A 72,089-nucleotide genomic window follows, 5' to 3' on the forward strand; every position below is an offset into this window, starting at 1 on the left:
TTGTCGATGTCAATCATATGTCAATCATACATATATGTGTTAACACTTGGAAAATTTGATATGCAGCACCAAGTGTTATAACACATATAATTGACACATATAATTTATCTAATTGATTAATTATAACTTACCTTCGACCTTCGATGGACATCTTGTTCGACGTTTTTTTTTACACAAAAACCGAGAACTCGCTTCTCATATATAGTTGCGACCGCGGCTCTAGATACAGGTTAGAAAATCTGTCACGGCGGCCATGATGATATTATTGTAAAGGCCGCAACACAGGTTTTTGCATAGCTGCATAACCATATGCATAAGAAAGTTGATTGGTCCGTTGGCACATGCATAAGGAAATGGACCAATCAATTTCTTTATGCATACGGTTATGCAGCTATGCAAAAGCCTGTGTTGTGGCCTTAATACATACATCGCAATCGCAATCGCATACGACTGATTAATGTATGCCAGCGCCACTCTGTGTCGAAAATGTGAAAGGGAGAATTCCTGAGGTCGACGATGACGACGATGACATTTCTTAAATGAAAATGTCGAGATTTAGACTTTGCGTTGCTATATCTCCGCTCATAGGGCACGGAGAGAAAAAATAAAAACACTTTTATTTTACAAGTCGGGGCCAAGCTATCGTTTGAGACTACTCAGAACTTGATCGGTTCAGCCGTTACTGAGATCTGATAATCTCGCATGCTTGGAACTCGCTGACTCGCGTAAAAGAGGGTCGGTCTGCGACTTTCATAACATTTTTTTTTTAACTTATTGGCTTTAAGCTCTGCATAGGCGCGAGTCGCGACCGCGCCTCGAGATTAGTAACAATTATGATGAATCCAATGATTATAGAATACCAACGAACTTAGAAAAGCGGAAACAATGGCTGGATGAAATGCAACTAAACAACAATGAAATACCAAAAAATGCAACGTTTTGCTCACTTCACTTTCAGGAAACCGATCTGGATCGAACGTCGCTAGCTTGTGTAAGAGTTAAACCTGGTGCTTTGCCACATGTATGTATAAATTGATTTATTAATTATCATTATCATTACAATTATATTTATTTACAATCATATACACTTATATATTGCGTAAATAAGTATAAAGAAATAATAGACAAATATGCTTTTTCAGAAAAATGTGGAAATTGATAACAGAGGACTGGCTAAAGGTGTAAAATTGTTTAATAACAATTCTCTCGACATCAATCAAAATCATGATGGTATGAAAATTTCTTGTCTTAACATTACTGACATATATTATTTACATTGGTTTAATACTTAACAAAGAAAAGAAAGTTTTATTAATTGTAATTTTGTTCTAAATTGTAGTGTGCACATGTTAATTTGCTTTTTTACTTTAATTTTTTAAGAAAAAAGTTGATTTAAAACTAAAATTTTGTTTTGTTCGTCGCTCTTTATATAGATACCGAGCGGAATTGCAGCACACCTCGTCGTCAATTAAATAATCGTCCAGATTCTTTGGATGATACACCTCGGAAAAGGATGCTCAGGACTGTGCTCAAAAATACACGAGAGCGTTACAAGAAGAAAGTGTAAATTCTACAGCAGAAACAGCGAAGATCAATGAAGCGCATTGCAACATTAAAGGAAATATTGAAGTCTTTGAAACAAAAGAACCTTCTTAACGCCGAACAAGTAGATGTTTTAAAAGACTTGGGTATGTTCAATCAACAATTATTAAAACGTCAAATTAGCCGTATTAAAAAATCTCCCGGATCTAAAATGTATGAGCCAGAATTAAGAATATTTGCATTAACATTGCATTTTTATTCCCCACGCGCTTACACGTATGTTCGGAAAAAATTTAATACCGCATTACCACATCCTAAAACAATTTGTAAGTGGTATAAGTCAGTTAACGGTGAGCCTGGCTTCAATAAAGAAGCATTAGAGTCGATAAAAACTCGTGCTGAGCAAGTCGATTATCCACTTTTTGGTGCTCTCATTTTTGATGAGATGTCAATAAGACAGCATATAGAATACGACGGGAACAAATATAGTGGCTACGTAGATTTAGGTTCTGAAATTAACTGTGATAGCGGAGCAGTAGCCAAAGAGGCCTTAGTGTTTCTAGTCAATTGTATTAATGGCTCTTGGAAAATTCCCATTGCATATTTTTTAACTGCTGGGCTTAATGCCGAACAAAAAGCTAATTTAGTTCGACAAGCTCTAACATTATTACACGAACATAATATAAATATTGTTTCCGTAACATTTGATGGCGCAGCGACTAATTTAAGTATGGCCTCTATTCTCGGCTGTAATTTTCATACTGCAACTTTTCAGACATACTTTTTACATCCAATGACAGAGAAACATGTCACGGTGTTTCTGGACTCATGTCATTCTTTGAAAATCTTACGTAATTATCTTGGAAATCATAAAATTATCATTGATGACAACAAAGACACAATCCAATGGGACTTTTTCAAGAAGCTTCACAACTTGCAAGAAAAGGAATGTCTGCACTTGGGTAACAAATTAAGAGCGCGACATATACATTTCTATAAACAAAAAATGAAAGTAAAGTTGGCTGCACAACTTTTCAGTGCTTCCGTAGCTGATGCGCTGGAAATTTGTAGAAGCGACTTGGAGCTTCCCGAATTTGCTCAGTCGGCACCAACAATAAGATTTATACGAATTATAAATGACGTATTTGACATATTAAATTCAAGAAATACGAAACAAAAGGGATTTAAACAACCTCTACATAAGGGTAATAGTTCCATTATTTTAAATAAATTAGAGGAATGTTACGTTTACCTATCACAATTGCGCAAGGCAGACAATGATCAATTATTAAGTCATTCGAAAAATAAGTTATCTGTAATCGGTTTCATGATTTGCATTAAAAGTTTAATGAAATTATATACTGATTTAATTGTTAATCAAAACGTGCTGAAATATATTCCTGTATATAAAATTTGTCAAGACCATATTGAATTATTGTTCGGCACGATACGTTCACAAGGAGGTTGCAATAACAATCCAACAGTTAGACAGTTTAAGGCAGCTTATAAAAAAATAATTGTTCATATAGATACCGTAGAAACAATCACAGGCAATTGCATTCCTCTAGAAGCAGTCTCAATTTTACACGTGTCCGCTAATTCGAGTGACATTATAAATCGTTCAACACCAAAATCACAACTATTCAGCGACAGCCAAACCGAAAATGAAAATGATCATTTGCCTTTTCTGCTCGATAATGTAACTTGTTCGGAATATTCAACTCGGGTTATCGCATATATTGCCGGTTTCATTGTTAGACATTTAAAAAAAACCATACATTGCGAAACCTGCATTGAAGCGTTAATAGGTCAGGAAACGCATATTGAATGCTCGCTCATTAATCTTAAAAATCGCGGAGGCTTGTCATTGCCATCACACGATGTAATTGCAATTTGCAATAAAGCTGAACGAGTAATACGATTTGCTTTACGCGAAACCAATGGCAAATCGGTTCTGCACCGAATTAGCGAAACTTCTATAGTACATGAAATTTTACAACAATGTATCGACACAAATTTATTTTCAAGCTTAAGAGAACATCTCTATGACCAAGATGCCTTGTATAATCATAGTTACCATCTTTTAAAAGTAATCGTATGCAAATACGTAAAAATTCGATTATATTTTATTGGGTGTACGGATTCGGTTAATAATCTCGTAAGTGTAAGAAATTCATTAAATAAATTAGTCTTATTTAAAGGACAGTGAAAACATCGTAGTGCTATTTTTTATCTTTCTTTATAAGCTCTAACATATGTATGAGATTTTTTATATTTCCCTACAAACTATGTGTGAAGATCTATGAAAGCAATATATTGAAATAAATTATATTGCTTAATGAAGCAATATAGTTCTTTCTTTGATTTTGATTTTTTCTTTTCTTATATAATGTCCTTTTATTTCTTAATGTAATTTTACTTTTTATAATTAAATTTCATGTCAATAGGTTACACAAATACTATTATATCATTATTATTAATGTACAAATTTTAATATTATATGTAAGAAAAAATAAAAACAAATTTATATAAACATGTTTGCAAATAAAATGTTATGTGAATTTTATCCTAATAGTACGTTTAGTACGGTAAAGATAAATATTTATGTATTATTTATATACTAATTAAGTTAATGGACCAAACAATCGGATAATCTGTAATATATATATTAAATAAATTTACATTATGACGGATTGCGATACATATACATATATATATCGCAGTTCGTTAAATTAGCCACCAGTCGTCGCCATCTTGGTCCTTCATATCCGTTACTTTAGACTTCAATCCCCTTGCCCCTTTGGCTTCACACACGGGGCAATACGCTCCCTCCAGCTATTTCATAGCTCCATGGGTTCGACGCCATTTACCGGAATCGTCCAATTAGAACGGACGATTCCGACAAATGGCGTCGAACCTGACCCAGGTTTGCCTGCAGTTGAAAACGCTATAAATACCACAAAATTTATTGTATAATTAGTTGTAAATATGACAAAGAAAACAGTTTTCTTTTCATGTTGAATACTTTATTTTTAATTTATTACTATCACACAAAATATCGAAATTTAGTTTCTTTTTTCAACTAAAATAAATAATTTCTTTGAGCTTGCAAAACAGCAACAGATGTTAATACAAATGTATGCGAATGTGAATTTATTTATCTTCTTTATAGAACGCGAGTTATCTAAATAGAATTAATTTTTCTCCTTCTTTTCGCTCTCAGTTTCCTGCTGTGATTGATTTAGAATTTCTGTTCCTGCCATCTGTAAAAGCAACATACTTAAATAATAATCTCTGAATTATATAGAGTGTTATAATTTATGCTTATTAATTTTTCACATAAGTACCCTTTTGAACATCATTTCAAGATCATCTTGTTCAGCCATATTCTCTGCCATTTTTGTATAAATTAATTCTTGGAGTTCATCGTACTATAAAACAATAAAACAAATACGAAAATAATTTACAAAAATATTTAAGATAAAATTTAATCAATATTAATATTAAAAGTAATATTATATCTCTTTGGGAGGGTCCCAGATGCGCACAAAACCAGTCGGACATCGCATAGTTTCCCAATCGGACACACGCCAATTCCAAACGGACACACGGCGTTCCCAATCAGACACAAGTTAAAACGGACACACGGCGGTCCCAATCGGACACGATCCCAATCGAACCCAACTTAAAACGGACACACTGTGATCCCAATCGGACACAAATTGAAACGGACACACAACGGTTACGGACATACGACGGTCCCAATCGGACACAAGTTGAAACGGACACACGGCGTTCTCAATCGGACACAAGTTGAAACGGACACACGGCGGTCCCAATCGGACACGATTCCAATTGGACACAAATTAAAACGGACACACGGCGTTCCCAATCAGACACGGTTCCAATCAAACACAAGTTGAAATAGACACACGACGGTTCCAGTCGGACACAAGTTAAAACGGACACACGACGGTCCCAATCGGACACAAGTTGAAACGGACATACGGCGTTCCCAATCGGACACGGTTCCAATCGGACACAATTTGAAACGGACACACGGCGGTCCCAATCGGACACAAGTTGAAACGGACACACGGCGTTACCAATCGGACATGGTTCCAATCGGACACAACTTGAAACGGACACGCCGCGTTCCCAATCGGACACAAGTCTGCCATTGTTCATGCACACGAAGCAACAAACATCTAGCCGGATTCGGAAGGTGTTTTCTCGCGGATTTTATACAATACAGAGTCTCCCTCATTTACCAGAAAATATCAGAGTCTCAAAAGACTCCCACAAAGAAAAAACGCGCGCTTCACAACCCTGACTAATTAAACTCACTAAAATGTCAAGACTGGAACCTAACCACAAATTCTCTCGGCCGCGTTCGTAAAGCCACTCGACACACGGCGGTCCCAATCGGATACAAGTTGTGAACCGGATGTATGATTTCAGTCGGTCAGACTCGAAATTTTATATTTTAAATGTTTCTGTGATTTATTTTTAAATACGATTTTTGCAGATTCTATTTTCAACACAAAGTTGAAAAAATATAAGTTTCTGTGAATAAGTGTAATTTTGCGACAACTTGTAAGGTTTATATAATAAAAATTTATGTATAATTTTTGACATTTTAGGACTCTCTCTCCTCTCTCTTTCTCTCTCCCTGTAATTTACTAGCAAAGAGATTTTATTATTTAATCTTTTTTTGCACACCGTATTACATAAATTATTTTGAGTTATAATAATTGAAATAAAAAAGGTTTATTCATACTTTTTTGTAATCAGTGTGTGAACGCATAAATGCAAATAGATTTCATTTAGTTATGAGTATTTTGTCTGTCATATTGAATTTTACAGATCTGGCAGCGGATTTTAATTCAGTGATCCCGAAAGCTCATAATATGAAGATTCGTTTGCATGCATAATATAAAGATATGTTCTTTTACCTGAATAGGCTTCATTTCACGTGGTCTTTACGTCTATTTACTGACTGTTAAATGGGAAAAGGAGAGTTGAGACCTATTTTTACAACGTTTTGAAGCAATGCCCATTATATTATTTTATTAAACCTCTATTTGCAAATGGCACGCAAGAAACTTTTACGTGTGACTGTACTTTCTCGCTTATAACATCATGATTTCAATTTATGGCCGCGGCGACTGCTCAGCAGCCTTGAAAATAGTTGAAAATATTATTTCGAAAACTAGAAACTAGTATCATACATTAGCGATTATGAAGTTTTGGGAAAGCATTCTTCAAAAATTAATGCTATTTATAGCTTTTTACATCAGTACACTAGTTTTTTTATTTTTTATTAGATTAATGTATTTTTATTACATATTATTTGAAAATGTTTGTTTTATAATATCGGTATTTTGTGTAAAATAAAAATTGCTTACCATAAAACTTTGTGTATTCCATGTGTGATGTAAAAAGAACAATTTTTACTTCTTTTGTGTACGGTAATAACCTCTCTTAAAAAACCTCTCTTAAATCTCTCTTAAAAAAAAAAAAAAATTTTCTTTTTATAAAATATATATAACATTAACTTAACGTGCGCTGTGATCAACCTAATATTAAAAGTTTTCAACTGACAAAACACGAATTAAATATAATTGTTTTAACATCCATATGATAAACAATCAGTCCTAGAAATATCACGATGGAAGACTAACAGCCGTGAGAAACTAAAAATAACTAATTTTGAGTTCACATTTTACTACATATTCTTTTAAATTGTCACTTTCTGCAGTAGTTTTCTCACACTAATGTGTCATCTATTGTAAACCAATAAGCAGAATCTGAAATTTTTATAAGTAACACGTTACAGTATTGAAAAAAATCATAGAAATACATTATGGAATTACACTGTACACCCAGCGAAAATGATTCTGTCCCTGAGGAAATTTTTCAAGCTGAGAAGTCACCATTTTCTACATACTTACAGTTCATGATTAACGTAACGACTAATAAGCTCTAGTCGTTTCATTAATCATGAACTGCGAGTATTTAGAAAGTGATAACTTCTCCGTTTGGAAAATTTTCCCAGGAACAGAATCATTTTCGCTAGGTGTACATTATAAGAAACATACTGTATTAGTTTCGTTTATTATATTTTCTTTCTTTTATGCGTCACCTAAAAATTATTTAAATTAGACAAAAGATTAAGGAATTTGTGTTTATACAAATAATAATCGAGCATGTAGTACTTTGTTGGGAGTATTATTTGTGTTATTTGTAGTAAAAGATGAACGGTAAAGATTGTTGGTCATTTCCAACGTTTTTCGTTTATTTCTTGTTACTATAATTCGTGGTTCATTTATTTTAGAATTAATTTGACTTTTATTTTTTGCCACATCTCTTTTATAAATATTTTCATTTTCCTACTTTTTATTATCCGCTATATTTTCTATGTCCTTTTTCGGACTTTTATTATTTGTTATGTCTTTCGTTGTTTCGCACTTGTAACGGACATTTGGCCACAGCCAATCGGGGGGTATGATCTGTCTGTCGAGAGTAAGTCCTATATGATTTGTCAAAACAAAGATGGGGGGGGGGAAACAACGATATAAATAGAGCGATCTTTTCGAAACGTCCGCTCTCGTTTTCCTCTCCGCGGAAGTTACACCAACACTCCGCTGCTGCTGTAAAGGACCGGTACATCCTATCTGTACGACATTGTATTTTGACGAGTGGTCGAAGTTTGGATAGTCGCAATAAATCCTGGTATAAGGAACTGAACATCTTGTTATTTCGACTGGTGAATTCCACGTGTCGAGTATCTGCCCCCTCGGTGCATCCCGTTAGCAATATAACGTTGGGGCAAGAACGCGTTGGCTTACAACCGGCGCACAAGTTCTACAACACTACCAAACACTGGTCCTTCGAGCCGGATTACTCCGGAGGTGACATCCAGCTAAGCGGAAGCACGACCGATTCGCAGCATAATGCAGCAGTGAGAGTGTCAGCCACGTATCAGAGCAGCGATCAAGGCAGCGCGGTGGACGTGGAGGCGCGGTGGTGACGGCTGGCTGCCGGGTAGCACGCATGGAGACAACATTCCGCGGAGCGGCATCCCGAGTAGCGGCGCAGAACACCGGGCGGATGAGGAGAAGTGAGCGGAAAACTGAGTAAGCTGTTACATAGCTGCACCAACCATTCTATTGCGCATAAAATTGTAAAGCGAAATATTAGTGCGGATAGAGCGATCGTAGTGTATTGGCGTGTGCGGGTCTCGGTTTAGTGCGTAACCGTCGTGCGAGTGATAAAATGCCGCTCGATCGCAGTCCCGGCCCGAGCGGTGTGGTCGCGACAGCGCCCAGCGCGGCGGCGCCGGATTTGTCATCGTTAAGAAGACAGCGCGGGACAATAAAAGGGTCGTGCACGCGCATAGAAACCTTTGTGAATAGCGTAAACCGCGTAAGTAGCGACATCCGGGCGCAGCTGGACGAGAGGCGCGCGCGTCTGGATGCGTTATACGTAGAGTATTGCAAGGTACAATCACAATTGGAGGCGCTAGATGAGAGCGAAGTAGAGGACAGGATCGCGTTCGAGGACGTAATATATTCACTATGCGCGAAGTTACGGCAGTTACTGCAGGCGGATGAGTACCGATCGAACACGCGAGCTTCCACGCCGGGATCGAAGCGTGTCGAGAGTGAGTCCGCGGCGCACGTGCGATTACCTAAATTAAATCTCCCAACGTTTTCGGGAAAATATGAGGAATGGTTTCCTTTTCGAGATACCTTTACATCGGTGATACACAATAACAAATCTCTGAGCGACATACAGAGATTTCAATATTTACGGGCGTCGCTGACGGACAAAGCTCTCGACATCGTAAAAACGTTAGAAATATCGGACAGCAACTATGACCTTGCGTGGAATATATTAAGAGACCGTTACGATAACAAACGGCTAATCGTACAAACTCATATAAAAGCGATATTCGAACTGCCGGCAGTTGTCTAGGAGAACGCGGGTGACATTCGACAATTGGCGGACGGTGTGTTAACGCACATGCGTGCGTTGGATTGCAACGCCGATAAGTGGGACGCGTTATTAATCCATATAATTACGTCTAAGCTAGATAACATAACATCGCGAGAATGGCACGCGTCACTGCAGGGAACTGAATTACCCACGTTCAGAGAGTTGACCGACTTTCTTGCGCACCGCAGTCAGGTTTTAGAAGAATCGGCCAGGAGAGACACTAGCGCATTGGACCGCTCCGATTCTCGTTCACAGGCGCGATCGGGCTTTGACGCGCGCTGCACGCAATAGTCGAGAGGGGGAAATGCGCGTATTGCGAGGGCTCGCATTTGATTTACTATTGTAAAGGTTTTTTGGCGCTTCCGATAAGCCGACGCATAGGCGAGATGCGCGGCAGAAAAACTTGCTTAAATTGCTTACGCAGCCGCGATCACGTGGCGGCTGAGTGTCCGTCAAGCGGCTGCAGAACATGTAAGCAGAAGCATAACACCTTGTTACATCTCTCTAAGGAGGGGAGGGGGATCGGGGATCCGCAGGCCGGCGTTTCGGCGTCGGACGGTTCGTCTTCGGCCGCGGCTGACTCGGCCTCCGTGGTGGCTCATGGCGCGATCGGGGGGGAGCGCGGAACGCGTCCCTCCCGACGGCGCTCGTCTATATCTACGACGCGAACGGTTCGCGCGTTACGTGCCGTGCTCTGTTGGATTCGGGAGCTCAGGCAAACTTTATTACGCGTAAATGTTTGGAAATATTGAAATTGAACACGCTACCGGTAAATATATCGATATCCGGCATGGGCGGTGCAATGTCCGTCTCAAATCAAGTAGCGCGAATTAAGTTGCGGTTGCAGCTAAGTTCATTCGAGAGCGAAGTTGATTGCTTCGTAGCCGAGAAGATTACCGATAGAATCCCGGCGAGCACGCTGAAGCGCCAGGCGCTCAGGCTGCCGCCCGGCATTGATCTAGCGGACCCGAAATTTTACGTATCATCGAATGTCGATTTACTGATCGGCATCGACTTATTCTGGCGACTGCTGTGCGTGGGCCAAATTCAGGCTACGTCCGAGCATCCCATAATCCAGAAAACTCGCGTAGGGTGGGTTTTAGGCGGACGAATGAATATTGGCGCGCAACGGGTCGGTGTCGGAATGCGTGCTTTATACGCATCCGTTAGTAATTCGCAACTCCATGAGCAGATTGATCGCTTTTGGCGAATCGAAGAGTTGCAGAGTTGTAACGGCTACACTAGGGAGGAGCAGGCATGCGAGGATCACTTTATGCGCAACGTGTCAAATAACGAGGAGGGCCGATATATTGTGAGGTTGCCACTCAGGGAAGATATATTTCAGCGACTCGGTGAATCGCGCGAAACGGCCATGAAACGTTTTCTGGGACTGGAGAAGCGACTCAACCGTGACTTCGCCTTGAAGCGTGTTTATGTAGGATTTCTGCGCGAATATCTCTCGTTGGGGCATATGAGAATCGCACCTGCGAGTCCGACCGGAAGCAAACCCATTTACTTACCCCACCACGGGGTAATCAAGGGTGACGGGCCACGCGCCAAACTGCGCGTGGTGTTCGATGCGTCGTGCAGGACAGACACGGGTGTATCGCTTAACGAGGCTCTTATGACGGGCCCGGTCGTTCAGCAAGAATTGATTTCGATCTTAATGCGGTTTCGTGCATTCACGTATGTATTCACCGCGGACATAATTAAAATGTACCGGCAAATATTGCTTCACGAGTCACAGACGCATATGCAACGCATATTATGGCGCGAGAATCCAGATGCTCCAATTAACGAGTACGAGCTACTTACCGTAACATATGGGACGAGTTCGGCATCGTTTTTGGCCACCAGATGCCTTCAACATCTAGCACAGAAGGGCATCCGAGTATGCGGTTGGAGCAAGGTGCGTCTTGCGAGACTTTTACGTGGACGACCTGCTCACCGGCGCTGACACTATACCGGAATTGAGACGCGTGCGCGACGAGACGGTTGCGTTATTGAGGCGCGGACGTTTTGAGTTGGGCAAGTGGGCATCCAACTGTTGAGAGTTGCTGCGGGACGCGGGGGGCGCGACCGACACGAGCATAGCTTTGGGCGAGAATTCGGACTCCAAGATCTTAGGGGTGGCATGGAGCCCGGTCGATGACAGTTTCGGATTTAATTACGCCGGCAACTCACCTGCCAACCATATCACGAAACGGGGCATATTAGCAGAAATCGCGAGTCTATTCGATCCGTTGGGACTGCTGGGGCCGCTAACGGTCGTGGCAAAATTAATTTTACAAGACTTATGGCAGTCTCAGGTCGGATGGGACAAATCGCTACCTCAGGAGATACATTGTCGGTGGTTGGAGGTGAAACGGCAGCTGGCGTATCTGGGCGAGTTGCGCGTACCGCACTTCGTGGGGCGTGTGAACGATGCCCGCGTAGCACAACTGCATGGCTTTTGTGACGCGAGTGAACGAGCGTATGGCGCGTGCGTTTACGTTAGAACGCAAGAGTCCGGAACATGCCGGGTTCGACTGTTAGCTTCCAGGTCGCGGGTCGCGCCTATTAAGGCCATATCATTGCCCCGCTTGGAGTTGAGCGCCGCGCTACTATTAGCTAGACTTATGGAAAAGATTCGGACAGCGATAGAGTGCTCGGGAGTTAAAATAACATTATGGTCAGACTCCACCATCGCGTTGCAGTGGATTCTCTCTGAGTCCCGGAGGTGGGCCGCGTTTGTGGCGAATCGGGTGGGAGAAATCCAGCGTACAACAGAGAACGCGGAATGGCGGCACGTGCCGTTCCGCGGAGAATCCGGCCGACGTACTGTCGCGCGGTGCTGATTTGGCGGCATTAGCTGTCTCCAGCACGTGGTGGAACGGTCCATCGTTCCTGCAGCTTAACGAGGGGCAATGGCCGACAAGAAAAATCGAGCTTTCGGATGAATTGCCGGAGCGGAAAAGAGTGATCGCCGCCGTCGCGGCCGAGGGTCGCTCGGTCGTGTCGACGCTATTAGAAAAACACTCAAGTTTGGAAAAAATACAGCGGATAATTGCATACTGCTTGAGAGCCGGGCGTTCGCGACGGAACGAGACGAGAGAACTTTGCATTTCTCATTGGGAAATGACCGCGGCAATGAGAGCCTTGATACGTTCCGTGCAGCGCGAGTCGTTCCCGAGGGAGTATCGGTGTTTGAGCGAGGGCCGACCAATCGACGGCGGGAGCCGTATTTTATCATTGACACCGTTCATCGATGAACATGGAGTTATTCGCGTGGGGGGACGGATAGGCAGAGCGGCGTTGCCGCCGGACGCGTTGCACCCTATGCTGTTGCCGAAAAGTCACACTCTCACGATCCTCATTATTCGCAGGGAACACATAAGAAATTTACACACGGGACTGCAGGCCACGACGTGCGCTGTGCGTCAGCGCTATTGGCCCTTAGCAGCGCGCTCGACGGTCCGCAAGGTGATACACAAATGCGTAGGGTGTGTCAGATGTAGGCCGATAGCATCACAAGCGATAATGGCAGAATTGCCCGGTCCACGCGTGACGGTCTCGCGACCATTTACACATACGGGGTTGGATTATGCCGGCCCGATTTTGATAAAAGAATCGAAAAGGCGTAACGCTAAGATGCTCAAGGCATACATCGCCGTATTCATATGTTTCGCAACGAAGGCCGTACATTTAGAAATTGTAAGCGATCTTACATCGGAGGCATTTTTAGGGGCGTTCAAGCGCTTCATGTCGCGCCGCGGTAGGCCCGCACGCGTATATTTTGACAACGGCACTACATTCGTCGGTGCCAATAGACAAATAAAGGAAATGTACGAGCTTGTCAACGGCGATCAGGCGGCGATACGGCAATTTGCGCAGCGAAACGAGTTCGAGTGGAACTTCATTCCACCACACGCCCCGCATTTCGGGGGTTTATGGGAAACGGCGGTGAAATCCGCAAAATTTCATATGTATCGCGTGGTCGGTAACGCCAATCTCACGTTCGAGGAGATGGAGACCGTTTTATGTGAAATCGAGGCCGTACTGAACTCGCGACCGTTGACACCTCTCAACAAGGACGCCAACGATCTTACTTGTTTGACTCCGGGTCATTTTTTGGTTGGTGCAGCGCTAAACAGCTTCTCAGTTACAGATGTAACAGCCGAGAATCCAGGACGGCAACGAGTGGAGCAAATGCGCCAGCATTTCTGGAGGCGATGGAGCAACGAGTACATACAAGTAGAATGTAGTGGACGGTTCAAACTCGGTGATCTCAGGGGGGTGCGGGGAAGGGAGGGAATATTTCGGGTCGCGCGGGGGGACCTAACCGGCGATAAGGTCCCGTGAGTGGGACCAAACCGGGTGGAGGAGGGGGAGGGGGGCTTAAAACGGGGGCACACGTGTAAACCTAACCGGTAGTTCTGCGTAATCAATGTTTATATAAACAGTGATAACGAATCGAGGACCATATTTTTGACCGATGTTTAAATAAATTTGACACCTTTGAAATGTGCCGCGTGCGGGGAAGGGGGGAATATTTCGGGTCTCACGGGGGGTCTAACCGGAGACGATGTCACGCGACCGGGGCGGGGCAAGGGGGGAATTAAATCGGGGACACGTGTATGAACCTAACCGGTAGTTCTGCGTAATCAATGTTTAAATAAACAGTGATAACGATTCGAGGATCATGTTCTTGACCGACACCTTTGAAATGTACCGCGTGGAGGCAACTGACCATTTAATGTAAACATGGACCATGTACTTGTCACTCTGTTTATATAAACATAATAAATCACACCGCGAGGAGGTGTGTATGACTGTACTTTTGAAATCGGAAATGTCTGTCATCACGAGGGGGATAAGCGATACGATGGCGAATATTTTGTGGGGTGTACGCGGCTATTTCTGCGGGGCCCGCCGACGCCGCCGCCGCCGCCGCCACCGCTCGCTATCCTCTAATAATTTTTTGGTCAAGGTGAATGCAAGAGAGAGAGAGAAAAGCGCTAAACAGCTCTTTCGGCTGTGCTAATAACGCGTTGAAATATTATTTAGATTTGTTTACGTGAGCTCTCTTTCGTGCGCGGTTGTCGCCCAGTTGCATGTCAAATCTTGCAAGATATCTTTCTTAGTAAAGAGAAGCGCTGATAGTACGGCTTCTAATGACACGTGTAAATAATATTTAGATTTGTTTACGTGAGCTCTTTTTTATGTGCGGTTGCCACCCAGTGGCATGTCTAATCTTGCAAGGTATCTTTCTTAGTAAAGATAAGCGCCGATAATCCGGCTGCTGCACGTTGAAACAATATTTAGATGATGCAAGAGAGAAGCGTTAATATTTCAATCGATTAAACAAAACTCATGTTTCGGTTATAAGTTTGGCGAATGTATTATACGATCAGTCTCGATGTGGACACCGAATCAGTCGTAATAGTTACTCTCTAAAAAAATGGTTGATCATATTGAAGTTCACATTAAACGCAGTCAAAAATGGAGTTTGACGACGCAGTGTTTGATATAGACATAAATCTATTTATAGATTTTGATCTAGAAAAAATCGTGTATGTTCTCGATAATGTGTTTATGCCGGAAGAAGAAGAAGAAGAAACCGATGTTCCACGACGACGAGTATCGTCGATAAAATTCCTTCGCAATCGAGAATTAGGAATATGCGGGACTTGTGAACGTGCCGTGAGACAAGGTGTCATTATTAACTCAGAACGTGTTTGTAGATTGTCAGACTACAGGAAAAGAAAATTGTATTTGCTCATACTGGACCATCTGTGCGCGTTTGATAATTGTGAAGAAAAGCAATTAAACAAATACCAGTGGGCAAAAAAAATTTACCAGAATATCTCTATATACGATATCATTCTGCAGATTACGATTCCCGCTGGTCATGGACAATGCATCAAATTTCTTGCAATAAACATGTATACACCACCACTACAGAACTGCGACGATAAGCGCGAACCTGCAGTGATTAATTTATTTAATCGGTGGGTTGAAAAGAGAAATAGAGAGCAGGATGATCCTTGGTGGAGACACGCTATATCTCCTGATTTTTGTGAATTAAAATATATAAACGGACACTGTAACGTTCTAAGCGCACAGCCAATTTGCAAATCATGTAAACAAAATACGTGCAAGTGCTCCGAGAAAGCGTGTGATACGTACTAAAAAACTGAAAACATGGAAAATAGAGAGCGAGTGGAACGTGAACTGCTCGAGCAATGCTCGCAGATTGCAAATTTAGCTGAATGTTTCGAGTGGTTGCAACGATGCGACGAGTACCTCGCGCAGCTCGAAGAACATTGTAGTGCCAAACCTCCTCGACTCGCCGTGGGAAAAAGACAATCACTTGTGTCAAGAATCGCGCGACTCAAAGGTGAAAAAGCGCAGTTAGAAAGACGTTTCATGCTGGTGGCAATTATGCAAGCACTGGCGCTGATGATAAGCAATCGCTCGTATGGCGCGAGATCGAGACCGCGTTCAAGAATCGCATTGTGACTGGCGCTGTTATTAACATTGATTATATCGAGCCGCGACATTTTTTGGAGGACGCCAGTGATTTTGTGATTGAGCGAGTGCAAGACGCTATCGCGAAACATGATAGTGTAAAGGTAAACACCGTATTTAATGGTGAATATGTTAATAATCATGATGAACGTAATATTAAAAATATCGCTACGAGGAACAATGAACTTTATCGATCGTCAAATTTGCGCGAGTGGTATGAGCAGAGTGTCATCGATGTCACGTTGGCGATGCTCGACGAGTTCCAAGAAAGCGATAGCGGTTGGGCTCTTACGCGAATACTGAATTTAACGGTAAACATTAATAAACATAATCCCATGCACGCGGGATGTTGCATCGAATTGCCGCGGGGAATAAAGAATAAACGTGCCGTGATTAATGTGCAATCGAAAGACAATGCGTGTTTCGCGTGGTCGGTCTGTACCCTGCCGAAAGAAACGCAGACCGGGAGTCGTCATATCCGCATTATTCGACTGTTTTAAATGTTAGTGACATAATATTTCCAATGAACATAAAAGACATTGGAAAATTTGAACGTTTGAACGACGTGTCGGTAAATGTGTATGGTACCGAATTCGACAGAAAAGAAAAGAAACTACGCGTATTCCCAATAAGGCTCACCAAGGATAAGAAGGAGAAGCATGCCAATCTACTGTACTTGGAAGATGATCGTGATAACAGCCTCGGCCACTTTGCGTGGATTAAGAACCTGTCACGACTAATCAGTTCACAGCTGAGCAAAAACGAACACAAGAAATTCATCTGTGATCGGTAAGTGTAATAATAAGATCTGTTAAAAAAATATTTATCACTTATAAAAATTGTTTTAATTTTAAAAATCGTCTTCTATTTTTTTTTTATAGTTGTCTGCATTACTTTAGCTCTGAAGAAAAGTTGCAGTCACACAAAGTGGATTGTCAGCAATTAAACGACTGCGCCGTTCTACTACCGAGCGAGGATAACAAGTGGCTTGAATTCGATAATTACAACAACAAGGAGCGTGTACCCTTTGTTGTTTATTCAGATTTGGAGTGCATACTGCGGAAGATTGAGTCAGGAACAGAGAACACTTCAAATTTCTCGTATCAGCATCACGAGGTATTTAGTATAGCATATTATGTTAAGTGCTCATACGACGACGCGTTGTCAGAGTATCACTTTCGTCGCGATAACGATTGCGTCGTGTGGTTCGCGAAAGAACTCGAAAACCTGGCGCATAGCGTGAAAGCCAGAATATCCGCCAATGTTCCTATGGAATCATTAACTAAAGAGCAGCAAGAGGCATACAATAACGCGAGGGATTGTCATATCTGTGAAAAACCGTTCGCACCGAATAGTATACGTGTGCGCGATCATTGCCATTTGACAGGGTCTTACCGTGGTCCAGCTCATTCAGATTGTAATTTAAATTACAAAAATTCATACGTTATTCCGATCGTATTTCATAATTTATCTGGTTACGATGCACATTTTATTATAAAAGAAATTGCCACCATGTTCGAAGGCAAAATCGATTTACTACCGATAAATAAAGAAAAATATATATCTTTTACCAAATATGTCGAAAATACTTGTGATAAAGACATAATTTTCAAAAATGCACGAAATTATATACGGCTACGGTTCATCGATTCGTACAAGTTTTTAAGTTCAAGTCTTGACAAATTGGCATCGTTTTTAAGTCTTGATAAATTAAAAATTTCTCATTTGGAATTTTCCTCGTTATCAAATGAAGACTTTGAATTGTTGACACGCAAAGGTGTCTTTCCATACGAATACGTGGATAATGTTGACAAACTGTATGAAACGCAACTGCCACCGCGTGAATCATTTTATAGTTCTCTTACCAAGCAGACGGTATCACAGACAGATGATGCTCATGCTCAGAAAGTTTGGCAGCGGTTCTCAATCAAAACCCTTGGTGAATACAGCGATCTATATCTCAAGACCGATGTCTTATTATTGGCTGATATTTTTCAAAACTTCCGCGAAAGTAGCATTAATAGTTATGGTCTTGATCCCGCGCATTATTACACATTGCCAGGCTACACTTGGGATGCAATGTTGAAACTAACACGCGTAAGATTTGAGTTGCTCACCGATAGACATGATCTTATTTATAGAACGCGGTATACGCGGTGGTTTGAGTCAATGCTCCGGTAGATATGCTAAAGCCAATAATAAGTACATGCGTTCTTACGATCCATCGAAACCATCGTCTTATCTAATGTATTTTGACATAAACAATATGTATGGTTTTGCGATGTGTCAACCATTACCATACGGTGAGTTTCAATGGATCGAAAACGTTGACAATTTTGACGTAAACGCGATCGCTTCGGATTCGCCCACTGGGTATGTGCTAGAAGTCGATCTCACATATCCACAATGTCTGCACGATCGACACACTGACTTACCTTTCTGCCCTACACACGATAAACCGCCAGGATCACGGCAGAAAAAACTTCTCGCAACGTTGTACGATAAAAAGCGGTATGTGATACATTACCGTTATTTGCAACAATGCACGCGCAATGGGCTTAGCGTAACAAAAATTCATCGCGTATTACAGTTTGCTCAATCTCCATGGCTTCGCGATTATATAGAATTGAACACAAAATTTAGAATGAGCGCAAAAAATGATTTCGAAAAGAATTTGTACAAATTGATGAACAACGCCGTGTTTGGAAAAACTATGGAAAACGTACGTAATCACGTAGATGTAAAATTATTGACAAAATGGGAAGGACGTTACGGTGCAGAGGCAATAATCGCTAAACCAAATTTTCACAGCCGCAGCGTCTTTGCGGAAAATTTAGTTGCCGTCGAACTGCGTAAACTCGAGGTGAAGTTTAACAAGCCGATTTATGTGGGTATGTGCATACTTAGACATATCAAAAATCTGCTTGTACGAATTTCATCACGAATATATGTTTCCGCTATATAAAGACAAATGCAAATTGTTATATTCAGATACTGATAGTCTTGTTTATTTCCTCGAGTGCGATGATATTTATTCAACGATGAAACGTGATATAGCGAGATATGATACAAGCGATTATCCCGCAGACAACCCGTACGGTATGCCTCTCGCGAATAAAAAAGTCCTCAGTCTAATGAAAGATGAAAACAACGGTGCAATCATGACCGAATTTGTAGGGCTTAGAGCAAAGATGTACGCGATCAAAGTAGATGGTAAAAAGGATACCAAAAAAGCGAAAGGTGTGAAAAACAATGTAGTAGCGCGAACTATTACTTTTGAAGATTATATGCGATGTTTGAACGATGAAATAGAATTAACTCGTAGCCAATCGTGCATACGTTCGAAGTTGCATCAAGTGTTTACGGTTTCAGAATCCAAAATGGCGCTCTCGCCATATGATGATAAAAGATACCTTGTTCCATCATCATCATTAACAAATACATTACCATGGGGACATTGGCAGATACAGCTATAATCATAAGATGTTCTCACATTTTTACAAATATTATGCATTTTAATCTTTTATTGTATTACATTTTTTTTTATTTCTTACACGTTTAATATGCTAGTAATATTTTATATAAGTACGTTATTCATACTTTATACTTTGTATACGTTTTATATACTGTATGCTTCATTTTATACATCTTATGTATTGTTTCATATATGTTACACGCTTAATATATATTTGACGTTTTATGAATAAGATATTTTGATATTTTTTCAAATTTTAGATATACGTTTTTTAATAAAAATTTTTATATGACATTTTGTATTAATAAGGATAGAAGAAGAATAAAGACCTAAAAATTGTTTGTATTCATTTTATATATTTTGTAAATGCTTATATGATATAAAATATATACGAGGTGTGTTCAAAAAGTATCGCGAATTTTGTGTTTTTTCAAAAATTATTTATTTATTCATGAATATCTATTTTGTCCCCTTCAAAGTAATCCCCATGAGATATTATACACTTGTGCCAACGGTTTTTCCAATCTCCGAAGCACTTCAAAAAATCATTTTTTTTTATCTTGTTCAGCTCCTCCTTCGATGCCGTCTTTATCTCGTCAAGCGTAGCGTAACGTCGTCCTTTCATGGGCCTCTTCAGTTTAGGGAACAAGAAAAAGTCACAGGGGGCCAGATCTGGGGAATACGGTGGCTGCGGCATCATTAGTGTGTTGTTTTTGGCCAAAAAGTCGCGCACAAGCAACGATGTGTGAGCAGGGGCGTTATCGTGGTGCAAAAGCCAATTTTTGTTCTTCCACACATCCGGGCGTTTCTGGCGGATTGCTTCGCGCAAATTGCGCATAACTTGCAGGTAATATTCCTTATTGACCGTTCTACCCTGTGGCAAGAACTCATGATGCACAACGCCCCTGCAATCGAAGAAAACTGTCAGCAAAACTTTCACATTCGACCGAACTTGGCGCGCTTTTTTCGGTCTTGGTTCGTGCGGCAGCTTCCATTGAGATGATTGAGCTTTGGTTTCCACGTCATAACCATAAACCCACGATTCGTCACCAGTTATGACCCTCTGGAGCAAATTTGGGTCGTCGCGGACAGAGTCCAACATCTCATTAGCAATGTTCATGCGATGCTGTTTTTGGTCGCAATTGAGCAATTTTGGTACGAATTTCGCGGCGACCCGTCTCATGCCCAAATCATTGATAAAAATCGAATGGCACGAGCCAATCGATATGTTTAGGTCCTCAGCAACTTCTCTAACGGTGATACGACGATTGGCCAATACCATTTTCTCCATTTCATTAATTTTTTCGTCTGATGTTGAAGTGCTCGGGCGTCCGGCACGCTCTTCGTCGTTCACATCTTCTCGGCCTTCTGAGAACATTTTGTACCACCGATAAACGTTGCTTCGGTCCAAGGTAGCTTCTCCGTATGCCACAGTCAACATTCGGAATGCATCCGCGCACTTAATTTCGTTTTTCACACAAAATTTGATACAGGTCCTTTGATCCATTTTTTTGAATAGGTAAAAATCGAAGACGATCCAAAACACGTGCAAGCAAAGCAGCTGTCAACAATTAAGTGAACATTCAAAATGGCCGAGCTTGTCGGCATAAGTGAGAGACATGAGTACCAACATAACGCCACAAAAAGATCGAAATTCGAATATACGTAACCCGCGAAAATTCAAAATTCGCGATACTTTTTGAACACACCTCGTATACATATTTAATTGAAATAAATCAAATAACATCTTTTTTATTTATCCATGAGTTGTGCGAATCATCGAATCCCAGCCACTTGACGTAAACCTTGTTTCCTCTCTTCTTTATTATCTTCTCTACCAGATATACATTTGGATGAGTCATGCGATGCAACTCGTACTCATAGAAGGCACCCGCTATTTGTTTACCGCGATAATCTTCCAGGAGATAAGTTACGGGATTAGTGCGCTGTACTTTAACGATCTTAAACACCTCGGTGGTCCAATTGGAGGTGTACCCCTTAGAGAATGTCGTTTTGTGCTTGCTCACGCGCACCGAATCGTTTACTTTGAATTTCGCGGGTCCCATGATTTTTATGTGAGAGTATACAGTGCCCAGGAGTTTTTCAGCAACTTCCGAATTAACGTCGACTGGTCGCATGCCGATAGTACGATGCCTGCGGTTGTTGTAATCCGACACCAGACGCGGCAGCTCGTTGACCCACTTGTGCGACCCGTTAAGTGTAAACATACGCCACATATCGTTCTTAAGTGTGCGATTCCATCTCTCTATTATCGATGCTTTTAAAACCGAATATGTAGAATAATGATTAATGTCATGCTTTTTCAAGACTTTTTGCACATCGGCGTTATAAAATTCCTTTCCCATATCCGTTTGCAAATTTTTCGGGCATCTTCCGCTCTCTCGAATTATCTTGGCGATTGCGTCAGCCGTCTCGCGCCCGGCCTTGCTCTTGAGCGGTACTGCCCAGGCGTATTTACTCAACGCATCGATGACGGTAAGTATGTAATTATGACCTCTATTATACTTTGAATAGGGACGCATCTCGACGATATCAGCTTGCCAAAGATCGTTGAATCCTTTGATTATAATACGTCTTCTAGGAAAATTGCGTCTAGCTGACGCGTGTAATTCTTCGACGATTCGTTGCCTCTCGGAGCTTATTGTTTTCTTCGATGAACTCATATTTCGGCGCGTAAACGAATTGCATTACGACTGACTCGTTTAGCGGTTACACGATGTAATTTATAATGTCGGCATTGCAAAGTTCCTCTACTTTGTTTAAAAAAAAACGTTTTTTCTCCATTTATCAGTATTTTCTGTCTTCCTTTAATAACTTTTCTTTGTCTTCCGGTTTCTGTCGATTAGATAATTTTTCATACTCATTCTTGACTCGATCTACGGCCATTCGATAACCATCCTTCACTCGTGTCTTTTCATAGCGATCTTGAGCCGATCGATAATTGTCTGACAACCGTTCTTGAAACGTCCGATTTTTATTTAAGAATCGTTCAAAGTCATTCGTTAAACGTTCGTAACCGTCTTTTCGACGTTCATTACTGCTCATTTTTTTGTCGTCTATCGCACGTCCTTCTCAAACAAAATCAACCTCTCGTCTGACTCGTTTCGTGGGTATACGATTTAATTTATAATTATGCCAGCTTCACGAAGTTCTTCCACGATGGACAACATCTCGTTGCCGTGAACGTCGTTGCCCGCTCGATGTGAAGCGTCTAGCAATAGTAGACGATCTACTAATTCGTTGGGATCGTCCCAGTGCACGTAATCAATCGCGTTGTCGTTTAGTATCATAGCGCGAGGTAATCCCTTTCCGGATTTATTCGTTCTCTTTGGTGTAGATTCGATTGACATCAATGGTGCGATCACGTATCTATACTTGTATCCTTTGTTGCCTCGTAGTCGATTCTCAGCGGTGTAATTACGTCTATGTACGTTTGTAGTCAACAATATGCTCTTGTACTTTTGCAAATCGTCCTCCTTATAAAGAAAATCATCGGGGAGTCTCTTAAAAATCAACTCGTAAAGACCAGGTGTGCCAGCGTATCGCACGCCATCGATAATTATGTTATCATTGATGTCCACGTCAAACTTTTTATTACCAAGCATCATTCCATCCTTGTCGAGACGAACACCATACACGGTGTCTATAATTTTCTCTTTTCCACCACCGCTGAAGAAATCTCCGATGTACTTTGAGCGGGCCTAAATGCTCAGACAACGTTTTTCGACCTTCCAACGTTTGCATCTGATGTTGAACAGACGTTCCAAACGAATCGTCTGTGGTTTCGAAAACGTTCTCGAGAGCCTTGTTAGTTAATGTTGCAGGACCAATCATCGTACGCGGTGTTGACGTTATCGCTGGTGAATCCATTGCGTCGTACGCTTGTTCAAAACGTTGCTTTTTGCTCGATGTTGCTTTCGACAATTCGTAAGATGCACCATCGTCGTCATCGTCATCGATCTTTTCTTAATTATTCTTTCTTCCTTGATTTCTTCTTTTCTTTTAATCGGCTGAGATTCCTCGGCAATCTGTTTCAGAGGTGCGACGATGGGCTTGAAACGTCTCTCCATTGCAATTTCCTCCTCGATCCTGCCGGTTTTTAAAGCGCGATGTTTCTTGCGGATCGCATCGCTCGTTTTTTCAATCTCTCTCGCGAGTTGCTCACGCTTGCGTATATCTTTGTTATTTTCCGCCATGTTAACGTTCAACGTTGACGTATCGATAATGACTAATCGTTTTGCGGTACCGCGAACTCGTTAAATCCTTTTCTGTATCGTCCGTTACTAAGCGCGCTGTCCTTGTCTATCACTAGAAATCCATACTTTTGTTGCCAACAAGCACGGCACAAAGCACAAAATTCGTCATACGACATGTCGATGTTTACGTGATCGTTGTAAACGTGTTTGAGGTTGGTACCATCCTGTTTAAACAGAATTAGGAGATTGACGTTATCACGTATCAGATGTTTAGGTATCCTCGCGTACGTTTGACAAAGATAAAAGCAGTCGACATTCGAGTGGCGGCCCATTGAAAAGTATTCTCTCACCGCATCCTGCTTATCGCACGCAACGTCGTCGAAGACGAAGATTGAATTCGGAAGCGCCTCTCTCGGTGGAATAACGTCGCTATTATTGGAGAACGTAAAGTAGCCGATTTCATCGATCGATTTCAACAGATTTTCGAGATATTGATATTTAGGCTGCTGCAGCGACTTGGAATAAATATAAACATTCTCGAAACGTACACCATGCGGACTCTCGAGCAGGCTTATCAGAACATTAGTTTTGCCGCACGAAGATGGTCCCGCAATTATTGCGCGGATGGTACTCGGCAGCATTTCACCGTGTTTCCGCAACTGCGCGTTGTCCCCCATCATTCGCAATTTCTCGTCGCAGTTTGTGACGCTTATCATCAGCGACTGCCGCACGAATTTCATGTTTCACACTAAACTCGCGTGACGCGTCGAGGGCCTATTTATAGATGTGTGAAATCTTGAGTAGCTCAGTATCAAAAATGTTTCTCGCGCTGTCACATCCCAGCGATATTCTGGACCTAAGCGCTGAGCAGTTGCAATATATACCTAAAGTCGTACTGTTACGCGTGTGCGGTAATTACATCGACCACGTTTGTGAACGGCTTCCGAAACATATACAGGTGGACCCGGTAGTTCAAATTTATCGTCGCTGCGACGAGCATTATAATCAACCTTGGCAGCGTACGCACATCGACGGCCCTGCACCGAGGATAAAAGATTGCAGCGAATGTCAGTGTCGAACAAAACCGGAAGTTTGCTGAATCGAGCGATAAACGCGCTTCCTTTCGAGTTACATATCCCCGGTTACCAGTTTTGCGGTCCGGGCACTCGGCTGAAGAAACGATTAGCCAGAGGCGACACGGGCGTAAATCCATTGGACGCAGCGTGCCGCGAACACGATATTGCGTATTCTAAAAGTAACGAACTCGTCGATAGACACGCTGCTGACGATATACTCGCAGCGTCAGCACGGAAACGCATTACCGGGAGAGACTCGACTTTGGGCGAGAGAGCCGCCGCTGCAGCCATCTGGGCAGCGATGAAGGCCAAGACCAAGATCGGCATGGGTATGAATGCAAAGACGAGAAAGAGGAAAACGACGACGACGAAAAAAAAAAACGAGTACTTTCGTCGGCAAAACGAGGCGGCATGTTACCGATTCTGCCAAAGTTGGGCGTTCTAGGATCTTTGATCGGTGGAGCTGCAAATGTAGCGAAAGCGGTAAGCGCCCGCAAAGATGCGCGACGTCAACTTGAAGAACTGCAACGTCACAATCGCGCGATGGAACAAGGTCGCGGTCTATACTTGACACCTTATAAATACGGACGAGGAATTTATCTCGGGCCGTATAAACGCGGACAGGGCGTATCAACTAAGAGAAAAAAAAAAAACGTCGAAAAGACGATAAAAATGCCTGCGGGCGTGACCACCGACGTGCAATTGAACCAGCCGGCGAGACGTATGCGCATACCGTATTTTAGAGGTGTGTACATGCGTAATGCTTTACCGACGAGTGGCGTACGTCGAAACGAGAGCGGTATCGTTAATTTGGACGATACCACGGGCCCTAGCACGCACTGGGTGGCTTACGCAAAGAGGGGCAACCGCGTTGTGTATTTCGACAGCTTTGGCAATCTTCGACCGCCTCGAGAGTTGGTGCGATATTTCGGAAGCAATGTTACGATAGAGTACAATCAAACGTCCTATCAGACGTACAATCAAAATTTCTGCGGACAAATGTGCCTGAGATTTTTACAAACTGTTGACTTTTAAAAACATCGATGAGGTGTCTCAGTATTCGTCGAACGCTTTTTCCATCATGTCGTTTACGTTAACGCTAAGCGGAAAGAGCAGCGTTCTCGCTGCAAATTACTCTCCGGCGATAGATTTGACCGATGCCAAATACGAACTCGGTTTAACGCTTTTTGAAACTTATAACACGATACCGAACGTAAATGCCTCAAACAATAAATTTTATTTCGGCAAAGACGATGTGGAGATTACGATACCCGAGGGATCATACGAGTTGCCGGCCATTAACGAATTTTTGAAGCGCGCAATCTCGCAGAAACGTCCACGACGCAACGCGCCAGATGCCGGTGACACGCTAGTTGTCCGCGGCGATATCGGCGTGATCAATGATGAGAGCGAGGAAGCGATAGTGATTCGAGCTAATCATAACACGATGAAATGTGAAATTAAATGCGCTTACAAAATAAACTTTAACAAAGCCAACAGCATTGGATCGCTGCTGGGATTCTCGAAGCGTATACTGCAACCACGTAGATGGCACGAATCGGACATGTCAATTAATATTATGAACGTAAATATTATCCGCGTCGAATGTAGTATCACCGCAGGTGCATACAATAACGGTGCGCGTGTGCATACGATCCATGAATTTTCTCCGAGCATGCCTTCAGGATATAAGCTCAGTGAAAGGCCTGCAACAGTCATTTACTTGCCAGTGATCATACGAAGCGTTACAGATCTTACCATACGCATTGTCGATCAAAACGGACGATTGCTGGATTTTCGAGGGGAGGAAATTACCGTCAGGTTGCACGTTCGAAAACGATAACGCGACACATGAGATGCTTGTGAGTGGAGCTGAGCGAGCACAGAGAGATAACCCATTCTTTACAAGACCGGTGACATCATCATCATCATCATCATCATCATCGATTGATAATTCGACTCGATCAACTGAGAAGCGAAAGAAGCTCAGTGTATCAAACGTTAAATTTTTACAATCACTGGGATTCGCGGTACGACAATCTTGATTAAAAAAAAAAAAGAAAAAATGACTGATATTCTAAATATCGGAGACGAGCCAATCTTTGACGATCGAATTGTCAAGATTGAGACCCATGCTTATTCGCCGTATGCAAACACAACGTACGGGCACAGCGACGAGATAAGAATACCCATACAGCAACAGGATTTGTATACATTGCCGTACGAGAGCTTTCTATATGTCGAAGGGAGGCTGACAAAAAAGAAGAAACCTGAGGAGGTCAGCGGTGACGTGGTTTTGGGAAATAATTGTGTTGCGTTTATGTTCGATGAGATAAGATATGAACTCGACGGTGTCGAGATTGATCGTAATAGAAACGTGGGTATAACTAGCTCACTCAAAAACTATGTAACGCTGTCATCCGACAAAAGCGTGATTTTGCGAAATGCTGGCTGGGAAGAACAGTTGACTACTGATGGCTACTTCAACTTTTGCATTCCGCTTTACGTGCTGTTGGGATTCTGCGAGGATTACCGTCGAGTAGTGATCAACGATCGTCACGAATTGATCTTGATACGAGCGCGCAACGATAACAATTGCCTAAAGGGCAATTCAGCGGTAGAGCCTGTGATAGAATTGTTTAAGATTCAGTGGCGAATGCCGCACGTAATACTGAATGAAATAAATAAACTTTCGATGCTGCGCACATTGGAGAGCGGACGATACCTCAGCATGGCTTTTCGCTCGTGGGATCTTTACGAGTATCCGCTTTTGCAACGTACGACCAAGCACTCGTGGGCTATCAAGACCGCTACTCAACTCGAGAAGCCGCGATATGTCATCTTTGCTCTGCAAACCGGTCGAAAAAACGTCATGTCCGAGGACACGAGCCGATTCGACCATTGCAATTTAATCAACGTGAAACTGTACTTGAACTCTGATAGTTATCCTTATGAAGATATGAATTTAGATATTAGTAAAAATAGATGGGCTATTCTGTACGACATGTATGCACGTTTCTGCAAAACTTATCTCGGATACGAGTATCTCGAGCCGAATCTCACAGTGACAAATTTTATACGTCACGGTCCTTTCATAATAATAGATTGTAGTCGGCAAGTTGAATCAATCAAGAGCGCAACCGTTGACGTGCGATTGGAATTTGAGACAAAGGATAACGTACCAGAAAATACTAGTGCCTATTGCTTGATAATACACGATCGCGTGATTCAGTACAACCCGTTGACAAACATTGTGCGCAAAATCACTTAATTCCACGCATACCTATATATTATACGATACATCGACGTAGACCACAGTCTTCGTTTCGACCGCGACATGTCCGTGCCGACGTTCGTGGATCTGCAAGGTTTCCCCCTTGGACGATTGAGAGGTTTCGTCGTAAAAGAATTTGCTGCTCTTAGAGGGGGAAACGTTCTCGCGCATTACATCTTTGACAGCCCCCAGCCATGGGATTGGCTGATGAAATCCGAAAGATCTTGCGCCTCCTGGCTCACTGCCATGCATCATGGGCTAAGATGGGGCACCGACGGATGGTTCCGTACCGGAAAGTGAGACAAGTGATTACAACTGCAGTATTGGGTACTGAAAATTTTGACAACAAGGAGATTGTATACGTCAAAGGACATGAGAAACGAGAATGGCTGGGAGAATTGATTCTGGACAGTCGGCGAGAATAGGCATACATCGAGAGCCTGGATGTGGATTACGAAGACGTGGATAATCTGAATAATCTAGATGATGCTAATACTTTTCAATGTGGGCAACACCGTACGAATAAACATTGTGCTTTACAAAATGTATTCAAACTTTACAATTGGTGGACACAATTGCATAAATAAACATATGTAATATACGAGATACATTTTTTTTTTCCCCTCCATTACATCTACGTTTCTCCAACGTTTTTTTTCATGTTTCTCACGTTTAGTTTAACGTTTTTCATGTTTAGTTTAACGTTATTTCATGTTTTTTTCACGTTTAGTTTAACGTTTTTCATGTTTAGATTAACGTTTTTTCATGTTTCACGTTTCATGTACGTCATGTTTCATGTACGTCATGTTTTACCAAATTTTGTCACGTACTTTTCCTGACGCCGGAGAGCAACGGCGAAGTACGCGATCAAACAACGGGATAACTCGCGAAAACGCGCGGGAGCGACGAGCGAACCGAGCAACACCAAACGCTCGCACCAAATCGCGAGATTGGGCGCCAGACGCGATAATACCGGTCGCGTCTCCGGGTTCACTCTTCCACTCTAAACACGGCTTCACAACACGCAAGAACGGGTCATGCCGAAACGCGAAATCGTCGCTCGCACGCGGCCAGCTAGCTCCTTTAACCGGTAGAGGGGCGGGGCAGCGGAGACAGGGACGAAGCGGCTCTCCTACGGGAGACGATGGGTAGTTTTTTCATATTTCACGTTTCATGTACGTCACGTTTCATGTACGTCATGTTTCACGTTTCATGTACGTAACGTTTCATGTACGTCATGTTTCACGTTTCATGTTTCTCACGTATAGTTTAACGTTTTTCATGTTTAGTTTAACGTTATTTCATGTTTTTTTCACGTTTAGTTTAACGTTTTTCATGTTTAGATTAACGTTTTTTTCATATTTCACGTTTCATGTACGTCATGTTTCATGTATGTCATGTTTCACGTTTCATGTACGTCATGTTTCATGTATGTCATGTTTCACGTTTCATGTACGTCATGTTTCATGTTTCATGTACGTCATGTTTCACGTTTCATGTACGTAACGTTTCATGTACGTCATGTTTCACGTTTCATGTACATCTACGTTTCTCCAACGTTTTTTTCATGTTTCTCACGTTTAGTTTAACGTTTTTCATGTTTAGTTTAACGTTATTTCATGTTCTTTTCACGTTTAGTTTAACGTTTTTCATGTTTAGATTAACGTTTTTTTCATATTTCACGTTTGATGTACGTCATGTTTCATGTACGTCATGTTTCACGTTTCATGTACGTCATGTTTTATGTACGTCATGTTTCACGTTTCATGTACGTCATGTTTCACGTTTCATGTACGTCATGTTTCACGTTTCATGTATGTCATGTTTCACGTTTCATGTACGTCGTGTTTCATTTTCACGTTTAGTTTAACGTTTTTCATGTTTAGATTAACGTTTTTTCATGTTTCACGTTTCATGTACGTCATGTTTCATGTACGTCATGTTTTACGTTTCATTTACATACGTCATGTTTCACGTTTCATGTACGTCATGTTTCATGTATGTCATGTTTCACGTTTCATGTACGACATGTTTCATGTACGTCATGTTTCACGTTTCATGTACGTCACGTTTCATGTACGTCATGTTTCACGTTTCATGTACGTAACGTTTCATGTACGTCATGTTTCACGTTTCATGTACATCTACGTTTCTCCAACGTTTTTTCATGTTTCTCACGTTTAGTTTAACGTTTATCATGTTTAGTTTAACGTTATTTCATGTTTTTTTCACGTTTAGTTTAACGTTTTTCATGTTTAGATTAACGTTTTTTTCATATTTCACGTTTCATGTACGTCATGTTTCACGTTTCATGTACGTCACGTTTCATGTACGTCATGTTTCACGTTTCATGTACAACGTTGCCAGACCGCGAAAACGTGTCGTGACACGTTCGAGCGATAACGATGATGATGAAATTGTTTGATAGAGGGGAAAAGTATCCCCCACTCCTTTACAATTGCAGAAGCTTTAATCCTCCTACAAACGTCGCAATTTATAATCAGTTTTGAATCAGTCGCTCGTTTGAACGGTTCTGAGACAACGCATCTCTCTCTCGGTATAAACAATGGCAAACTATTACGTTCCAATCCAGACTGAAGCGTGCGAGAGATCGTAAGTATCTTTATATTTAAATTACGTTTTATACATTTATTGTACGTTTTACTCATCTCTCCGTTTTTTTCAGCACGTTTTTGGAATCGCGGTATACGCCGCGTATTTTGGGTAAAAGGTTTGCGCTAACATCAACTTCCTACAAATGGATTGATGTAGCGATCAACGTTGGATCTGTTTCCTGCTCCGTGGAGATATCGCTCGGCGATACACGCGGCAACCGGATCGTTCTACCTTATAAAACGTGGAGAGCTCTGTTAGATAAACGTGCGGATTTCGAGCGATTCGTCCAGTCAACCGAAGCACCATCGTTACCGATTCATGACCTTACCGTGCAACTCGTAAAACTGCGCGATGAAAATATTGTTAAATTATCGTTGCGCGATGCTTGTATTTACCTAAAACCTGCAACTATGTTATTTATATTCAACCTGGAACATTGTGTCGAGCACATGTATTATACGCTGCATCAAAGCATTGCAACTGCGACTGAGAAATTTAAACATTTTGTAACATTTTTGCGTCAAAACTTTGCCATGAACAAACCAGACGCGACAGAATTATTGCGCAAATTTTACGATAAGAGTTCGCAAATTGAGTGTAAATTAATATCTTACGCTATTGATACTATTGTGAACGAAGCATTACATGAACAATAAAAAAGGATTTTAAAAAACTCTTTAAAATGTATTTGAAAATCTATCCTTATTCATTGTTTCCTATTTTCTTAGTAAATAATATGCGAGATAGTAGACATTAAGGAGGCGCGCGAAAGAAACAAGCGTGGCGAGGTGGGGGAGACTAAACGCGCAAGCACACGCTTGACCATGTACGAGAAAATTGAGCGCCAGCGGGTGGCAGCGGCGGCGGCGGCGGCGGTGGTCTCCGCGGAAATAGCCGCGCACACCCCACAAAATATTCGCTATCGTATCGCTTATCCCCCTCGTGATGACAGACATTTCCGATTTCAAAAGTACAGTCATACACACCTCCTCGCGGTGTGATTTATTATGTTTATGTAAACAGAGTGACAAGTACATGGTCCATGTTTACATTAAATGGTCAGTTGCCTCCACGCGGTACATTTCAAAGGAGTCGGTTAAGAACATGATCCTCGAATCGTTATCACTGTTTATTTAAACATTAATTACGCAGAACTACCGGTTATGTTTACACGTGTGCCCCCGTTTTAAGCCCCCCTCCCCCTCCTCCACCCGGTTTGGTCCACTCGCGGGACCTTATCGCCGGTTAGGTCCCCCGGCGCGACCCGAAATATTCCCCCCCTTCCCCGCACCCCCCTGAGATCCCCGAGTTTGAACCGGTCACTACATTCTACAAATACACACCCTCATCGAAAGGAGGAAGTGGAGGGCGAATCAAGGCGAGCAATTGAAAATTGGCCAGCTCGTACTAATCCAACAGCCGGGACTGGGGCCGTTGCAGTGGCTCCTAGGCCGAGTAGCGCAAATACATCCGGGCGCAGATGGTATCGTTCGTACGGCTACGTTGCGGACTGGACAAGGACAGCTCACGAGGCCGTTGACAAAGCTTGCAGTACTTCCCATCGGAGACGCCGACTAACTTTACCCGAACATTTTTTTTCGTTTGTTTGGCGCTTTGCTATTTTATTTGTATTATTCGACGTGCGCATTTTGTTGCCATTATGCTTCTTTGTATATTTCATGAGGCGCGCTGGCGTGTACATGACCTTATTTATTTATTTATTGGTTTTGTCTTGTCACACGCGTGACCTTTTATTTCTTTGTATTATTGCGTGACACGCTTACTTGAATTTTGCATCGTCTCACGTTAGCGCGCGTTCCGTTATTTATCGACGTCTTGATTACGTGAAACGTATTTTTAAAATTAAGATTTCGTAGCTGAATTTGCATGCGATATGGATAATCAATTGCGTTGAGTCGAGATAACGCGACGTTGATTTTGAAGACATACTCTTCAAGGGGGGCGGGATGTTTCGCACTTGTAACGGCCATTTGGCCACAGCCAATCGGGGGGTATGATCTGTCTGTCGAGAGTAAGTCCCATATAATTTGTCAAGACAAAGATGGGGGGGAAAAAACAACGATATGAATAGAGCGATCTTTTCGAAACGTCCGCTCTCGTTTTCCTCTCCGCGCAAGTTACACAAACACTCCGCTGCTGCTGTAAAGGACCGGTACATCCTATCTGTACGACATTGTATTTTGACGAGCGGTCGAAGTTTGGATAGTCGCAATAAATCCTGGTATAAGGAACTGAACATCTTGTTATTTCGACTGGTGAATTCCACGTGTCGAGTATCTGCCCCCTCGGTGCATCCCGTTAGCAATATAACGTTGGGGCAAGAACGCGTTGGCTTACAACCGGCGCACAAGTTCTACAACACTACCAAACATTCGTAAAAATTTCTTTTTTTTTATTCTCTTGTTCCGTGATAGGTACATTCTCTTTGTCTAAAATATAGTAATAAAATAGTCAATTATGATTACTGTAAATATCAAATGTTATACCTATAACAATAAAATTTTAAATATATCACATTATTTGTACGAACCTTCGTCATTTGTACTATGTTTGTACAAAGGAGTTCCAGAAATACCAGTGAATATTTTTAGGAATTGTTCAAGTGGTAATCTATAAATGAAGTGAGTGCATGATATGTTATATTTGTATATTATATTTGTAATATTCATATATTATTACATTTGTAATACTAAATTATGCGCAATATAAAAAATCGAAATGCTTTATTATATATAGCTAGATCTTAGTGCTGATATTCATTGTGTGATTTTATATTCCTTTTCAATAAATTTTCGATCTTAACATATAGTTTTAATTGTAAATTGAATAATAATACTAAGTTATTAAATTGAAAGCCAATTTAATAATAACAATACTAACAAGCATCTAAATATGAAAACCTTTTCCTCTTAAAAAACAATAAAGAATTTGTTGTGAAAAATAATACCTTTGCTAGGGATTCAAACTTCGGACCTGCCAACTTTCGATGGCGGGTGCCTTAACCAACTCAATCACTGAGGCTTATGTTTAAGAGGAAAGAATTCTCACATTTTGATGCTCATTAGCATCATTTGTTATTAAATTGACTTTCAATTTAATAACGTAATATTACTATTTCTCTTTCAATTTAGTATGGTGTTTTAGGACCGAAAATTTATTTGATGCACAGTTTCGTCAACTTGAAATATCAATTCACACAATAAATATAATATCAGCTCTAATATCTAGCTATGATCAATAAGGCATTTCGATTGTTATATTGTGTTTTTATATATCAGTCGAAGTTTTCTATCGAATATGATTATATTATTTATATAAATTTTTTAAATAATACATTATATCTTTAAATTTAATTCTGTAATACCTTCCTAAAATTAAATTCGTTTGTACTTCTTTTATCTTTAAATCGCGTTCTTTTTCTTTTCGAGCACGTATATTAGTCGCATTTTCATTATATTGAAGACGTTCAAATTGAATTTCTTGGTCCAAAATTAAAACAGATTTTATTAAATAATACACATATAAAAAGAAAAAATTTCTGATTTAAAAGGAAACATAGGAAATATAAAAGAGCAAAAACTAATGTATGAAAAATACAATAAAATAAAAATAAACAACGCAACAAATGAATAAAACATTTATAAATTTTAACTTGGATTCCATAGAATGAACATTCATGTAATTAGATTGTAAAACTACCTAAAAAGATCCATAAATTTTGATAAGGTGCTCCCAGTTTTCGTCTTAAGGTACTATTAAAACTTTCCACTAAATTATTTGTCCTCACAGGACAATTATACACGCTAACTTTTGGTGCTTTTGGTAACCAAGTTTTTTCAATATATGCCAAAAATTGCATAATTTCATTATGTTTAGAATATGTACTGCAATTATCATGCAAAAGTTTTATTGCTTGTACGAAATAGTCCTCTGGAAGTAATGGAAAAGTCATAGCCATAGACAACACTGTATTTGATGTATTTGTTAGCTCCAAAGAATTCCATTTACGTAAAAGTGCCTAAAATATTAAATATGAATAATTATATTTCTTATATATATATATATATATATATATATATATATATATATATATACCGGGTGTCCCAGACCACCCGTCCCACCCGATTTTTTCGTAAACGCGACATTTTAAAGAAAAATGTTTCAGACAAAAGTTGTAGGGTTTTAAAAGATCTATTTACTGATTTTATCAGTTTGACCTTGGATGGCGTCGCCAAGGTCAGATCAAAATAACATTAACTTTTTTAAATAGGACACCTCATTTTTGGTTCCAGAATCTAATAGCTGGTGTCAAGACCTTTCCAAAACACTACAAGAAAGTTTATTTTTGTTGAGTACTTTCCGAGTTGTGAGGCTTGAAAGTTACGGTGTACTGTTACCTTCAAGCGTCATAACTCGGAAAGTCCTTAACCAAAATAAACTTATTTATAGTGTTTTGGAAAGCTCTCGAAATCGACTACAAGAAAATGCAATGAAAAATATAAGCAGAGGACACCGACTTCGCCCATGGTATCACGTCGAATAATGCTTTCTCTCTCGACCCAGCGTCGAGCGAGGAGGATGCACTATCGTAAATCCCCCCACCACTTTCCGCCCGCACCCCGATCGTCGCCGCGCAGCCTAGACACACGTACGAGCGCGGCTCCGCGTGTGTGCGGCAGCCGAGCGCTAGCGTCGAGAGACACCATTTCTGCCGGTGCGTGTACCTATAGTCCTACGCGTAGAGTTTTGAAGATACCTAATTACCGAGATCTCTAACATTCGGTACAGCTCTATGATGCCGTTTATTCTTGATTTATTAATATTAATCTTCATTTAATGTTGATTATTGTAGCAATAAAGTAATTTTCACGAAAAAGCACCCTTACATACCACTCCTAAAAGTCATTGCTTAGAATTCATAATATTACGCAACTCGTCACCAATTCACGTTTTCTAATAAGCAATCCGGTCGTAAGCGTAATTTGTAGTTATGCCTTACCCGAACGAAGAAGCTGCGTTAATGATGTTAGTTTTGGGTAGAGCTGGAAGTTTTCGAGCAGCTGAAATAATGTGGCGAAATGAATATCCCGATCATACACCACATTCGCGCAAAGTTTTCAGTCGCTTACAACGTCGAATAATTGTAAAAGGTATTGTTCAGCCGGATCATAATAAGGGAAGGCAAATTCATCGATCAGTTCGTTCAGTAAGAGCACCTGATGTAATTGCATCTGCCTTTGTAACCCCGAATGATTCTTTAAAGCGACGAGCAAGAGATAGTGGAATAAGTCGAAGCACGATCAGTCGAATTTTTCGTGAAAATTCATTCCATCCATATCGAATGTCACTTCACCAGGCCATGACATTGAACGATCATAGACAAAGACTGATATTCTGTAATTGGATTACTCAACAATTACCTAATTTCCATAGAAGTATTTTATTTTCTGATGAGTGCACCTTTAAAAGTGACGGCGAAATAAACACACATAATTTTCGTTATTGGGCACAAGAGAATCCACATTGGTATCGAGAAATGGATCATCAACGTATCTGGAAAGTCAATGTTTGGTGCGGAATTGTTGATACGCATATCGTGGGACCATTTTTCTTTCAAGAGAATTTAAACCGTTTTTTATACGCCGATTTACTCGAAAACGAACTTCCACGTTTACTTGAAGATATTCCACTTCAATTACGTCCAAATATGTGGTTTCAACAGAATGGATGTCCCGCCCACACGTCTGTCATTGCTCGTCATCAACTGAACCGCATATTTCGGGGCCGATGGATAGGTAAACATGGTCCACATAATTGGCCACCACGATCACCGGACCTTACAATTTTAGATTATTATTTGTGGGGACGAATAAAAGACCTTGTATACCGCGAACGACCTACGACTGCAGAAGATATGAAAAACAGAATTCGACAAGTCATTCAGTCTCTAGATACTGACGAAATTCGTCGGGCGACGGATGATTTCCAAAGTAGGGTAACAGCCTGTATAAATGCACGTGGTGGACATTTTGAACATCGAGACTGAACAACATGCGTATGCACAAAGGTGACGGCAAGGGGAACCACCTTATGAAAGCACCCCGACAAAGGTGACGGCAAGGGGAACCACCTTATGAAAGCACCCCGACAAAGGTGACGGCGAGGGGAACCACCTTAAAAAAGCACCCCGACAAAGGTGACGGCAAGGGGAACCACCTTATGAAAGCACCCCGACAAAGGTGACGGCGAGGGGAACCACCTTAAAAAAGCACCCCGATAAGGTGTAAGTACGATCTTGTTACCTACACGTGGTACACCTTAGGTAACGCTAATACCTACAGGCGGCACCGATTATTTCGTTTTTACATTTTAAAAATGTTACTTTGACTTATACCTTTATGCCCAAGATCGATCTCAAGGTCGAATTCAAGATCATCATCAGGTTGATCCCTCGAAATCATGCAAATTTTGTCTGAGCCATTTTTTTGTACAAGCACATCCCTACGTTTTAAAAGGGTGGGACGGGTGGTCTGAAACAGGTATATTTTTCATTGCATTTTCTTGTAGTCGATTTCGAGAGCTTTCCAAAACACTATAAATAAGTTTATTTTGGTTAAGGACTTTCCGAGTTATGACGCTTGAAGGTAACAGTACACCGTAACTTTCAAGCCTCACAACTCGGAAAGTACTCAACAAAAATAAACTTTCTTATAGTGTTTTGGAAAGGTCTTGACACCAGCTATTAGATTCTGGAACCAAAAATGAGGTGTCCTATTTAAAAAAGTTAATGTTATTTTGATCTGACCTTGGCGACGCCATCCAAGGTCAAACTGATAAAATCAGTAAATAGATCTTTTAAAACCCTACAACTTTTGTCTGAAACATTTTTCTTTAAAATGTCGCGTTTACGAAAAAATCGGGTGGGACGGGTGGTCTGGGACACCCGGTATATATATATATACATATACATATACACACACGCACGCACGCACGCACGCACGCACACACACACACACACACACACACACACACTTATATATACAGGGTGTCCCAAAATATTTACTTATGTTCTTGTGGGTTGATAGAGCCACTCATACTGAGAAGAAAAGTCCTTTACCATTTTCCATTATTTGCAGTTACCGAAATAAAAATGAGTAAAATTCGAAACACGTATGTGCGTAGCTTTGCGTGTGTGGCAGCCGAGCACCAGCGCGCTGGCCGGTAGATAATAATGCTTCTCTCTCCTTAACGCGCCGCCGCCGCATTAAAAAACCAATCAAAACGCTCCGATTGGCTGACCAAGTCAAACTCCCCACCCTAATCCCCACCGGGCGCAACGGGCATATATAAGGATCACCACAACCGAAGGGAGCTCAATATCGGAGCTCTCAGCCCTGATGATGCAAGCTGCAATGTTTGCGAAACGTCGGCAAAATGCCAAACACGCACGTGGCATCTATCCAGAAACTCTTTCGGTTAACAATAGCAATGGCCACGAAAGCCTCAAGACTAGTAAAATATTATTAGTCATCAGACTTAGAATAATTGAATTTTATTGATTTCAACTCTAATTATGTAATAACAATATCATAACATGACCGAAAAACGTCTAGCTATATAAACTGTTACTAATTTGTTTTTTTTTAATAAAATTTTTATTTTTTACTGTCAAATTGCTCGTTTTTATTTAATTCTAAAAAAAATACATTATAATCTTTGGAAATTTTATTTAAAAGTTGATAAAATTAGGAGTGTCCAATTTGAACCAGGGAGTGGTCTGATTTGGAACCAGTAGTTCAAAATCGGACCGGATAAAGCGTTTTTACATTTTACGTTATAGTTCAACACGGATGAGAGATACATCAAAATGGTCTGAAGCAAAAATGAAGAGAATTATATTATTTTCCATTGGCACCTTCAGTTTTACGATGGGACTTTATTTGCGCCTTATAAAGAGCAAAAATTGCAGCTAGATCCGATTTACCCCACTCTCCCCTATACATATATAGGATTCTCTGTCTAAATTTCTTTGACAAACTTTATAGTGAAATTTTCATATCACAATAAAGTGTTTATGTAAATTATAAAAAGGAATAATTCACGGATTTTTGAAATAATAAATAGGATAATGTGGCAAACAAACGTCGAGTGTAGTCGATGCGTGTATATTATACTTGAGTATAATTTTCTTACAGTTTCAGTATAGTATCCGTAATCGAACAAAAATTATTTATTTTACTGATGATTCTCAAGTTACTTCTCAACAAAGTCAGTATTGAGATTTAAGAATTTGTAATAATAGCTGCAGTCAGCAGAAAAAGCAATTTTGCAACCATTCTAAGATTCTTTAATTATTGGCTTATACTTTTAGATTCAACTGGAACTCAGGGAAAAAGCCAGCAGACGTATTAAAGTATCTTACAACAGTTGCAAAACTGATTTTTCACTGAATGCAACCAATGTAACAGTTTTCAATACTAGTAATATAAAAAAAACGTAATATAAAGAAACCTGGATTCGGGTCATTTTATTTCAGCCACCGTCGGTATTTCAGCCTTGACTTCATTTTGCCACTGTCAAAACTTGCCAAAATCTAAATGGATCTATCACATTTCAAAAATAAAAAAATAAAGTATGATATGAAAAACATCTGAAAAGTTTTCTAAAAAAATACAAACTTGTCCACCTTGTTAAGATATACCAACGATTTTGTTGAAGCAGTAATTGTGTTATTTTGGTTGATTATAATGTTTCGTTTATTTGTTTCTGGAATGTGGTGGACCGATTTGGATGCCAAAGTTTTATGAGCGATGATGAAGTCAAGATGAGGTGAAATTATGGTTCCGATTCAAGGACACATTTTTTATATCATTAGTTTCATTGAAAAACTAATATTACGTTACTACAAACGTTCAAATCTCAATGGTGACTTGAAGCAATTTAAAAATCAAGTTAATAAGATAAATAAGTTTTCTAACTTTTCTTTCATTTTATTTTCTTGGGAGAGGGAAACTTACTTTCAAGATGTTCATCGTATTTTTCAAAATAATACATATACAAAAAATATTTGAGAAATGTTAATAATGTCAAATAAAACTTACTTGATTATAATGATACCAGCAGCCATGAATATTAGCATTTGGAAACAACTTTCCCAAAACTTTTAAAGCAGCTAGTTCATAATGCTCATAATAAATCTGACATTAATTTTCAATTCTGGAGCTAACTCTAATATTTTTAACCACATTGCTTCATATAATACACTGGTCCGTCCTTTGCATAAACAAAATATTGTCCCAACTGCCTAAAAGTAAAATTTAGAAAACATATATTACTAAATGTATACATTTTTACATACTTCATTTAGTTTAAATTATAGGAAAATAAATTAAAACTTACTTTAGTCATATATCTAATATGAATGGTATAAAGTTGATCTATTCGCGGATAACGTGGAACAATCTAAAATAAATTAATAGAAAAATTAATGAATTTCGAAGAAATACATTTCGAGAAAATAATAATAATCTGACAACTTACAGAAAAGGTTCCATCGACAAACATTTCTTTCGTTTCTTGAAGTGCTTTAATGAGTTTATCACTTGAAAATATAACAGCTATACTTTCATCTTCTGCAACTATGCTTTCCTTTATAGATATTTTTACTCAATTGACAAGTAGTTAATTTTTCAGATAATGCTTCAAGATTATGCGGTATATAGTAGTAGGTCTTTGCTTAGCTCTCTCACGATTCATAACACTTTACAGAAGTATATGATACATGTACAGCCGTTTCTGCATTTCTACAAAACATAATTACTAAAGCCATACACAACATCAAAATAACGTTATATATCAACGTTTACTAGAAAATAGAAACATACATTCGACACACATTATCAAAAATCTCTTTCAATGGCAATAATGATTCTCGCGACAAACGCAACATTTCGCTTCGCAACTTATATTTTTCCAATATTTTGTAATCTGGTGAGTGCTCTCTATGCATAGTTTCAATATGCACTTGTCCATCAATAATTTTTGCCATACCAAGACACTTTGTTGCACGACGAGTTGAACATCGATAGGTACTATATTCTTCAGCCGCTTATCGCAATTATAAGTGTATCCATCGTATATATAAAGAAGCGTCTCTTTCTGTCTACCTTCGATTGTCTCCATGTTGTACGATCTATTGCGACAATTCATTAAAAAAAAAAAAATTTAATTTGCTACATTATAAAACAACAGTAGTAGAAGAATATACGATGCACATATTTATAGCTTGCAATAATACTAAAGAGTTAATAGATGTTGATATATTAACAAAAATTGATCAGAGAAATAATCTTTTTACTACGAAGAAAGGAAAAAGGAATTCCGCTGCGCATTCTTTATTGTTAGTTACATTTTCAAAATTTTTAGTACCTGAACTGTTTTTATATCAACTACTATTTCTAATTGAGCATGCTGTGAATTTCATTTTGTCTTAGTCTTTTAAATCTCACCTATAACACTTAGACACCCAACAAACATCAACAATAGTAATATAAAAAGCTAATAATAATATAATATTATAATTTGTACTCAACCATAAATGTTGTGTCTTACACTTTGACTAGATAAATATATAACAGGTGGTACTAAGGTTTTATTAATATGTGCTGCGTATGCATTGCTATAACAGGGTTGCCACAAATTTTTCATCCTAAAATTCCCTGACTTTTCCCTGATTTCCAGACAAAATTTTATGATTTTCCCTGACTTTCAATAATACATATTTTTTTGTTTTTATCAAAACTAAATTCTATTATTAATCGTTTATTGAAACCCCAATCTGCTATTATAAAGGTTCACATATTTGAAAGAAGTCACAAAAATATAAAATTATCATTTATTTTATTCGCTTGTTCATAAGTGACAGAGAACTTTCTTATAACAAGACTATCTTATAATACAAAAGAACAGACAACTTAAAATTTTTGATGTTCTTGGTAAAGCATTTTTAATCACAACAAGTTCACGTTAGCTTTTTAACATAAAAACTAAAATTTTAAATCTTTACAAAAACTTCAATACTACGTAGTAATGTACATTACAAGTTAATATAAAAAATATTGCACAAGACTTTTACTCAAATGTCTTTGATCTTAATAACGCTATTTCATCATCGAGAGCACGTAGCTCATTAGTTTTATCTGTTAAAAGTTTTACCTTCTTAGCCTTCAATTCTGAAATTTTTGTAAACAAAGATCTTTTTTCAGCAATTTTTGCATTTTCTTGTTCTTTCTCAGAGCGCTGCTTTTCCAATGCTTTACCATACATATCCCTCGCATTTCGGTAAGATAAAATCATCTTTTTATCTATTGTAAGTTTGGTGAGACCACCAGCAGCTTTAAGACCATCATAAACTTGTCTCTGAGATATTAGAGATCTAGGTAGTTGATTTTCAACAATGCATTCCTTGTTTATTGAAAAACCTCTTTCCAGAAATGCTTGACCATGACTCAGAATAAAGATCTTTTTCAAAAAGACATACAAATTCTGGAAATTATCTCGACCCTGAAGCAAGTTTCTCCAAAAATGATCAATTCTATTATTTTCCCTAACAAACTGCTTACATAAATCAATTACTTCTTTATTATTGCAAAGAACGTTAAATTCTTTCTCAATTTTATCACAAATCTGACTAGTAATCCAGTTTCTTACGGAAAACAATTCTAGAGCATTAGAAAGCCTATTCTTACTGATACTTAAATTACTAGAAATTAACATAGGATCACAAAAACAAATTGCTTTACAGATACTATATTGCAAAGGAGACTTTTTCAACAAATGTATGCACATTTTGACTAAAAATTCTCTGCATTCAGTCTTGAATAACATCATCTCCTTGTCACTTATTTTCAGTTTCTTTAATTCAGCTCTGACTGCATGACCTAATTTCAAATTTTTTGATGGAATTAAGTTACTTTCTGTTCTTAAATCAATATTATAAATTGCCTTTTGTTTATCTAAAACTTCCTCTTTGACAATAAGAGACATCAAATCATGTAGTATAACGTATAGGTCATTATATAAAAATGGTGACATAGGAGCTTCACATTGATATTCTTTCAGGAAAGGAGTGACTTGGTGAGCAACATAACCAAAAAAAGAAAGTTTAGTAGTTAACAGTTTGTCCTCAAGACATGATTTCATAGTTCCAAAGCTCTTAGATATAATTTTAATTTTTTCTTCTTTAACTCCATTAATAAAATTCTTTAGATTGGGAATTATTTTAATTGTTGTTTCAATTATTTTCTCATTCTCTAACCAGCGAACAGAACAAAACTTTGCAAAGAGAGGTAATGGTTGTGACTTATTAAACCTCAGATAGTCACTCCTCCTAGAAGGAATATCCTTGAAAACATAATATGCTGATCTGAGAAAGGCAATCACATTCCAGCCAGTAGACTTAGTTGCCTCCTTGTAACTGTTATTGACAATGTGTAATCCACAGGAACCCATATTGATAAAAATTGGACTGTTTTCACCGTAGGTAGATCGAATATCACATTCAAGTTCTTTCAAAAAGGCCCAATTTACATTGGGGCCGTCCATGGATACTTGTAACAAATTTTGTAAATTCAAATCTTTTAGTTCTTCTTTAAAAGTTCTTAATAATCCTTAGCACGAGCGTGGCCAAAAAAAGCAGAAGAAAAATAGTGTGTTTCTACTTGATTACTATTATTATTCCAGAATCTCAAAGCAATATCCATTTGTTGGGTTTGTGTCATTTTATTTAAGCTTTCATCAAAAGAAACTACAAATGGACCACAGTTACAAACAGCGTCAAGAACTTTTCTATTAAAATAGGGCGCCAGACCAAAAACTATCCCATATGATAGCTTTGTACGAGCTAGACACAAGGAGGATGCTATTCTACTATCTGGGAACATAAGTGGAAACAGAGAGGATTGTTTTCCTGCCGATGAAATAGATGCATGATTTTCGATAGTTTGGAGACACCACAAAATTTCAGCTCTAGTAACATCATCTTTAAAGAAATATTTGTCAATGCAACTATTAGCAAGAGAAGTCGTTTCTGAGTGCGAGGCAGTGCCAGCAAGACCCGATATGAATTGCGTCTCTGAATGAGTTGGAACAGACTGTTCATTCGTTTTTTGCTTCAAAACCGAGTTATCAGTATCTACATGTAATGTAGAAGAACAAGAATCCTGAAAAGCCAAAAAATAACATTCTCGTCATATAACAATGTAACAAACACATCTCACTTGATTTATGCTTATTATTTTTATTAGTTTTAATGAAATATTTTTCAAGAATCAAATTGCAAAATATGGCTTTGTACATGACTTCGTAACTTCTTAATTATAAAAAAGATGCTGAAAAGGTTTCGTAGCGAAATATTGTTTCTACAAAACAAAATATTTCAAGGTTATATTCACACCAAGAAATATATCATTTTACTTATTATAATATTTTTAAAAGCAAAAATGCAAAATTTAGTTCTTTCGGAGACTTCATAAAACATGTCAAAGTTTCATGTCAAAATATTTCTCTCATAAGACAATATACTGGAGTGCAGATATGGTATCTGCATGGCCAATGAGGTGTAAATGTATTCTTGTTGCTCCTGCCAGCTCTTAAAACCTAACTCAATACTTCAAATATCAACTAAATGACGTACAAGACACAATTTCAAAAAACTTGGACACAAAGAGGATAGGCCTACCTTCGCTGTTGTAAAGAAATGCATGTTTGCAGATTTTTTTACATCCAACATTAGCTTGTTATGTTTGGTTCCCGACTTTACGTGACTTTTTAAAGACATTATACCCATATTACTTAATTGTAGAACCTTTTTACATATAGTACAGTAAGCCTCTGTCTTCACTTTGCCTTTTTGAATCCCAATAAATTCGGGTTTCAGTGTCTACTCGTCACGAAAAACAGTTTTCTTTAATCCACTCATTATTACAATATCTGTGAATAGAAAGCAAGAAATATTACACCAAAAAGAAAATCAAACGACAAGAATAATGACGAGGCTAATGATGTCTCCATATCATTTAAAAAATCTCAGGTCAATCAAATCAGCAACATATCACATAATTTATCATCAAACGATTATCAGTTTACCTTTGATGTGAATTTCCTTTCTTCAAAACAGGAGGGACATGCTCAGAGCTCAATGGACAAACACTATAATATACGCAATGCACTATCTTTACAACGTAAATACCATTAGCAACATGTCCTAACACACGAAAGGTTTACCAGCGAGTAACACACATGGTAACACGTCCAAATAAAACGAGTCAAAACAAAACATACACGCACACACAAGACAATGGTGCAAGCGCCTCAAAGATTACGGCAAATTATAAAGCGAAAAATTATCGGCCGAGCCGTCTTAAAGAACGAAGGATAATGATTTTATCGACTGTCTGTGGCGCCCTGATATAAATGAAACAAGACACCGAGCTGAACAGATGTGAACGCGTATTTTAAACTTCTTTACAGCCATTTTATTTTTCCAGAAATTTTTGTTAAATCCCTGACTTTTCCCTGACTTCCCTGACCATTTTCAAATTCCATGACTTTTCTCTGACTTCCCTGACTTCCCTGACTTGTGGCAACCCTGTATAACTTTGAAAAAATTGTTGCAAAACAAACAACATCATTGCTTATCATTTTGGAAGTATTCTTACTGCTAAATACAAAATAAGGTTATATTACCCGACAATACTCTAGCCTATTATCTTCTAAATATCTGTTGTTAACAACAATCATATTTAAACAATATAAAATATTGCAGTTAATCATCAACATCTCTTTCAGAGATAGCAGAATTATAGCTATAAAATACATAAATTTAATGTATAGGTTACTGTTGCAGAAAACAACTCCCAATTCTTTTAACTTACATTGCACTTTTACAAGTATAATATCAATTAGAGCAAATTATAGATATCTACAACACATTAAACTTTGCATGTGGTTCATTTTGCAATATATGTGCAAAACTAATGTTCATGAGCATAATTATCTTACCTCACTTATTTCATTCGCAATAAGAAAATTTCTGTTCTCCTCTCTCTTTCTCTCTCAAATTATAGGTTAAGTGAGATTGATAAAATAGCATCATTGAGGCAATATAACAACATTAAAGCTTTACATAACAGCTACATTGCATTAATGTAACAAAGTGACGAACTAGGTTATTGATACATAATTACAATTTTGCTGTTACATAACAGCAATGTTTTTGCTCAGTTACATGTTACGTTGATATAATGTACCCATGATGTTCTATGAGTAGGAAATTATAACTAACATGGACGTTACATGTAACGAACACGCTATATTGCTTGTAACTATTAAGTTTATTGCATTAACATTGCTGTTATATAGCTGTGTTTGCTGGGTATGCGTATAACACGATAGGAAGGATTACGTTCTCTATATGTCATTTCTAAGTGGAACTACTTATGAGTTTGTATTTGGGTTTCCCGATACAAAGTATAACGTTTTCAAACCAAAAATTCTGTAGACGGGATCAAACCAACATTAACATTGCGCAGTCCACTAGCCTTTATCGTTAATATTCTATAAGAATCTATGCAAATAACACAATAGGAAAAACCCCAGAGAGAAATAATAGGTCGGATCGACGTCAAATTGACATCATTTTAACGGTCAAAATGAGATCAAATTTTACGTTGACATCGATGTTAAAATGTTGAAATTTTGATGCCACTTTGATGTCAATATCAACGTGTATAAAACATTTAATAAATGATATTAACATATCGATACTATAACTCAACGAGAAATGATCTATATCGAATCATCTCAAATTGATTTTGACATCAAATTTATGTCAATTTGATGTCGAAATAATTTTAACATTGAGTTTGACATTGATTCCATTTCCCAGAAATCGTTTAATGGACTGGAAGGATGGAAAAAATCGTGACAAAAGTTAAAATGATTAAAAAATACAATATTCCGAGAATATGCGATTAAAACCAATTTTAAAAAAAGTAATTTGAATCAATCGGGATTTCTGAACCAAAAATACGGTATTAAGATCGATTAAAAAGACGATCAAACCCAGATAGGTTTATTAAAACAGAATAAAGGGAACGGCCCAATACCCGAACAGTACCCAGTACCCGAACAAATTTGCATATATTCCTAATTTTTTTCTAGAAATAAATATCAAAATACCTAAGAATTTTTTTTATAATTTCCTTAAACATTTGCCATTTATGTTTTTATTAAAAAATCGTTAATAATACAATATTATCAGCAAAAAAAATTTTTTTTAAACATGAAATCATGGATTTGCGATTTTTAGCACAGTCTTACGAATTTTGTTTAGAAAGACCGACTTTATAATAAGAGTTTTATTTAAATGTAATATACTCAATTGTATTACTAAAATAAGTTAAAAGTTATAGTAAGTTTTAGAATAAGTTTCAAATATTAAAAATAAAAAGTATATTTAAATTTATAAGAAATTATCGCGTTCGAATTGTGGGTCACGCAATAAGTCATACGTCCAGTTACTCACACAAAAAATGAGCAGATTATTTATTCATGTGCTGTCTTCAATTATTGACGTAAGTTTTTCAATATCTTGATTATTTATGCATACTTTTTATTTAATAAGTATTTATCAGATCCATGAATAAAAAGTATATATATTATTTCCTACAAAAAGTACCTACATTAAAAGTAAGAACGAAAAATGTGTGACCTAACCTCAATTTCATATATGGTACATATATTGTACAATTGTTTTATTTTTTTTAGTTTATCATTATGTCAGGAGGAAAAATAAAAAAGAAAAATATAAAACGAAATGAATTTATGTATAAAAAGGAAGACATACCAATTGCGATCGAAGAAGTGAAGCTTGGAAAACCATTGAGACAAATTGCTACTAAATATAAAATTCCTCCAACAACTTTACATAATAAAATAAATAATATTTCTTCAATAAATGCGAAAAAGAGTCCACAAACAATTTTAACAGCAGAAGAAGAACAACAGCTTGTAGATTGGATCTTGTATAGCGAAGAGCGAGGATTTCCAGTTACGCAGGAACAACTTTTGAATAGTGTGAGGAGGCTTGTCATAGATTTAAAAAAAGAAACTCCTTTTACTAAAGATAAACCTGGAAGACATTGGTACGAGACATTTTATCGTCGTCATTCTGAGCTGAGTAAAAGAAAGCCACAAAATCTTAGTTATAGCACAGCATCTGTGACCGAAGAAGGACTGAGAAGTTGGTTCGCTAGAGTAAAGAAATATCTGGAAGACAATAACTTGTTAAATATAGATGAAAATAAAATATTTAATGGCGATGAGTCAGGTTTTAAATTATCTCCTGATACAGACAAAGTGATAGTTCGTAAGGGACGTAAAACTGTACATAAAGTTGTAGGAAGTAACGATAAGGAGCAAATCACATCTTTGTTTTTGTATAATGCAGCTGGTGATCAGGCACCGCCTTTAGTGCTTTTTAGTTATCAGAAAATGCCTGCAAATATTGCTTCAAACTTTCCAAAAGGATGAAGCATAGGCAAAACTGAAAATGGTTGGATGACTAGTGAAAGTTTTTTTGAATACGTAGTAAATGTATTCTATCCGTGGTTAATACAACAAAATATAGAGTTTCCAGTGATACTGTACATTGATGGACACTCATCGCATTTTACTCTTCCACTTATTTTGCAGAGAAAAAAACATTATTCTGATAGTCTTGTTTCCTAACTCGACTCATGTTATACAACCTCTGGATAGAACATTTTTTAGACCACTGAAGAAAGCATGGGAACAAGCTGTTGAAGATTTTAAGCGTGAAAAATGTACTATTAATATAAAAAAAGAAGACTTTGGGAATATTTTGGAAACTGCTCTTAGTACTCTAGATTTAAAGATAATGAAAAATGGTTTTGAAGTGTGTAGTCTTTCTCCATTTAATGCTGATAAAGTTAATTATGCACTTTTAAAATATAGAAATGCAGAAAATATTAGCAATAAAAATGTAGAAAATTTGAATTTATCTGTCACTGAAAAAGAAGAAACTCAGTATAAACAAGCTCTACAGGTGATTGAAAAGAATATAGATATTGATATTATTGAAGAATTTAAGAAATCTGAAAGTACAGGTAAATGGTAATATAGAGAATAAAGGACTGTTCCAACTTTGGAATAAACTTCAAAATTCTTCTGGTATAAAAAACTATATAGATTTTGAAAATATATTAACTTTTTAGTCTTAATTTATAATTCGTTTATTTGTACATGTACATTTATTTATATATATATATATATATATATATATATATATATATATATATATATATATATACTTTCTATATTTAAAATAGGTTTAAAGAAAAGTGAAGATGATTCAAAAATAAAAAATAACACAATAGATGGTAATATAGTTTTTGATACAGAAATATTTTTAAATGACATTCCTATTATCACAGCCCTACCGTAAATTTGGTAGGTGAATCATATATCAATAGTATACGAACGATATATGAATCACATCTGATCGTATAAGAATTATATGTGAATCTTATATAAATCGTATGCGATCACATGCTAATCGCATGATTAGACATATGATGGTATACGAATTACATATCACCGTTGGACATTTGTTTCGGAATCACATGTGACATGTTTGACGTATGTTCCGAATCATAGAAAGATTGCGCATAAGGTACATACGATTTTTATATGACTCGTATGCGACCACATGGCAATCGTATTATTAGCATACGATCGTTATGCGATCACATACGAATTACATATCACGGGCGGAAATTATATAGAATCACGTGTTTAACATGCGGATTTATCGTATAAAAATCATATATGATTCTATACGATAGCACATCCATCATATACGATATACATCTCATACGAAATTCATGCATATTTTGCAAGCGTGATTCTAATTAAATTATTGAAGTCATCATTGAAAAAGTCTTCTGAAACCGAGTTTTTTCTTGCATAACAACAATAAATGTTAACTTGATTTATAAATTATCTTACATTTGTTTATTTATTTGCAATAATTATAATTATATACATTCTAAATAAATAATTATTTTATTTTGGCTGTTACATATTGGATAATATACATATATTGTCGAAGTACTTGAAATCAGTTTATTTTTCGTAATCTATGCAGTATTTGAATCTTTTTACAGATTATTAATGATATTAATAATGAAAAATATATAATCATATATGAACTTTTAGACGAAATAGGTTTGCAAATGAAGAAAACTCGATTTATATCTTAATGAGCAGACAATATTGGGATGCGCACGATTGGACACCGCACGATTGGACACCACCACTCACAGCGGCCGATGCCTAGAGTTTTTCCGTTGGTTTGGTTAGATAAGTCAAGATGATTGGTTGGTGTCCAATCGTGCTGTGTCCAAAAGAGTGTCACCCACAATATTTGTTAAATGATTTTTAATAAAAATTTTTTCATATTTAATTTAATTATTGTATTATATTAACATGTATTTTTTAAAGTAGTAGATAGATATTTTGACTGTTACTGTATCAATATAAATTGAACAAGAATGCCTTCAACGGTTGCAGCTAGATCTTCGTGCTTGTATTGTTTGTGTAATTTTTATATACTTTACTAAAATTTTGTACAAAATTATGACTGAAAATTAATTCGGCACGCCGTTCTTTGAATTTGAGTGAAGTATAAAAATCACACAAACAATACAAGTACGAAGATTTAGCTGCGACCGTTGAAGGCATTCTTGTTCAATTTGTATCTATTTTTTAGATGTATTCTTATTTAATCAAATAACAAAAGTTATTTTAGATGCTATTTTGCATTTGTGAAAATAATAAAAAAACTATAATTTTATATATTGTATGTTAAATATTATGCTTTAATTATACCTTTTTTTTCAATAACGAATTTTGACCTGATTTATCATTTATATATGCATATCAGTATAAAGTACTCATAGGTCATCATGAGGGATCAGTTCGCAGCGATCTTGGAAGTCAAGCAACGTTCACGGGGGTCGCGACTTGGATGGGTGACCGCTCGGAAATTTCCAAAAAGAATTCCTATGAATGGATATTTTTGCAAAAATTGTTTTTTAAAATATTATAAGAATATTGTGTTGCTCATTGGGATTATGTGGTGTAATATAATACATACTTATGTAGATATTTCGAAGAAACTTTGCGCTTTTTTTCGTATGCGATGGATATATGAATCGTATACTATCATGCACACGATTGCATCCCAAAAACACATGTGACAATATCATATACGATCGTATATGATTTCATCACATACGACTTTTACGGTAGGGTAAACTCAAAGTTATTAAAAAGCAAGAAAAAATGAAAAAAGAAGCAGAAAAATTATTAAAAGAAAAATAAAAGAATAAAAGATCGTTAAAAAAATCTAAAATATTCAATGTTTTAATAGTTATTCTAATTTTTTAGTTGAAATTTCAAATTATTAATTATCAGTTATGTTTTATTAGTATATAAAATATTTTTATTGATAAATAAAAGTAAGATTTATAGATTTAGTATGATTTAAATGATATATTATTATAAATTTCCAAAGCTCTTCCTTAAAATTATTCTTTCTTGAAGTTTGTTCGAGAACTAGGACATACAAATGGAACATTCGGGACATAGCGTTCGGGTACCGGGACAAATAGATTATCGTGTTTTAATCTATATAACAAATAATTTTTAATAAATAATAAATCTTTGGTTTGTCATTTATTATTGTAAATATTATAAATCTATATATTCAAAAAAAAACTTGTTTTTTAATCATATTAATCAATTATGTACGATCAATTTTGATATCCAAGTCTTATATGCCGAGTATTGGGCCGTTTCCCTTTACATTAATGTAAACGTAATAAATATTTAATTTACAAAAAAAGTATTTTTTAGGGATGGGCGATGTTCATCGATGTTCCGAAAACATCAATGATTTTTTTAAATTAATCGATTAAAAGCAGTCGATATTTTGTCGGTCGATTAATCGACTAATCGATCTTCTTGGGGCATAATCGAACGTTTTCACTCACTGTTCCCAGCAGCCTAAAGGCCGCAGCACAGATTTTTGCATAGCTGCATAACCTTATGCATAAAGAAATTGATTGGTCCATTAGCACATGCATAAGGAAATGGACCAATCAATTTCTTTATGTATACGGTTATGCAGCTATGCAAAAGTCTGTGCTGCGGCCTTAACATTTATGAGGGAGCGTCGCGATTCGACACCGCACGATTGGATACCACCACTCATAGCGGCCGATGCCTAGAGTTTTTCTAATGGTCAAGCGTTGTGAGTGGTGGTGTCGAATCGTGCTGTGTCCAAACGGGTATTACCCCATTTATGATAGTGGATTAAGTGGAACGACCCGGCATCTTTATATATGTTCTGTGCGGCATCCGGTCAAGTCTTATCGTTTAATTAATTCCAAATTCAATGCGAGTCAGCGATGGATACCAGAAACGGTAAGTACAAACTATACAATTAATCTTTATTTCGATTAAGTGTATCACATAACCTCCAACTCCAACATCTATAATTTTAATAAGAAAATGTAATTGCCTACGCGAGCCTCTGCAGTTGTTAAGGACTAGGGCATGGAACATAAGTGACGACACGAATCCTCCAAAAAGATTAGAAAAATTGTATTGATCAATGTACAAACGTTTCGATCCGAGATCTGGATCCTCTGCAGTGTAACAGAAACATTTGTAATATGCGCCACAATTATTATCATTATTGCTATTCATCTTTTTTTAACTATATTACAAATGTTTGAGTTACACTGCAGAGGATCCAGATCTCGAATCGAAATGTACATTGATCAATACAATTCTTTTTAATCTACACGGAGGATTCGTGTCGTCACTTACGTTCCACGCCCTAGCCCCTAACAACTGCGGAGGCTCGCATAGGCAATTACTTTTTCTTATTGATTTATTCATTGGAGCCATTAATTTATTTATTTATCTATAATTTTGTTTGAATTCCGATGATAACGTGACGATAATGTTTTGCACGAATACACTTTTATATTGTAGAATCCAGGACGCACACAATATATTTTAGAATCAACGAACATTCTCCATTCCCTGTAGAAGGATTATCTACAAAGGAATATATTTCATTGAAAAGTACGTATTTCTTTAATTGCATATATTTCGTATTTATTTATTAAAGACTCATCTCCAGATTGATGTTAGATTATTATTGTATTCTTATCATATACCCTATATGCGTACTTTTAATTTTAGATGATAATAATAAGGCATTCGAATACGTTAGCAATCTGTGCGAAAGTGGGAAGATTGTTAATAACGAAGAAATCGAGAAACTGTTTCGATCCATTGATGATGTGGATTTGTGAGTATAAATTCACGACTTATGGCGTTGTTCACTGTTCACTTTATTGAATTTAATATCTGCCTTTTTATAGCACATTGATCAAGAGTACAGAGGAGGATGATGCTCGAGATCCTCAAGTGGTAGCCCAAGAGGAGATCACGCCGACTGAAGCCCCACCAGAAAGTTTGAAGCATTCGGGCGTAACAAAGAGTAAATCTATGTAAGTTGTTTTTAGTATTTCCTGCAACTTTTTTTTAGGGGTCGTTCTAAAAGATTGTCTTAACTATTATTTGATATTTAAAAGGTCAAAGCACTCGAGTGCTGTGTGGCAATATTTCGAAAGGGAAATTAATAATACAGCCCGCTGTACGATTTGCAATAAAGTGTACAAACATTGCGGAAACACATCGAACTTACTTCAGCACCTTAATGGACGCCACGCGTTGTTTTGCTCCCAAGCTGTCAGACTGAAGCAAAAGCAAAAGGCTAGAGTGACTTCCGAATCTAGTGACGATCGTGACGATCTTGATGGCCCTCCACCGAAACAAGTAAAATTCAAACCACAGGTAAAAAAATATATAAATAACAAGTAAAAATAAATATAAATATATAAATAACAAGTATATAAATAATAAAAAAATATATACATAACAAGTAAAAAATAAAAAAGTGTATAATAACAAGTAAATAAACGATTATAGCAAATCGAAAAATGACTGATTCATAAAATTAACAAAAGAACAACGAAAATAACAAATACTTTTGATTACAGGGACAGTTAATTAGAATCACTGAAGCATTCGAACATACAAACTCGTTCTTAAGTATGTATGCCGTGAAATAAATCTTTTAATTTATTTTTTAATCATTTGGCAAAACACTTGGTTTTATTTTCACAGAAGGAGGCTTCTGACAAAATTACAAATGCCATTTTGTACATGATCGCGGCCGATAAAATGCCATTATCTATAGTGCAAAACGACGGCTTTCAATGGGTCATAAAAACATTGGCACCTCTCTACACTATGCCGAGCAGAAAAACCGTGACAAGATTGATAGACGTCCGATATGAAGTATTGAAAAACCGCTTTATAAGCACCCTCAAGGAAGTTGACTCTTATTCTATAACATGCGATAATTGGACAGATGTCGGCAACCAAAGTTATCTCGGCGTCACCATCCACTATGTAACTAAACAAATTGAAATGAAGAATGGATGTATTGGAGTTTTTCCGATGAGTGAAAATCACACATCACAGTATCTCAGAGAGTGCTTAAATTCAGTCGTGGAGGACTTCAATTTGGACCAATCGAAAATTATGGCAGTCGTTACAGATAAAGCGGCCAACATCAAGAAAGCTGTACGCGACTTTATGGGACAGGACAAACATGTGGCCTGTTTTGCGCATACTCTATCTCATCTCGTACCAGACGTACTAGTCGCTATGCCCATTGTGCGGGATACGATTGCAAAAGTGAAGGCTATAGTCACAGTCACAAAAAGAAGCGTCGTGGCTTCCGATGAATTAAAGAAGTTGCAAATGCGAGACGGAAAAACGGAAGGAACTGCATTGAAATTTATTCAAGATGTTCCTACACGTTGGAACTCGACGCTCTACATGCTAGAAAGATTTGTCGCTCTCGAGGAATATGTTTATCCGGTTATGTCGAAGTGTCCGAGTGCACCAGATATGTTAAAACGAGAAGAAATGCAAATGCTGAACGATGTCATATCCCTCATGAAACCAGTCGAGCGTGTCATCACTGAAGTCAGTGGAGACTCCTATCCAACATGTAGCGTTATCATCCCGTTAGTTCGATGCTTGAAAGTGGCCGTTCGAGAATGTAACCCTTTAACAAGGTGTGGAATCGAATTTAAAGAAAAACTCGAAAAAGCGATTAATATACGATTTAAAGATTTTGAGTTGCACAAAATACTAGCAATTTCAAATATACTGGATCCAAGATTCAAGAAAATCCACTTTGAGAGCGCTCTGGCTGCTTCTTCTGCAATATCGCAAATTAATGATTACATTCAGAAGGATACCGTACAAAAAACGTATAACAAAGAATCCGTTGAATCGATAGTAAAGACCGATGTCTGGAGCTTTCATGACCACTTGGTTGCGAACAAAGCTGACTACAGTACTCACAGCGAAGACATCAGTTTCGAAATAAGACAATATTTGAGCCAACCAGTCATCCGACGTCAAGAAAACCCTCTTAAGTATTGGTCATCGATGAAGCTCGCGTTTCCGTCATTGTATAAATTGGCATTAAACTACGTCAGTATTATTGGAACATCGGTGCCATCCGAAAGGCTGTTTTCTGAAGCTGGTAACATCAAAACCGACAATCGGAGTAGACTATCTGGTGAGCACTTAAATAAACTGCTGTTTCTTAGTTCGCTTTCACGAGAGGATTGGAGTTGTTTGGAGTAACAATTAATTGTCATGTGCTATGTTCCTAGTTCCTATAACTATGTTCCTATATTATAACTAATGTCTACAACTATGTTTCTATACTATAACTACTATATTATAACTATAAATATGTTCCTCTCTTGTTTATATATTATATATTATATATTATATATTATATATTATATGTTGTGTATTATATATTATATATTTTAATATATTAAAATTTGAATATATTTATTAATTGAATATATTTATTTGAATATTTTCCAAATTTTTTAACAACCTGCAAAACTCGTGATTTAATTAAAGCTCCGACGGATATTTAGCGGAAAGTTATGGGTGTTTTAATGTTCGAGAATATCTCGTGTCTCGCAATAAATACCACCGATCGCATCTTGAAATTTTTCCAAGCCTTATGTGTTCTTTATTGTACAAGGCATGAGGTTTTTTAAGTAAAAGGTGACAGTTTCTATTTCCTATAATTAATTTTCTATTCTTAACATTCTCTATTTCTTATCATTAAATTTTCAGTTTTTTACAGGTAAGATTGTTTTTTGATGAGGTTGAATAAATAAAATGATTGTTTTTATTATAGTTATATATTATATATATATATTTCTTTATATTGATGGCTTAATAACAATAATTTTTCAGGTAGAAGAACTTTGGGTACAATTGGAAATTTATAATAATAAGAAACAAGTGTATATATGAAGAAAAGATTTAATAATAAAATAATAACCCTACTCCAATAATTTTTTCGCATTCGATTAATCAATTAATCGGTTTTTTTTCACAGAAAATCGATGTTCAAAATCGATTTTTTCCAAAAAAGTCGATGTCCAAAAAATCGATTTTATTTTGAACATCGCCCATCCCTAGTATTTTTTGTATCTTTTTTGTTAAAAAAGATTGAATTTAAGTTGAACATTTAATTCATGTACAAGATTAAATAATAGTACAAATTGTTATTTACATGTAAATAACATAATATTTTATAGTTGAGCAGTAATTCCACACACACGTTACGTATAAAGAGAACAAGAGCGAGTATCGTCTCCAAGTTACAATACGCAGCTTCTAAAAGTTGCACTGATGTATGAGCTGGGGAGTCGGCCGCGATGGTGCCTAGATATAAAGCCTGTGGCCGCATTCGACTTACGAGAAAATCCACCGCGACGTGGCCGCCTAGCGGTGGCGCCAGCACTCATTTATTAAATCTATCATTTCAATCCGAAATTACAGGATTTCAGAAATTATAATTAAATCGAATTTTAATGTGATGTGAGACGCTGACAATTCTTGTGTACATTTTTAAATAAAGAGATATTTTGATGACAACACTATAAATTACATTAAAAAATTTGTAAAAATGACCGAAGGCTATGCTTTTTTTGGCAGTTAATAAACAACTGTCAAGAAAAATAATAGTTTTCAAACAATTGTACAAATTAGTTAAAATGATTTACAACGTCATTTTATCAAAATATCTTTTTATTTAAAAATAGCACGCAAGAATTCTCAGCGTCTCAGCGTATCATTTCTCGCTACTAATGTCAGTATTCTTAAATGTAGTCGCTGTGAGTGTTTAGGATTCTTAATGCAACTGATTTAAATTAAAAAAAAATTTTATTTTATGCATTACACTTAAACAATTTATAAAATTAGAAAAATACAATCTAATAATAATTAGAAAAATAAAATATAATATATAATATATGTTTATAGATTTTGAAAAATTAATATAGATAGTGTAGATGTTGACGTATAAGTGTCAAATAAATTACATTACATTCTTATTTAAAACAACGCAAATAATACTTTTAAACATTAACTTTTAATTTAACTTAATTTAATTTCTTAATGCAATTTTAATTACTTTATTTTTCATTCAATTTTTAAATTATATTAAACTTACAATTTTTTATCGGTATTACTATATAACTCAACGAGAAATGACCTATCGAATTAATATCAAAATGATTTCGATATGAAAGTGATGTCAATTTGATGTCAATTGGACATCAATTCTATTATCATTTTATTATAGTTTCTGCAACACCCCTTTTTTTATGCACTCAATAACGGAAAACTAATATAGTTTTAAAGGCTTGGGAAAAAACCCGTTTTTTTCAATTTTTCCGCGGATTTTTTCGGTTTTTTTCCTAAGTATAGAAAAATTTATCGGAAAAATTCAAAAAGTATCAAAGTTTTACGACATGATTTCTTAACTTTAGTTCGCCATACTTATTTTCGAATCCGTAGTTTGCCATACTTCGTGAGATAGCTCAATTTTTCGTCTTATTACTTTCATACTAATTAAAGTTTTTAATCTTATATTATAAAAATTAAAAGTATGTAGTCTAAATTTAATGTTTACAAGATAATAGCAGGTGGACAAAATAATTTGAATTTAAAGTAATTACATTTATAACAAAATATGTAGGAAAAAATAAACTATAAAACGAGACTACACTTCAGGAGTTCATTAAACCGGAATATAGAGAACTAAAGAAATATGTGTTAATGAGAAATAACTACAGAATGGTCCATACAAAATTAGATTAATGTTAGTCTCTGTCTTTAAGTTTTTCTCAGACAGCATAAGAGAAAGAACGTTAGGTCTATGGCCGGTATTCATAGTCGAGTCTCAATTCTGCATTTAAGACCGTCTTGGCGAAGATCGTCTTATTCGAATAAGATCGTCTCAACAGTAGTACATTTCATAGTCATGACTTGAGGCGAGCTTGGCGAAGAAGTTCTTGCTCAAGTTGTGCTTATTTGATATAAGATCTTCGCGAAGCAATACTCAAGCTAATGCTTATTTATGAATCGGCTGTTTCCGTGATATTTCCTATGAATCATCCAATGAGAACATTGCATACATTGAGCTAAACGGATCAGACCGAATAGTCCATTGAATCTGTTAAACTATAAAATCAGCAAACTCAAGTATTATACCTATATAAATCTTATAACATCAACAGTAGACTTGAGAATTTTGGGTCAATTAGTGTAACATGATTAATTATTTAAACTTTATTAGCTTACACTAATTGTAAACAATTAAAATAATCGATAATCAAAAAATTTTATTTATTTAATAAAAAATAAGGTACAACTAAATATCTCGAAAAATTTTACAATGCGGGATCATATAAATGAAAAGTAATGAAGGATAAAATCCTTAAAGAATATGATTGAAAATAAGGAGAATGTTATAAAATATAAGATTATTAAAGTTGAGTTTTGTTATTATATATCAAATAATATATCCCAATCAGTACACAATATTTTATAAATGTTTTTTTAATATTTATTGAACATTAATTATTCATTGTACAATTCATTATAACAATAATATTTATTAAAAATTTATTAAATACTTGTTTAACATTAATTAAATATTTAAAATAATGATTTAAAGATAATATTAATTTAATATTTATTTAACGTTTATTTAACATTTATATTTTATTAATTACTCATTTAAAATAATAATTTGGGAAAATGTTTATTTAACGTTTACTTAACATTTATTTAATATTTATATTACATTAATGATTTATTTGCAATAATGATTTAAAGAAACATTAATTTAACATTTTTTCAAATTTATTTTAATATTTATTTTACATAAATTTTTTATTCGAAACAATAATTTTAAAACATTAATTTAACATTTATTTAATTTTAATTTATACTTTACATTAATGTATATATTAATGTATACAATTAATGTATACTTTACATTAATTTTTTTATTTAAAACAATAATTTCAAAAACATTAATTTAATGTTTATTTAACATTAATTTAATATTTATTTTACATTAATTTTTATTTTAAACAATAATTTTATAAAAATTAATTTAACATTAATTGCATAGTTATTTTACATTTATTTAAAATTGACTCAATATCCATTAATGTTTAATTCAAATATTACTTAATACTGATAGATATTTATCGTCTCGATAAACCAATAACATGTGGTGGTCCGCTGCCGAAATTGCGTATCCGCGAAGATTTTTAATATATTTAACATTATTAATATATTTCTTCCTATAAAACAATATTATTGATAATATTATTATATTTATATTATTGCAAATCACTCCTATATTTTAATCATAGTAAAAATAACAGATAATTATAAATTTTAACAGCTATTTTATGCAATTTTTGCACAGATCGAAGAACTGTGCAAAAGAGCATATTAATGTAAGTTGTGTAAAAAAATTAAAAATATTTTTTATATTTTTTGTATTTTTTCTAATACCAGTCATGTTTTTACAAGAATAAAAGAATTAAAAATCTACGATTAACTAGTCTTGTCTTTGTTATTATTCTTTGAAATTTAAGTATTTCAACTACGGCAAACATTAATTTAAGATTAGAATAATGCTCTACAGCTTTGCTTAAGTCGACTTCGACCACGACTTGGCGAAGATCGTCTTATTCGGCTATATAAGACGTCATACAAGACGTCTTATTACGACTATGAATTCATAGCTAATAAGATAGTCTTAAGTCTGTTCTTATTTTAAATAAGATCTGTCCTAAATCATGTCAAGAACAAAACGTTTCCAAACAAGATCGTCTTGGACAAGTCTTGACTTGAGATTTTACTCAAGTATTTGCTTGATTCATGACTTTGAATCTAGAGGGTAACTTAAGACCATACTTAAGACGATCTTGAAAATAAGTTACGACTATGAATACGGGCCTATGAGCTTGTGCGAGCAGTCGGTAAGCCATCTTCTGTAATCTCTTATAGTAAAATTTCTTATGGTAATTGGGAAAATTATGATTCACATGTCTAGAGCTAATGCTGAGTTCATTTTATATGTATATATCTTCACAATAACCGCTTGTGCAGAGAATATGTACACCCAAGGACTTTGATTCTGTCCATGGGGAAATTTTTCAAACTGAGAAGTCGCTATCTTTTTACATACTTACAGTTCATGATTAACGTAACAACCAATAAGCTCTAGTCGTTTCATTAGACTAGAGCTTATTGGTCGTTATGTTAATCATGAACTGTAAGTATGTAGAAAGACAGCGACTTCTCAGTTTGGAAAATTTTCCCATGGACAGAATCAAAGTCCTTGGGTGTACAAAGTGCAGTTATATATTTAAACTCTACTATGTTACTACTGAAAATTTAGACTAAGTTCACCTATAAAAATAGAAAAAGAAATAAAAATTTTAACAAAAAAATAAGATTACATAACTTCCAGGATCATATTAATGTGATGAAAAACATTAAAAATTAAGTAACATGTCATTTATATAGTAAAAGCAGCAATTTTTTGCAAAAAAGCAATTTTTCCGAAAAAAACTGGAATTTTTCCAGTTTTTTTCCAGCGATTTAAAAAAAGCGGTTTTTTTTAAACTATAAAAACTAAACATCTAAATAATTTAAAGCATGTTACCATGTAAATAAGTTTTTCTATACATACAATTAAATATAATTATAATAATTTAATTTTCTGTTTTATACATAATTAAATTTTAAATTTTAATTAGCGGTAAAAAATTTTTATGTAAAAAATATATATAATTATACATAAAATATGTTTATGTATGTTTTCTTATTGTTTGGTTATTTAAAATAATTTTAAAAATCTAATTAAAAAAAATTACATTCTTATTTAAAACAATACAAATAATATTTTTGAAAATTAACTTTTAACTTAACTTAATTTAATCTCTTTTAACGCAATTTTTAATTAATTTATTTAATTTATTTATTTTCTTATTCAATTTTTAAATTTTATTAAACTTAAATTTTTTTATCGGTATTAACTAAACTTATCAAAGATTGTAAATGTTGTTGATGTTGGATTGACCTCGATGATCGACGTCAAATTGTTGGGAAACTACTACGTCAAATTGACGTGATGTCTCGACTTGGAAACGTTTTAAACGCCATCGACGTCAAATTGACGTCGATTTGATCCGTCATTTATCCCTGCCCAAGAAACACATCGTCGTCAAAATGACATCATTTTGACGTCAAACCTACATCACGATTTCATCATACCAGAAAAGTCAAAATGACGATTTTTGGTTATAAAATTTGACTGTATATTGACGTCAAGAGAACGTCCTACTGCAGATAATACGAGCTAGAGTCCACAGTAACAGAATTTTTTTTGTATGATGTTAATTATTAAACTGAGAGAAAAATTATTACTTTTATTAAATAAATATTTAATAATTTTAAATATTTAATAAATATTTAATAAAATTTAATAATTTATGTCTCAGTGTAATAATTAACATCACAGAAAAAAATTCTGCTACTGCTGTGAATAGTTCCAATAGTACTTATATATTATAATAAAATATTTATTTGCTGTATATAGATATTTATTAAATATAAAAATATTTGTTTACAATATATTTAATACAAAATATTTAATTACACAACTCGTTGAGCACTGGTGCTAAACCAACGTTTAATATAATCTTCAACCTGTTTCAGGTACACAATTTCTTTATTAAATGTCTGCAAAATAGCAACTGCAAAGAAACATTATGATTAAAAAAAAACTTGGCTCTTTTTAAATACTAATATAAAATGTTCAAAGAGGTAAAACCATAAATTTTAAAATATCTATTAGTAATTATTCACCTTGAATGGCATCATATGTTTTGCTTTTACTAAAAGCAATTTTGATTTTTTTAGTTCCTCCCCAACTACTTAATCTTGACAGAGAGTTCGTTATAATTTTAGGGAGAATTGATTGCACAGCAGCAACTTCCGATTCTGTATTTTTCATTTTACTGGCAAAAATATGTCTACCTATAACAATTTCACAAATAAATTACTGTTATGAATGTGATTTGAATCACATTATGAATGTGATTTTAATTATATTCAAATTAATCACTTGTCGGAACACAATAATAGAGTGCGGATGTAAATATGTAATTTGAAGTAATTAAAAATATAATAAAATGCACTGTTGAGATATTTACCACATACGAGTATGTAAAAGCATCATCCGTTGTTAGAATTTCTTTTATTTTTTTCCATTCCTCTTCCGTGAGTAGAGGAAATGCCGGAATCCCATGTGGTCGCTGTAATTTTATCTCATCTGGAAACAGCTTGTTGATGATACGATCTAACTTGATATCCAAATAATCAAGTTTGATACGCATTTCTTCTTGAACTTTGAACATATTGTCAATTATTTGCGACATATCTGCGTTTCCTAAAAACAATATACATGTTCATTTAATCAATCTCACTTTAAACTTGTAATTGACATGGAAATGGAAACATTATGATAGTGCTTATACCATTTCTTTTTCCTTTCTTCTGGCAGGAGAAATCGTCAGAACCTGATGAACAATACATTGTAATAAGTTAAAGGCAAATTGAATTGGAAAGTAATAAAAAATTATCCTTGCCGGCTAAGGACGATTTTATGGCATTAATCCTTATTGGACTTTCTCTGTTATCAGGATCTTGCTGTTTATTTTGTTCTTCACAATTCTGTATATCATTATCACTATGTTCGCTGCTTTGAAAAATTGTATCCTGCTTCTCTTCACGTCCCAGCTCATACAGTATGGGAGAAACTTTAAATTCTGATGTTTGAGTCATGAATTGCATCTCCGAACCGGAAGTCGTATCTAAAAAAATGAAAATAATAACCACTACTCACTGCTTAAGTTTTACAGGAATTTCCAAAGATGATTAAAATATCCTTTGAACTTATTATAAATTATGGATAGTAAACAAACAAAATGTATTGAATTATACAAATAATTAACTATGTGAATATCATCAACGAAAAATGAAATAATCGTTCATGAGGAAAATTATCTAGGAACTATTAAAGAAATACTCTTGGAAAAGAAAGAAAACGCTTACCTTCAGAGTCGATTGGAGATTGAAGCACATTATTAAAATTAAGATCTTTGTATCCGAGCATAGAAAGATTAGCAGCATTTGAGTTTTGCACAGAACTCTTCTCATTAGTATTCAGAATTTCTATAGTAACGTTAATCAATTTTGAGACATTAGCACAATCCATACAAGTATAATAAATACAAGTAGGAACACAATTCACACAATTATGTAGGATTGGGTATTAAGTAGTAAAAAATTAAATAAGAAAATTTTATATAAGTTTATATTTTCTTATTAAATAATGAAGTTTAGAAGTTAATTTTTAACGCAACTAAGTTAATTATAAAGAACTTGATTTTTAATTTAAAATAAAAAATTTTTTAAATATATGAACTTTAATTTACTATTTTTTCCTAAATTGAAAATGTTTTATATTAAAAAAATACATTCCTATATATTTTGTTCTTTTATATAAACCTAATTTACAAATAAAATAATTTTATAATCAATATAAGGATTGTTATTAATTATGTATTAACTTTTAAAAATTGCCACATTCAAATTTCATATAACGTTTTCCAAAATTAATTTATAACTTAATTGGAATTTAGTTTGAACGTAACTTTTCAGTTAGTTCATGCAATTTCTAACGTTTTTTAAATTAATTTTAGAGCCATTAACTTTAATTTGACTTAGTTTAAAAATATGAACTTGAAAACCCAACCCTAGTTTTGAGTTGTTATTAAAAAATTTCATTTATTACCTTTTAATAATAACTTTTTAGGAAGCATTTTATCACTTGTTATTTTAATGGGTTTATTCACAGTAAAGACCTTTTTGGTATTCGAATTTGATACGTGGCACTTCGATGCTTTTATTGGATAAGAAAATTGGTTTTTTAATGCCGCAAGTTGTTCCCTGATTTTTATTGCAGGGGCTGGCACACTATTTTTTTGACAAATATTTTGGCGCTTTTCATGTGTCTCATTCGACGTACATTCCATCTCTCAACGAGGTCCTTTTGCAACTTGACATTTACGTTTTGTCCGCATATTTTCAAATTCACAGTTGTCATCATCGAAACTCTGAATAAATCTGGCTGGAAGTTTATGTTTTTGTGGCTTCTCGTAATCAGTCTCTATGTTACGGTCAATGGGTTTATCATCGGAGGCCAATATAGCAGCTTTACGAGCTAAGTTAAAAGTTTCTGGAAACACAAGAGAACACATTAATTCAGTTTCTGTATTCAATACATAAAAATTATAGCTAAACTACTTACTATAACTGTGTAAAAACGTTATGTTACATTCCTCCCAGTCTTTTTGCGCTTCCACAAGAGACATTACCAGTCTTGTAGGATATTTGCTTTTAGTAGGATATACGACAGTCTTTTTAGATTCATTTAGCCATTTACTTGCAATTACACATGTACCACCATCTGGCCAAACGACGACCGAAAACTATTAAAATAAAAATACATAAAAATATATGAAAAATACAATATAAATAAATAATATAAATAAATATATGAAAAATACAGTATAAATAAATAATAAAGTTGCATATACATGTTGCATCAACATTAATTTTTCCCAATCACTTCTTTCTTAAAAGGGAAGACTCGTAATTTTTGTCTTTTACAACATATTCACATTATAAACAAAAAACAAAATACAGACCCAATCAATGGCAGAATATATTGACAATTACTAATGCTACTTCTGATTGGGTCTACTTTTCCACACCCCATGCTCCCTAATTATTAATTCAACGTCAAATCCAACAGCTAAAGATTTACTTCAATAAGTTTAACGAAATATCTCACCACTTTATTGTTGCCCAGCATGAACGAGCGGAATACACAAATTATAATCAATGGCAGGAACAAGAATACATTTTTGGAAGACTTCATTAAGAGACCATACTCTTTCAACTTCCTCAAGTTGCGATACCTTACAAATGCCGATGTCTGTGGAATCGATAGGAAATGTAAAGAAATCACAAATATTCTGAAATCGATGTCCGTGCAAAGAAATTCGTGTCCCACGAAAGGGACAAGTAATTTTTGAAAGGATGACTGTTTCGCCATTTCTTGACTGAAAGCAACAATCAGCTTCTGATGTAGAAAGTGTCATTCCGTGTATGGTTAACTTGAAATAAACTTCTACTTCATCGCCTTCTTCGTAATGTCTTTTTTTTACTTAATTCAATGCGCTCTTCAATATTCACATTTTTCTGCATGAGTCGGCCTTCCCTTTCAAAGTCTCTGTTATAAAATTGCTGGGGCATGTATGTTGATCTTAGGCAACCTTTAATGACACCCAAATAATTTTCATACTTAAACGCACTAAAATTGCTTAAAACTTGATGGGAGCGACATTCTGTAGCTGACAAATGACAAAGCGCATAAATGTAATATGTGACAAATTCATTTCCAAAATTATCTACAGCGTGACGAACAAATGCACGAAGAAGGAAGTCTGCTATTTCAATCATACCGTCCTTTTGAAGTAAGAATGGACTTGAAAGAATATACACTCCGCATTGCAGAAATAAATAGTTCTTGTATAGATTTGGATCTAACAAACTGAACACTTTTAGTCTATCGTATAAAAGAATTCTCCTAAGTTCTGATGCTTTATATCTTCTAAAATAATATAAGTTACGAGGTCTTCTGCAAAATTCAATTGGAATATGAAGTTTAATTTCGTCCATTGCTGCGGAAACAGCAGTTTTATCGCGTAATGAAATTTGTCCTCGATTTGGCCCTTGTTTTCTCAAAACAAACTCTAACCATCATTGAAAAACTCCACTATACAAAAGATGCATTTCATCTAATCTAAATTGTGATACCATGCCGATCCCAATTTCTTCTAATGTAGATGTAATATTAAAAATATGATGGTCAGCGTCTACTTGAGATCTGAATTCTTCATCAGTACGAAGACATGCATCTTGGTCCAAAAAAATTTCTCTGTTCTTATAGCGAATAGCAGTGACATGACACTTTACACAAGCTTTTCTTAACGTATGCCCTTTGATGCATTTTATAAATGCTCTTGCGGGAGCATCCAAAATGAAATTTCATACTTCAACACGATAGGCGATGTCTTGAAATGTAATTCCATTTATCATCAAAATTGAAAGTTCATCCACAAATTGACGTAGAAAGGGTTCTAATGGAGGTTTACTCTTTCCATGGTAAACAGCTATTATGAACGGTTTCTTGTCATCCACGAGACAACCCAATATCGACCAGAATACTTCACGGGAACTAGAATATAATTCCAGGCCATCAATGTTAATATCGAACAAAATATTTCTTCTGTTAGTAAGGTACTTTCTTGATAGCCGCTGTAGAATACTGCAATCAATTCCTTTGTACCAGAATTTGCCATTTCCCATGTCTACAAAATTTGTATTCCTAGGAGTTTTTAGTAAAGTTCGATAGCTTCTTGGTAGAGTAGAAAACATTATCTGTAATACTTTGAGAAGTACATCAATTTTCTTGCAAAAAACCCCTCTCATAGCCCACTTTTTCAATTCACGGAGAATATACGCACTCCTCTCTTCATTATCATCGCATAAATTTCTCAGATCCTTAATATCAACAACTTCGCAGGCATCACTGCACTCGGAGGAATTTGATTCATATTCAACGTCATCGTTATTAGTACCATCTGAACTTCCACTATCTGAACCATCATTTATATCACTGTCAAAGTGTTGCTCTCCTGTGTCTCGGCAATGATAGACTCTTCCTCACTATCCGACCGATTTACTAAATTTCTCAATTCATTATTATCCCTATCACAGCTGAATTTTCCGCCGTACTCATTGACGCTTTCATCATTATTCAAAGAAGCTGAGGAATTCAAATTACTTCCAATACGTTGTTGTAAATACGCGACACGCAGTCGCTTTGCTGCCCTTGTTTCAGCCTTACGACTAATTTTTTCTTTTACGAGTCTATACAAAAAAAAATTAAATTATTCAGACAGCTTTCACATGAAAATAATTAGCAGTTACTAAAAATCTATGAAACATTTTAACATACACTTGCTGTGAGTTAAACAAATCTTATACAGTATCAAAATCTTTCAGAGATGTCTCAGAAATTTCACTTGAAAAAATAAAATATTTTAGAAATTTCACAGAACGTTTTAGAGACATCTCTGGGCCATCAAAATGTCCATAATTCTTGTATATAAAACTTTGCAGAAATATTAATGAAAGTTACTAAAAATTTTTGAAAGCTTTCTAAAATCTTATTACTATATAAAAACTTACTAAAAGCTTTTTAAAAAATTGCTTCTCATATTCTTTTAAATATAATAAATTTAAAAATTTATTATTTCTAAAGCATTTAAAATCCAAAGTATACTTAACTTTAAAGTATATTTTAAATTTAAATTCAGATATATTATTTAAACTTATTATATTCAAAGAATTGCAAGCATTAAAAAATTATAATAAGTTATATATAGGGTGACACAAAATATTACAAGACCATAACTTTAAAGATATTTATCGAATCAAAAATTGTTCACGAGAAAGTTTCATGTGTTCGAGAGGCCTCTACAATTATGTAAACGTAAAATCGCTCACGCTTTACCTTCAAAAGGGGAGCGGAGTAACTTTTTAATTTGAATTAGAACCCCATATAAAATATTGCATATTTAGATTCTTACTCTCTTAATTTAAATCAGTGAAAACTCACTGATTTGCAGTGCATATTCACTGTTTGCTGCAGTTATAAGTATACCACTGCGAATCAGTGAATACTCACTGTTTGTACCAGTGACATTGCCTCGTCACTGTCTAAATCAGTGAGTTTCCAATTTACGCTAAATTTCATTGATTCAATTAGTAAAATGAAAGAGAATTCTATTAAAATCGAAATAAAGATAAATATTTCCTCCTTTATTGGCGGTTTCGGTCAATGAATAAACCAATATATAAAATAAAATTAAAATATTCTAACATTGATATAATTTGATCAAAATCACCAATTAAGAAGAAAATATTTATTGAATACGATTAAGAAAGACAAGAGATGGCAAAATAAGGATGTCGAATAAGTAAACGAATAATCATTGCATTTTGAACATATTATTCTATTGAACAATTTGCAATATTTACATGCATTGATGCTACTACACTGTTTGGTTTGTTTGTAGTTTTAAAAATATAAAAATCAATAAAATTAAAAAAATTGTTTAAAGACATAGGATAAGACAAATTGAGCACATAAAATAGTTTAAACAATAAATCGAATGACACTATAGGATCAGCTTTATTCAGGACTTCTATAAACCATCTGTCTCCTTGAATAAAATATTTATCTTTTTTTTGACCGCGCACACACACGATGAATGGTTGAACATTCGTGTTTTCGGAACTTATAAATGATTCCACAAATTGTTGTATGTTACTTCCTTCCTGAAAACAGAATTATAGAATTGATAAAATTGCAAATATTGTGCATACACATTTCTTTATAAAATATAAACATACAGGCAAAATTTGAAGCAGAAACCGGGTATTATTACCAGTGGCGAACTTTGAACAAGAATCTCCTCCCTGTTCTGCTTTACTTTCAATGCATATTTCTTTGTCTTCATATTGCTAAAGATCAAATATAAGACATGAAGATGAACTATTATACTTGTGCTCAACTAAAAGCTATTCAGAACGCGTTTCAAATAATTATTTATCATAAATTAACGTTCATGATTTTTACCCTCTTTTTTCCTTTCCCCTTTCGAACTTGTTGTCCTCTTCTGCTTTGTAAAGCATTACTATCTGGCAATAATTCCGCGAGTATGATCAATGCTCTCATATGTTCTAAGAACAAAAAACATGAACAAATGAAGGAATTTTGTACAAAATATTATGATAATAAATGAGTATATTTTACCATTGCTTATGGGTACATTTTCGTACACATGACGTCGATGCAATTTTGCATACGATATTATTCTCGGGGTATAGTACGCAGGAAATCGTGTTAAAAAGTTGTCTTCCAACCCATCAAACATTTGTTGAAACTCTACATTAATCTAAAAGAAATTGATTTGTACAATTAAATGATATTTTTACATAACACAATGAATTACTATACCATTTCCCCATTGTAATCTATCAATCGTGGATATTTTTGGAAAATTTCTGTTATGTTTGGATTTGCTGTTTTGATCCAATGTCTTCTATTTGGAAATGTATCTTTCATGTAAGAGAATATTCCTTGCTTGTTTTCCTGGGAAGGATGTTTGCATTGCAGCCATGATATCTTAAAATAAAGACAAAAAAGGTAATTATGTAAAATTACTTACAATTTACAATAATATCATTTTTACATTAAATAATTTTCATCGAGAAAGAACCTTTTCGTCAAGTTCTTCGCTAGCAAGGACTTCGCACTCATTTATTGAAACTCGTTTTACCTTCTTTGTATTATATTTTTTCTTTAAAGGCGACATTGTTTTCCGAATAGTCCATAGACGATATTCTATAAAACCTCTTTTTGTTGTACTATCGTAATAATGTTCCTGCAAATGTATACTATTTTTATAATTTGTTATAAGCATAAAGGTTATTATGAAATTTGAAAATTAATATACTCACATAACCTTTGATAGAATGTACGTCTTTCAACAAAGGAAATTCACGTATAATTGCTGTAGCAAGTGCAATTTTTGCCTTTTCTGGAGGATAACTGCAAGCACAATTAATTGTTTCCAATAACTCAGACTTATTATATATAATAATGTTACAAAAAATATTCACCAGCTATCATGAACTTTCACTAGCTCTGCTACGACAATGCGTATCAATGCTCTTCTGTCTTCTTCTGTAAATGCAGTTTTGGCTGCTGTTAATACATCTTTACCTGAGGATGCATTTTTAGTGTGTTCTCTACTGTAATGTAGCGCTGCAAACAAAAATATAATTTACATTTTGAATACTTCAGACTACTATATTTCAATATGCATATTTACCGAGAATCTGTCTTCTGGTGGTTTTAGTTCAGGTATGGGCGGATCTAAAGAATGTCCCAAAACATTATCTTCCGTTGCAGACGGTTCATATTGTTTTATTGGGGGATTTGACGTAGAGGGAGATGATAGAACACTATCTTCTAATATCACAGATCCATCATGTTCAACGATATAATTATTTATTATGACCTAGAGTTTTTGAGTAAGCATTAAAATGTCTTATATAGTACAAAATTAAAGGATTACTTGTGTACATAGCATAGCCTTACATACGTTTGTTTTCTCTTTTTTTTCCTTAATTAATTTCATTATACGTTTTCGAGGCCCCATTTTAATGTTCATTGTTTGTAAATCATTTTCGGTAAGTTCTAAAAAAGATTCATCGTCGATGCATTCAACTAAAATATAAAAAAACAAAATGTATTAAATAATAAAATAGAAATATGAATAATAATTGTAAAACAAATTTGATAAAATAATTAGTTAGAAATTAATTATATTTCACCATTCATAAAAATTATATAATTATATGGCAAAGACTAATAAATTGGTCGTTAGATGATGATTTAGTCCAACATGCAAAAGGTTTGAAATGAGCAAGGGCTGAAGTTTCAACAAATCTATGAATAAGAGCGTCAGGTCCAGGGAGTTCGATTTGGTAAGCATTTAAATCCGTATCAAACTGAGTAGTAATGCATATGGATGTGTTTAAGTATACTCTATTACTATGTAATACAAAAATGTCTTTTATACACCCAAATAGAAGTAAATTATCTTCACGAATGTGTGCAACCTCTAGGCATACAAATAATCCTTTCCGGAATTCAATTCCATTCAGTCGAACAGATTTACATGAAAGAACTTCATCCTCATCATGATAATCAAGTGTATAAAAATCTTCCTTGTTTCTAATATCTTCTATAAGAATAGTTTTACTGCTCAAAACGTTTAATTTAGTCAATTTGACTTCGCCTCCGCCCCATCTAGCGCTTTGACTACATTGAGAAATGCGCACAAGCGTTTTCGGTGGATTTTTAAAATTGCAAACATTTTGTGCACGTTTCTTAATTTCATTGTGCTTGGCTTCGTATCGCATACAATAGTAATGAAGCAGAGGTCCAGACCATAATATGCATTCGGGATAATGAGAAAGATGATGAAATTTATTAATAAGATTTACTTCAGGAAATAATCTCTTAAATACTAGAATAAAATTTGTAATAAGAGCTCTGAGATACGGAATTAGAGATTTAGTGATCTTTGGCGCAAAAACTAATTCCATAATTTGGAGCAAGATTAAAATTATTTCCATATGTTCATCTCCATCATGCACTTTTTCGCAAATCAAAAATGGGAAAGCCCGCGTTAGGCACCACGTTTGCATTGCCTTTTGGCTTAATATATGATCTCTTTTGCGGAGCATAGCTTCAGTAAAATTTGCGGATGGTTTATTCACTTTTTCCGTAAATCCATATTGGAATGATGATATTCGATCATTAAAATATTGAACATTGAACCTTCGCTGTATTAATACATATTCATGTAATACTAATTTTAAAATCATAGGGCATATACCGCATAGAAAATCATGCATAGGGTCAAAAATTTTAT

General features: G+C 35.9%; 5 protein-coding genes and 1 long non-coding RNA gene across 6 annotated transcripts in view; 3 read left to right on the top strand and 3 right to left on the bottom strand.

The window, feature by feature from the left end:
* The window catches only part of LOC120358844, a 2,795-nt gene extending 2,524 nt beyond the window's left edge, over positions 1-271 (bottom strand). The window contains exon 1 of the long non-coding RNA XR_005575718.1: positions 132-271. This is a non-coding gene — a long non-coding RNA (uncharacterized LOC120358844). The remainder of the gene's footprint in view (positions 1-131) is intronic.
* Positions 272-8,820: 8,549 nt separating this feature from the next.
* Positions 8,821-9,522, top strand: LOC105198908. Its single transcript, XM_011165764.1, has one exon. It carries the CDS (start codon positions 8,821-8,823, stop codon positions 9,520-9,522), a length of 702 nt encoding a protein of 233 aa, XP_011164066.1.
* An 811-nt stretch (positions 9,523-10,333) lies between these two features.
* On the top strand, positions 10,334-39,232 carry LOC105198907. Its single transcript, XM_039454474.1, has 4 exons — positions 10,334-11,452; positions 11,598-12,187; positions 12,240-13,776; positions 39,104-39,232. The coding sequence occupies exons 1-4, from the start codon at positions 10,334-10,336 to the stop codon at positions 39,230-39,232; spliced, it is 3,375 nt and encodes a 1,124-aa protein (XP_039310408.1).
* Positions 39,233-43,391: 4,159 nt separating this feature from the next.
* On the bottom strand, positions 43,392-44,925 carry LOC120358857. Its single transcript, XM_039454475.1, has 2 exons — positions 44,471-44,925; positions 43,392-43,952 (listed from the first exon to the last, which is right to left on the bottom strand). Exons 1-2 carry the CDS (start codon positions 44,576-44,578, stop codon positions 43,392-43,394), a joined length of 669 nt encoding a protein of 222 aa, XP_039310409.1. The 5' UTR covers positions 44,579-44,925.
* Positions 44,926-52,286: 7,361 nt separating this feature from the next.
* On the top strand, positions 52,287-55,711 carry LOC120358858 (zinc finger BED domain-containing protein 4-like). Its single transcript, XM_039454477.1, has 5 exons — positions 52,287-52,302; positions 53,092-53,200; positions 53,274-53,402; positions 53,487-53,748; positions 54,082-55,711. The coding sequence occupies exons 1-5, from the start codon at positions 52,287-52,289 to the stop codon at positions 55,621-55,623; spliced, it is 2,058 nt and encodes a 685-aa protein (XP_039310411.1). The 3' UTR covers positions 55,624-55,711.
* Positions 55,712-68,579: 12,868 nt separating this feature from the next.
* LOC105202987 overlaps positions 68,580-72,089 on the bottom strand; it is a 7,082-nt gene continuing 3,572 nt past the window's right edge. Inside the window, exons 2-11 of the mRNA XM_039454211.1 lie at positions 70,752-70,876; positions 70,479-70,667; positions 70,267-70,411; positions 70,105-70,195; positions 69,924-70,028; positions 69,602-69,769; positions 69,398-69,539; positions 69,221-69,324; positions 68,995-69,105; positions 68,580-68,919 (exon numbers count right to left, since the gene is read on the bottom strand). Of these exons, the coding sequence (XP_039310145.1) occupies positions 68,590-68,919; positions 68,995-69,105; positions 69,221-69,324; positions 69,398-69,539; positions 69,602-69,769; positions 69,924-69,959 (891 nt within the window). The 5' untranslated portion in view covers positions 69,960-70,028; positions 70,105-70,195; positions 70,267-70,411; positions 70,479-70,667; positions 70,752-70,876 and the 3' untranslated portion in view covers positions 68,580-68,589. The remainder of the gene's footprint in view (positions 68,920-68,994; positions 69,106-69,220; positions 69,325-69,397; positions 69,540-69,601; positions 69,770-69,923; positions 70,029-70,104; positions 70,196-70,266; positions 70,412-70,478; positions 70,668-70,751; positions 70,877-72,089) is intronic.

The sequence above is a fragment of the Solenopsis invicta genome, chromosome 10 (genome assembly GCF_016802725.1).
Source record: "Solenopsis invicta isolate M01_SB chromosome 10, UNIL_Sinv_3.0, whole genome shotgun sequence".
Lineage (NCBI taxonomy): Eukaryota > Metazoa > Arthropoda > Insecta > Hymenoptera > Formicidae > Solenopsis > Solenopsis invicta.

Excerpts from the sequence above, each read along its gene's own strand:
- LOC105198908 (XM_011165764.1), top strand. The coding sequence starts at position 8,821 with ATGCCGCTCGATCGCAGTCCCGGCCCGAGCGGTGTGGTCGCGACAGCG.
- LOC105198907 (XM_039454474.1), top strand. The coding sequence starts at position 10,334 with ATGGGCGGTGCAATGTCCGTCTCAAATCAAGTAGCGCGAATTAAGTTG. Across the intron at positions 11,453-11,597 it reads GAGTATGCGGTTGGAGCAAG|TTGCTGCGGGACGCGGGGGG; the intron begins GTGCGTCTTGCG and ends AACTGTTGAGAG. Across the intron at positions 12,188-12,239 it reads AAGATTCGGACAGCGATAGA|TGGATTCTCTCTGAGTCCCG; the intron begins GTGCTCGGGAGT and ends ATCGCGTTGCAG.
- LOC120358857 (XM_039454475.1), bottom strand. The coding sequence starts at position 44,578 with ATGGGTATAATGTCTTTAAAAAGTCACGTAAAGTCGGGAACCAAACAT. Across the intron at positions 43,953-44,470 it reads ATTTCTTTACAACAGCGAAG|GATTCTTGTTCTTCTACATT; the intron begins GTAGGCCTATCC and ends TTGGCTTTTCAG.
- LOC120358858 (XM_039454477.1), top strand. Across the intron at positions 53,403-53,486 it reads GTAACAAAGAGTAAATCTAT|GTCAAAGCACTCGAGTGCTG; the intron begins GTAAGTTGTTTT and ends GATATTTAAAAG. Across the intron at positions 53,749-54,081 it reads AAGTAAAATTCAAACCACAG|AAGGAGGCTTCTGACAAAAT; the intron begins GTAAAAAAATAT and ends TTATTTTCACAG.